This window comes from Podarcis tiliguerta (assembly GCF_965153285.1).
Source record: "Podarcis tiliguerta genome assembly, chromosome: 2".
NCBI classification, from domain to species: domain Eukaryota; kingdom Metazoa; phylum Chordata; class Lepidosauria; order Squamata; family Lacertidae; genus Podarcis; species Podarcis tiliguerta.
The window spans coordinates 101,530,725-101,583,291 of NC_139535.1; the positions used below are offsets into that span (position 1 = coordinate 101,530,725).

Sequence of the window (52,567 nt, forward strand, 5' to 3'; positions counted from 1 at the left end):
CTTTTAACTCCAGTACAGAACCATAGTGATAGGTATAGGTAAGATGTTTGCTCTCTTTTAAGGTGTTGTTGTTGTTTTAAATACTAATTTGCAATGGGAGTAGCTAGCTACTTAGTTATAAAGACGCAGAAAAATCACCCTGCCTTATATAATCTGGATTGGCTGTTGTGACTCAAAACAGTCCTTGCTTTAATTCATTTGCGGTATGACAAACCACAAAATCCAGGGTGCTCATTTGCATGGCAAATGCCTCACTTCCCCATTAAATAATGACCCAATATTCAAATGAACAGGATTACAGAGGCTCAGAAAGGTAATCTGAGGCTCTCTCTATGAAACATTCATTGAGTAACGTAAACAAATGCTCAAGAGACACAGCTAGCTGGAAAGTTTTCTCTCTACCGTGTCAGGACAGAAACCACCCTTTTTTTCAGAGCCCCCCACAACACAAAATAAGGAGCCAGAGAGAAGAGGGGAGATAAAAGAGGACTAGGCAATTTATTGCTTACATGGATACGAGCCCCATGGACAGTATAGTACTGAGATCAGACAGTCACTACATGAAGCAACAAAGGCAGGCAGGGGTCACAAGTCTCCATTTCGGTTGGGCCCCTCTGAAGCGGGGCCTGCAATGCCACAATATGTTCCTGCAACAAAATAATTAATTCTCACACAACCCTTCCCCTCCCAATCGAAGTCTGATCTGTGTTAAGAATGCAGGACTTTTGTGTGCGGCCTCCTATGTTCAGCTCCGGCTGTGAAATTTATGGAGATTATGGTTGCCACAATAACAAGAGCGCAGCAGTCTGTCGTTCTTCAAAACTGCCCGCAAGGGGCACCCACGTGCCTCGAAGCAAACTTCTGCATTTTCTGCAAACATGGGGCATAGGCAGTTGTGGTCTTGCCCAGCACACATAGATACACACTGCAAAACGACGGTGCCACAAAGACAGGGAGGAAAAAGACACACACACACACACACACACACACAGCAACTCCTACCATAAAACTAAAATGGCCGCTCCCATCTGGGCTGGTAAATTTGATACCTCTCTACTTTCTGCCCTTTAGGCTCAAACTGGGTAATTGACATAGAGCTTCCATATTAATAGGGAATTAAAATAAGGGATTCAACTTCCTCATAATTCCTATCCAGCACTGGGTACAGAGTCCTGACAAACCGGAGAACACAGCTTGGCATCCAACCACTAAGAGATGCCCAAATGATGCACTCATAGTAGAGGGGTTAGGGGGCTGTTTCCCATTGCACCATTCTTCCACATTAACCGTGTTCTAACATGCCTTTGCCATTCCCCAGATTTTTAAAAATATACCTCCATATTGAACAGATTCACCTTCCCAGCCACCCACCCAAATAACAGGAGATCTTCCTACAAGCTGGGAGTATTTAGAGCAGAAGTAGTCAATGTGGTGTCCGTTCTCCAGCTGTTCTTGAACTCCAACTCCCATCAGCCCCTGCCAGGGACATAGTTGGGCGGCACCTGAACGACACCACAATGGCTCCCCCTGATCTAAAGCAGCGTTTCTCAAACTTGGGTCTCCAGCTGTTTCGGACTACAGTTCCCATAATCCTTGACCACTGGTCCTGCTAGCTAGGGATGATGGGAGCCGTAGTCCAAAAAACAACTGGAGACCCAAGTTTGGGAAACACTGAGAGAGTATGGAGAGCAAAGCAAGTTATACAGGCCGTGCAGTTTGCCCTTGAAGGGGATTTGATTGCATGAAGCAAGGCATGGGGGTCACAGGGCACGAAAAGAGCTGCATCCGTGTTCTTGAGCTCTGTTCTTAATTTCAGAAAACGTCAAACTCTGCAACCGCCTCTCAATGGTCCAAGAGTTGGAAGGGTGGCCATTGTGGCAAGTTATCCCTTCTTGCTGGGCAAGGGCACTCTCTGTGGCCTGCTTCCCCTTACACAGTTTCCATTTTGGAGGGAAACGGAGTAGAAACTGATTAGATGTGTCCACCATTACTTTGAGTCGACACCCAGCGTTACGGACAAGGGAAGCTTACATGTTGCAGGGCAAATTTTAAAGAACACGAAGAGCAAGAGTGTGCGCGCGCACACACACACACACACACACACACGCACACACACACATATAATAGTCTCTCACAGAGATGGCTGCTGAACAGAAAGCCATGGATAAATGGCTCAATAGCGCCAGCTTATATTGCACTTGTGTGAGGTATGTAAACAATGGAACGGAGTTCGATCTACTACACAGAACTGGCTCAGAATTCCTAACTGGAAAGGTTTTCAGCCCTACGGTCTAGCGAGAGGCCAACATGGGCATGAGGTTTAAGACAATGTCAAATGTAAACAAGGAAGAGAGGGAGCTAGAGCAGGAATCTGCAGCACCCCTGCGGGGGCAAGGGACTTTCCCCCCGCAGCCTGTCTCTCCCGCATTGCTCCCTAACAAAGCCCCGGGGCCAATTCTACATCAATCTCTCTCTAAGACAGTCCAAGGCCTCTTTCTGCACAACCTCTTCACACCGCCCCAGTTCCGAAGTCACAGTGTGAACTACTGAGATGTTCCCTCAGCTGATAGGAACGGGGACCTCAGAGCAGACAGCGAGGTCGCAAGAGTGGTTCGAGTCTATCGCCCTCTGGGAAATGGGGAGGGGAGGCTGAAAACGCCACCCTCCCTCCTTTCCGACTAGTCATTGGTCAAAATGAAGGCAGGGCAAAGGCAGCTGTCTGCCCCACCCTCGTCTGCTGCAGTCCGATGGCTCAGAAGACAAGCAACAATCACGACGTCAAGGTAAGGATGTCCCGGCTGTGGCTCACGGGCAAGGTGGGCGGCCTTGCCAGGCTTGGTTCAGGCACCAACACTGTTCCTAGCTGAGCTTGCATGGCTGGTGGGATCGAGTCACAGGTAGAGGCAGTTTGTGGAGGCCTGGAGAGAAAGAGAGGAGGAGGAGGAGATTAAAGGCCAAAACCTGCAGTCTCTCATCCCAATACCCAGGCAGGAAGAAGACCAACTGAACAAGTTGTTCATAGAATCATAGAGTTGGAAGAGACCACAAGGGCCATCGAGTCCAACCCCCTGCCAAGCAGGAAACACCATCAGAGCACTCCTGACATATGGTTGTCAAGCCTCTGCTTAAAGACCTCCAAAGAAGGAGACTCCACCACACTCCTTGGCAGTTCCATCGTTGCAATTTTATTACAGTGGTACTTTGGTTCTCAAACACCTTGGTTCCCAAACACCAAAAACCCAGAAGTAAGTGTTCCAGTTTTTCGGAAGCTGAACATCCGATGTGGCTGTCAGCTATTGTTTCCGGGGCGCCTGCACCAATCAGAAGCTGTGCCTTGGTTTTTGAACATTACGGAAGTCAAATGGACTTCCGGAACGGAGTAAGTTTGGAGCTTTTGTTTTTGCTATTTATTTTGCATTTTGTTTTTGAGGCTTTTTTCAGTTCATTTGTTTTTGTGACTGTGTGCAACCCAGTTCAACTACTGTTTGATTGATTGTGTGACTGCAGAAATGGATAAAAGCCAAATGGAAAAAATCCAAACAATGACTATCGTCAGTGCAGGTAACAATTATTTTTTTTTATCATCTACAATACTGTCTTCTTGATTATTGCTTTCATTTTACAGATCAATGGTCTTGTTAGATAGTAAAATTCATGTTAAATTGCTGTTTCAGGGGTTGTTTTAATAAATCTGGAACCGATTAATCTGTTTTGCATTACTTTCCTTAAAAAAAATTTTTTTAATGGAATTTTACATATTTTTATCATCATGACATCATTCACATAACAGAAAACAAAAAGAATGTTTTGCATTACTTTCCATGAGAAAACACGCCTTGGTTTTGGAACGGACTTCCGGAACGGATTAAGTTTGAGAACCAAGGTACCAATGTATTTGTTGCAAACGTTTCCGAGCGTGTGGCTGGAAAGGGGCTGATAAGAATAGTAAATAATATGAACACGCACAGCGAGCCTGCCGAGACAGGAAATGAACTGGGGGCGGGGTGTGGGGGGGGTGCTCCTCACATGCAAAACAGATGTTCCATGGGCAGAAAAGTTTTCCGTGCTGTGAACCGACAACCCTAGGTAGGTTCAGAATGCTCCAAGAAACCCCCAGGGCCCACCACACTTCGGCCTGGTTGGTAAACCAGGTAAGCCAAATTACAGCCTAGCATCTTGTCCAAACCAAGGCTGGTAGTTTAGCTGCCCCAGATAAACCACAGGGGGAAACTTTGGTTCCAGCTCATGGTTAGCTCGGAGAGAGCTGAACTTACCAAGCCGGGTTCAGATGATGTGCTAAGCCAAGCCAAAGCACAGCAAAGCAGTATGACTGGAGAAGAGCAAGTGGCTCTCCTCTTCTCAAGCCCATGCGTTTGCACCAAGCCATGGTTTAGCTTAGCATGACATGTAAACTAGGTCATAGTCAACCTCCACAGAAGGAAGCCGCAGCCCTAATGGGACCACATCTTATGTTCTTTCCCTTCTCCGCAGGACATGGTGGTCCCTTCGTTGCTGATCAGACTACTTAACAGTTCTCTTTCCCAATATCACTGTAACAAATAGACAGAGGAGAGCTTGAAGGGGGGGAAAACACCAGCACTTACCAAATGCCCTGATGAGTTCAGCTTGCACAGCCCAGGTGAATTTTTTCACCAGGCAAAGAGTCGTGAGGCCAGCAAAGAGCATGTTGTAGAGAAAGACAATGTAGAAGTTTCCTAGCCAGTTAAACCTCCCAAAGTCGCCAAGCAGGTCAAACCTCGTGATTCCTGAGATGGAGAGAAAGAAATAATAATAAAAATAAAAATGCTGGCCATGCCGCACACACTTGAATCTTCAAGGTCATCTCCTTTAACAGGGAGAAATGTAAAGTATTGCACTTGGGCAAAAAAAATGAGAGGCACAAATACAAGATGGGTGACACCTGGCTTGAGAGCAGTACATGTGAAAAGGATCTAGGAGTCTTGGTTGACCACAAACTTGACATGAGCCAACTGTGTGACTGTAGTACATTGTTAATCGCTTTCATTTTATGGAACAATGGTCTCGTTAAATAGTAAAGTTCACGCTAAATTCCCGTTTTAGGGGTTGTTTTTAAAAGTCTGGAACGGATTAATTCATTTTGGATTACTTTGTATGGGAAAGCGTGCCTTGGTTTTGGAACGGACTTCCGGAATGGATTAAGTTTGAGAACCAAGGTACCACTGTATGTGTAGCCCGTATTACTATCAAACTCAAAAAGAGGGGGGGTTTGCTTGAGCTGGGTGTATTTGTTTTGAAAACACACGGCCCTGCCTACACAGGAGTTTTTCAACAGTGAGGCTGAATCCTCTGAAGATGAGGAGGACAGAGTGAAATAGGCAAAACTCACCCAAAGTCCGAGACAAAACTGGGAGGGCAGAGCTCAACACCAACAACGAGACACAGTTCCCGATTATCTGCAAGGAAAAGCATCTTGGAATAAACATAGCTCAGAGACAGAACACGCCGAGAGAAGTTCCCAGGTTCAAATCATGGCATCTCCTGGAGAGCCGTCTGCCAATCAGAGTAGACAATCCTGAGCTCCCAGCATCCATTCCAATGACATAGAAACCCATATGACTTTTGACTGCAGACTAGCAAGGCGGTAGCATCATAGCCACAATTATTCCCCACCCCTCAAAGAGGAGGCTCTGTGCCTTAGCTCTTACGGGTGCGAGCTGTAACTCACTCAGCCCCCCACTGCCTCTCTGCAGTTCGCAAGTCCTACTCGCAGTCAGATTAAATCAAATAAACAAGGAATACTCAGTGTTATGCTGGAGGGGATGCCAGGAAACAGGGAATTATGTTCACATGTGGTGGGGGTGTACATATGTACCATTTTCCTGGCAAAGGGTGTTTAAGCAGACAGCAGGAATCACTGGGTGAAAGCTGACCAAAAGTCCAGAGGTAGCGTTATTATCAATTTACAACGGGGTGGGAGGTTCGCAGGCTATGAAGGACTTGCTCACAAATTGATTGACAGCTGCACAAATTAGGATAGCTAGGAAGTGGAAGGGGCAAGCAGAATACAAAACAGAAGAATGGTATAAAGAGGCATGGGGTATAGCTATTAACGATAAATTAACATGTGCCATTAAGGTAAGACTGGGAATATGCAGGAGAAATGATTTTGAGGAGATATGCAAGGTGTTCGTAGAATCTGTACTGTTAAAACGGACAAGGGTCAAACCATCGCAAGAGGTGTTGAAATTTTGGGAGGTTGGGTAGCTACAGTGGAATGATCTCAGTGGTGGGGTGCACATTTTTATTATTATTTACTTATGATTATTACTTTGTCAAAATAAAATTTAAAAAAAATAAAGGCAGAGAACGAACCATTAAAAAAACCCACCAAGTCCTACTCGCTAGCAGCCTCTCTGACTCCCCATTTCTTTGAAATTTCCTGGCCCCTCTCCTGCTTTCAGATCAGGAGCTCCCATTAACATGCAATAAATCAGGGGTCAGCAAACTTTTTCAGCAGGGGGCCGGTCCACTGTCCCTCAGACCTTGTTGGGGGCCGGACTATATTTTGAAAAAAAAAAAAATGAACAAATTCCTATGCCCCACAAATAACCCAGAGATGCGTTTTAAATAAAAGGACACATTCTACTCATGTAAAAACACGCTGATTCCTGGACTGTCCTCAGCCGGATTTAGAAGGCGATTGGGCCGGATCCGGCCCCTGGGCCTTAATTTGCCTACCCATGCTGTAAATGATCCTCCCTCTCTCAGCAGCTGAGATATAACGGTTTTTGTATTTCTGCTTTTTTCCAGCCGAGCGGCTCAGCCAATGGGTTGGCCAGGGATGTCACCAGCAACAGTGGTGTCGATTTAAACAAAACAACCAGATATATAGAGTACCTTGGTCATGGCTGTGTCATGTTGCTCAGGCAGCAGTTTGGTAAAGAGTGGGGAGCTGTAGAATCCCACCACGGAGGAAATCATTAGGTAGCTAATACAAAAGAGGGTTAAGGAAGACTGATGGAGAAATTGTCATCACCAAGGACAGGCTGGGAAGCAGGACTTCTGAAGAGAAGCATGTGTGCGCACACACAAATCATGCACAGAGAAACTTCTTTAAAACAAAGCTTTCGCTTCCCCCCTTTCCACAGAAGTAAGGCTCAGAACAGAAATGTTACTACAGTGGTACCTCGGGTTACATACGCTTCAGGTTACATATGCTTCAGGTTACAGATTCCGATAACCCAGATATTACCTCGGGTTAAGAACTTTGCTTCAGGATGAGAACAAAAATCGTGCTCCGGCGGCACGGCGGCAGCAGGAGGCCCCATGAGCTAAAGTGGTGCTTCAGGTTAAGAACAGTTTCAGGTTAAGAACAGACCTCTGGAACGAATTAAGTACTTAACCCGAGGTACCACTGTATGATGCTCAGGAAATGAGTCTTCAGGGCAAGGAAGGTCTTGCCCTGCCAGAGTCTGACGATCACAGCAGTGCTGCTTGATGATGAAGAAGTAGGGCAGGCCAGGGAGAGAGTCACACGTTTTGGCTAACAAGGAGAAGGTTAAGAGAAACCTGCAATGGAGAAGCAACTTTTTTGACAGTGGAACCTGCCCGGCAATCTTCGTATCGCAAAGTAACGGTGCAGGAGGGAAGTTCCAAAACGGACAAACTGCAAAGGATACAATATGAGGATCACTTGCATGGCTGCCCCAAAAGAGCCAAAGACAGAGAAAGAAACTTTTCCCAATGGTGCATCCTGGGAAGGGAGAGACAAAAGGAGAAATGTGTGATTAGGTTCCTTTGGGGAGGGAGGAGCTGAATAAAGCAATATGCTTTCTGCAAATTAGACTTATCTTGGTGCAGTGTACCCATCAGTCTAGACCAGTGTTAGAAAGTGAGATACGAAAGCTAGGAGCTAAATGGCACCTTAAACTGAGGTTATGGGTGCACTTTTTTATAACAAGAATACAAAGCTGAAAATGAATAAACTGCAGCTAAAATCTTATGTTCATTTTTCACATGGTTTAGTCCTTCCCCTGCCCATCCCTCTAATATCCTTAAGAGGGTCTCTTCTCCAGTCGTCAGAGAGTAGCTGGAAGTGGGGAGGCAGAAAAAGGTCCTCCTTTCCTTCCACTCTGCAGTTTTAATCTGAAATCTCAGGCGCAGTACTGCGGCCAGAGCACAGAAACTGATCGTGCTAATGAAATTCCCTGTTGCAAAATGTGCCTGGAACAATGGGAGTTTCGAACAGTGGTCTAGATGCATGAAAGGTAGGCATTTCAATGGTTAAGCCTCTTGAACCTTTGAATTTATTCTATGTCTTGCAAGCGAAATAGTAGCTCAGAGAAATTAAGCAACTCAACAGGGTGAGACAAGAAGCCGAAGCCATGAAGAGAGAGCGGCTGGAGAACGCTCCAGTACAAATGATGGCTTAGGAGACTCTGGCAAAAGGGTTATTTCTCTCACCTGGATCCCTCGAGGCATGGCCGCATCATCCAACAGCAGCTCCAAGACATGAAAACAGACAACCAGAACAGAGATGCCCTGGAAAAGATAGCAGGAAGGGGGAAGATATCAATATAAGGTAAAGACCCCTGAATGGTTAAGTCCAGCCAAAAGCAACTATGGGGTTGCATCGCTCATCTCGCTTTCAGGCTGAGGGAGCCGGCGTTTGTCCACAGACAGCTTTCTGGGTCATGTGGCCAGCATGACTAAACCGTTTCTGGTGCAAGGGAACACCATGATGGAAACCAGAGCCCACAGAAACACTGTTTACCTTCCCACAGGAGCGGTACCTATTTATCTACTTGCACTGGTGTGCTTTTGAACTGCTATGTTGGCAGGAGCTGGAACAGAGCTCACCCCGTCATGGGGATTTGAACCGCCGACCTTCCGATCAGCAAGCCCAAGAGGCTCAGTCGTGTAGACCACAGCGCCACCTGCGTCCCTATCAATATAGAACCAGCATAAGAACCTAAGAAGAGCCTGAAGGAGCAGTGGCCCAACTAGTCCAGCATTCTGCTCTCAAAGTGGCCAACCAAATACATGCAGGGAGCCTGCAAGTAGGACCTGAGCGCAGCAGCACTCTTCCCTCCTGCAGCTTCCAGCAGTAGGTATTCAGAGGCAGACTGCATTCAACAGGGAGGCCAGAGCCTAGCCTTCAGAACTGGTAGGCAGCCCTGGTTTGGGCCTTTGAAAAAGGACAGCACAACATACAGAAATGCCCTAGTGCTCCCTTCCAGGCATCTTTTAACACATATTGTCTAAGCAAGGAGCTTCCCATAAATACGAGGAAGCCACCAAAAGTACAGAGCAAGGACAGTATCCTGTCTGGGACATACACGTATTTGCCTGCAGAATCAGTAAACAAAAAGCTTGGCTCCCTATAGCAAGAGAGACACAGACTCCATTCCACCCATTGCCAAGCCTCTAGGAAACGGGTTTGGCGCTTTCGCTCACAGACGTGAGGGAACCACCGCTGCCTGTCAAGCTACAGGCCTTCTTCCCAGCCTCAGAGACCAAGTGGGATGGCACAGAAATTCCCACCCCAGCTAAACTCTCCAAGAAGAGAGGGGAGAAGACTGGGAGTGGGCCTGGCCAGGCCTGTGCGGAGCTTGACTGAGGCCCGGGGCTTGGAGTCTTGTTAGAATAAAGTTATAAACTGAAACAGTGTAAGTCCGACAGGCCCGTAGCAGTGCCCCCTGGCAAGCTTAGGCCTCTGAGGCCCAGGGCAAATGTAACCTCTGCAGGGGCCTGGCTACCATGGACCTGGGGCGACCAGAGCACCTTGGCGGCACAGGACCGCCCAGTGGGACACCATTTCCTTCCCTGGAGAGGTGCAAAGCAGGTGGGGGCCTTTGCCCAGCCACCGCTTGGGCTGCAGCACCAATCACGCTGCGTCAGGCAATCGCCATTTTGTTGGCTTGGCCCTTCAGGCCAGTCCAAAATGGCAGGCTGTTGTTGAATGCGTTCCCAGAATCCTCTGCAACGCGCAAGAGGCTGCTTGGCAGCAAACAGAGATCGCAAAGCGAAGTCTGCTGTTTTCTGACATTCATTTTTTCTGACTGAAGAGATGGCGATCGGCTACGATGCTGCCATTTAAAGGCTTTAAAAAAAAAAAAAAAAACCCACCAAATTTGCCAACCCCAATTTCAGTCCTGACATTTACCGTTAGAGATAGCAAAGAAAGCATGGCCAGTGGGTATCCCAAGTTCCTTTGCCAAGCAGAGGCTTTGCGGCGTGTTTCTGCGAAAACAAAACACAAAACAGGGAGTTGATAACTAGACATTGCCCCAGCCAAATTCTCTGACCCGCATCATACAGGTAATTAAATGCAGAACATCCTAGGGCTGGGATAAAGGTAAAGGTAAAGGGACCCCTGACCATTAGGTCCAGTCGTGGCCGACTCTGGGGTTGTGGCGCTCAGCTGGCTTTATTGGCCGAGGGAGCCGGCGTACAGCTTCTGGGTCATGTGGCCAGCATGATTAAGCCACTTCTGGAGAACCAGAGCAGAGCACGGAAACACTGTTTACCTTCCCGCTGGAGCAGTACCTATTTATCTACTTGCACTTTGACGTGGTTTCGAACTGCTAGGTTGGCAGGAGCAGGGACCAAGCAACGGGAGCTCACCCCGTTGGGGGGATTCGAACCGCCAACCTTCTGATCGGCAAGCCCTAGGCTCTGTGGTTTAACCCACAGCGCCACCCGCATCCCTATTAGGGCTGGGATGGGTAGCTTTAAAGGTATGCTGATGTGGATTTGCTTGATCTGCATAATCAATCCACTTCATTCTTTCTTGGTGCAAAACTGGATTTGTTTTTTTAAACTGCAAACTACATACAGAGACTGAATGACAGGAATCATGGTGGTAAGTTTAATAATGCGGACAACAATCTAAGGATGCTTGAGCCCATATTCCGCAACTGTCCAGTGATAAATTAGATACATGGGGCATATTTAAGATACAGAGCTCCTGCCTTTGCCCTGCTTTGCTCTTACCCAGCGTTATCCTGTGCGCATGAATCGCTAGGTATTGTTGCCTCAGCACTTCCATATCAAAGTTGAGCCAGCAGGAGGTTTTCCCTGTGCAAAGCAAAGACAATTAAATATAAATATATATATATATTTAGATAATATCTATACCAATACTCAGAGAAAGAACCACCTTTATCAGCCACAATGCCCACATCTAGCAGCTTTACTTTCAGGGCATTAACCAAATCAGGTGCCAAATCAGCCATTTCTGGCCAGGCTCACCCAAACGCCAGTTTTGTACCATCTCGGCTGGGCACTTACCGGAGTGGATCTTACGCGAAATGGCAGCTTCCTCAAATCCTGTACAGTTCAGTTGCTCGTCTAAATCCTCCAGCAGCTACAGAAAAAGAGGAAAACGTATGAGAGAAACTAGGCAATCAAGAGCACTAACAACCCACCCACTGGATGAAAGACATGGGCCTCTTACTCTTTACAGAGCTGGTTTTGCATGGTTCTAGCCATGCAAAAAAACTGATTTACACACACACACACAAATAATTTAATAGTTTTTATTTATACCCCGCCCATCTGGCTGGGTTTCTCCAGCCACTCTGGGCGGCTCCCAACAGAATACTAAAAACACGATAAAACACCAGACATTAAAAACTTCCCTAAACAGGGCTGCCTTCAGATGTCTTCTAAAAGTCAGATAGTTGCTTAGTTCCTTGACATCTGAAGGGAGGGCGTTCCACAGGGTGGGCACCACTACCGAGAAGGCCCTCTGCCTGATTTCCTGTAACTTCACTTCTCGCAGTGAGGGAACCAGCAGAAGGCCCTCCGAGCTGGACCTCAGTGAGCGATGGGGGTGGAGACGCTCCTTCAGGTTTACTGGGCCGAGGCACACACACACACACACACCTGCCACCCAGGCTAGGCAGAGGTGTTAAGGACACGTTCTAGGCAGGTAAAAGCACCTGAGGAGGGGGCAGAGCAGGGTCTGTGAGGGGCATGGCCTGCGCAGAGCTCCCTAAGACTCAGAGGGAGGGTCTGGAGAGCAGCTTTCAGACTCTGGGCCTGAGACTCCCCAATCCCTGATCTAAACAGTGTCGTCTATGCTGCTGCTGCTCATTCTGTTTCCCACTTCCAACTAAATACGTTTGGTGAGAAGCAACCAGGTTGCTTTGTTGATCATTCCCCTCTTCTCTTTTGTACTAAAAGGTAATGGTAAAAGGTAAAGGAACCCTGGATGGTTAAGTCCAGTCAAAGGCGGCTATGGGGTTGCAGCGTTCATCTCGCTTTCAGGCCGAGGGAGCCGGTGTTTGTCCGCCGACAGCTTTCTGGGTCATGTAGCCAGCATGACTAAACCATTTCTGGTGCAACAGAACACCGTGATGGAAACCAGAGCACACAGAACCGCCGTTTACCTTCTCGCAGGAGTGGTACCTATCTATCTACTTGCACTGGTGTGCTTTCGAACTGCTAGGTTGGCAAAAGCTGGGACAGAGCAATGGGAGCTCACCCCTTGCGGGGATTCGAACTGCTGACCTTCTGACCGGCAAGCCTAAGAGGCTCAGCGGTTTAGACCACAGCGCCACCCGCATTCCCTTCTACTAGGCCTGGCAAGTCCAAAAAGCCTCTCCTGCTCTTACCCTGGGCTTCACCAGCAGTGTCCCTGTGACGGTGAACATCCGTGACAGGCCAAAGGGGGTGCACACTGTGGAGGAAGAGAAAGAGAAGAAGAAAAAGAGTTGTGAACAGCAGCACCAGCATGTAATTCCGTCATGGCCCCTCCTGCCAGGAGGTGGCACCATTCTCCAAGCTCAAGGACCGGCAAGGCTCAAAGAGGGGGGAAACAGGCCTCCACAGGGTCAGACACACAGAGAACATCTCTTGGAAAGTGTTGCAACTCTTGGGATCCAGCTGGCCTCAAAAAACCTGTACTTAAATGTGTCCTCGTTCAGCAGTGCAACAAAATCTCTGGTTTGGGGCTCTTTGCAGAGATGCCGTCATCCCTGTCTAACATTTACGAGGTTCTTTGTTTTGTTTTGTTTGGAACCAACGAAGAACAAGCTCCAGGAAGCTTCAAAAACACTCTCTAAGCTGCAAGGCACACCCTCCGGCAGAAAGCCAGGGGAAATTATAAGACCCTCCTTATAATATAGATTCTCCCAGTGGTTTTTGTTGTTGTTGCTGCTGTAGGTACTCATGGGTACTCAGTGCCCCTGAATGTTAAAAGTGTGGCACTGACTGTAACAACTTCATGGTGAGTAACCAACTTTTTTTGGTTTTTTTTTTAAAAAAGCAGCACTGTTTTTCCACGATCAGGACAACACCCAAAGCCAGAGAGCAAGAATTTTGCTCAAGGGAAAATAGTCATTTCCTACTTCCGCCACAAAGCTATTCAGCAAGCATTTCTATCCCTCTGTTTCATATGCAGAGAGATACACATGCAAAAAAAAAGGTAGCCTGGGTCAAGAATTGCCACAAAATACAGGACAGGGTGGGCCGGAGCAGTTGGGAGGTGATTCCCCCCCCAAAAAAAAATCTGGTGCTGAAATGACTTCAAAGCAATCCATTACAATCTATTGCAGTCTAACAAGATGCCCCCACCGGAATTTGTCATACACACATGTGCACACAAACATACACATGAATTTGTAGACGTGTCTGTGCTTGGCTACCCAGAGCTTAAATATATGACTTTTTATACACCCTTTTTCAAACATATACATTTGCGGGGGGGGGGGGGGGGGGCTAACTTGGCAGAGAGAGAGAGAGAGAGAGAGAGAGAGAGAGATGATATATAATGAATTTAAAAGGATGTTCAAAATAATTTTTATTTTAAAAACCCCAGTAGCTTTTCTATTGGGAATTATAAGGACAGAACTACCTAAATTGTATAGAAATTTATTTATGTATGCTACAACAGCAGCAAGAATGTTACTTTCCCAAAAGCGGAAAAAAGCAGAAGTCCCAGTAAAGGAAGAATGGATACAAAAACTTATGGAATATGCAGAAATGGTGAAACTTACCGGAAGAATACGAAATCAAGATAACAAACTTTTTATAAATAAAAGAATGGAAATGGTTTGTTGACTATTTACAGATAAATTGTAAACAGATAAAAACATTAGTAGGATTATTGCAATAACCTGCAGTATATACTTACAGTAGATAATTAAATGAGCAAGTTAAATGAACTTGGATATGCAGAAGGTATTAAAAAATAAATTCAAGGAACCGCAGAAAGAAGGGGAAGGAGGTCAAATTTTGAAATGTTAAATTGATTGTAAAACTAATGAAACATATAAATTTGAAAAGTATAAAAAGAAAGAAAGAAAGAAAGAAAGAAAGAAAGAAAGAAAGAAAGAAAGAAAGAAAGAAGTGAAATACAGGACAAAACTGTATTAATACAAGATGTGCCATTTTACACTGAAATTTGGGACAATCCTGTATTATACAGGACAGGTAGCAACCCTAGGGCTAGGGGATGGCTCTTGGGTTTCAGACAGGTGCTCACCCAGTCCTACCTGGAGATTTTGGGTATTAAACCTGGGATCTTCTGCATGCAGCAAAGATAGCTCAGTGGTAGAGCAGCTATCTTCCCTCTCCTTACAAAACATCACATACACCCCCCCCCTTTTTTTAAAATGCAAACAAAGCTCAGAATATATTGTTTATCCAAAAGACCCTGTGGGGCTGGCAATTTTTTTATGAAAATATTTTTTATTAGGAATTTCAACAAAACATTTTATCAAAAAACACATCATCCTTAATCCCCCCTCCTCCCCATGAAGTAACCCGCCCCCCCCCCCCAGGCTTCCCCCAGCTCCTCTCTCTGGTTTATCAACAAATGTTATTCTCTGCATGTTAAAAAGTTGTATAGATTTTTAGTTTATCTGACTGGCTATTATCAATAAAAAGTTTGTGAATGTTGATTCAAAACCTGCCAAGGAGTCCAGTTCATTTTGTTGTTTCTTTAGATACTTTGTAAAGGGTTCCCATTCTTCCTTAAAATCACAGTTGTCCTTATCACGTAGTTTATATGTCAGTTTCGCCAATTCCGCATAGTCCATCAGTTTCTCTTGCCACAGGGAGCTGGCAATTCAACCCCAGCCATTTAAGACCCCTCCCTAACGTTCTGGATCGGATCTGCGCTCCTGGCACTGAGTTCTCCTTCCTCCCCACAGCATCCCAATAGTAGCAATAATAATGATGCATTAAAAAAACCCCAAATGACTTACACAAGAGCAGCAGCACACCAAACAAGGAGATGCACGAGTAGAGGTAGGGGAGGTAGTATTCCCATAGGTCTGCAGAAAAAAAGGCAGTCAATGTGCGGTTCGGGCAAATATAACGGGCCACCAGGGGGCAGTGCTGGAGTGGGGAGCCTACAGCCCGCAGACAAGGCCATTTGCCCCACCTGCCCAACACCTAACAGCTGGTGAAACTTCAGCCGGTGCAAGGACACAAACCCTGGGAAAAGTGGAAAGGGAGCTAAGGGACACAAACTCACCATAGAGACTCTCTCTGCTGGCTGCGTTGTTGTCCAGAATGGCAGATGCGACCCAGACCATTCCCAGCACCAACAGGGTCAGCAACAGGAGGACCACAAACGTCTCATAGACGCGAGCCATGATCCCCTGGGAAAAGGGGAGGTGACAGGGGAAAAAGAATCAATCGCTGCTTTGAATCTGGGGGAGGAGGAAGGGTGGAGAGCAGAAGGGCAGCTGTTACCTTCTTTGATCCCGCAAAGCCTTCGGATTCGGTGAAGAAGTAGGCGAAGGGCATGAGGAAGACGAGGGAGAGGTTGGAGAAGAGGAAGACGAGGTTCCAGAGCCCTGGTGGGAACGAGAGAGAAGGCCTGGTTTAAGCAACGGCAAATTATCTATCTCTATGGATATACAGTTCAAGCTTTCCTTCCTTCTTATCTGACCAGCGGTGGATGCCCCCCTCCCAACCCTCAGCCTAACCTACCTTACAGGGTGGTTGTGAGAAAAAAAATGGAGAGGGGGAGAACTTCCTTGCTGGAAGGGTGGGATACAACTGTATATCGGCGTTTCCCAAGCTTGGGTCTCTGGCTGTGGGTTTTTTTTTGGACTACAACTCCCATCACCCATAGCTAGCAAGACCACTGGTCAGGGATGATGGGAATTGTAGTCCAAAGCAACAACAACAGCTGGAGACCCAAATTTGGGAAACCCTGCTGGAAATGAAGAAAAGGTAGCTTGCTTCTTATGACTTGTCTGAGCTAAACTAAAGTCTCCCCACCTGGGAGTCTCACGGCTGGGGTACTCAGAAATCCAATTAATGCCCTGGAAGCCACAGTCATTTTCAGTGTAATGGGAAGTATTCAGCAAATATCATCCCAGGCTATTGCTGAAGAGGCAATGCCACACAACTGCTCTCTCTACGATACGATGATCTTTATTGTCATTGTCCCATACAGAACAACGAAATTGAAAATCTACATCAGACATTCAGAAACCCACAAGCCTACTATCCCAGCTATCCCAGCCTGGTTAGCCCCCTAAAAACTCTTGATACCCCATAATTAAATACAATATACTCCCATAGGGACTACCTTACACTGCGTTTAAAACCAAAATCGCATTGGAATAGAAATTGTTTCTCAGGTGGCTAGTCCTAGTCTTTATAACCCTGTACCTTCTTCCAGAAGGCAGAAGCTGAAAGAGATCATTTCCGGGGTGCGCACTATCTCTGCACTTTCTTATGGCCCCTGGAAGCATAGATTTGATCCAAGGTAGGAAGAGTGCACCCAATTATTCTCTCCGCAGTCTTTACAACCTCTAACCCCCCTAGTTGCTCTCTCTCTTCCCATAGAGCAGCGCACTGAAGACCCAGGCTGTCCAATGTACAAGCCACAGCATGGAGCTCACCGTGGATGAGGGACCCATTGAGCCACTGGATGTAGTAGTTTTGCGGGAAGGTAAGCAGAACTTCGTTGCTGATGATGGAGAAGGGAAGCAGGAGCACAGCTCCTAGAGATACTGCCAAGGTGAAGGTGCACAGCCAGAGTCTGGGGAGCAGAGCAAAGAAAGGGGGTTTAAAACCTGTGTCTCAAGATTGACAGCTTTTTCCACCCACCCACTGCCCCCTTTCAAGCGAGTAACATTTCTTCCGCACCAGGAATGAAGGTGAGCAGCAGAGAGGTCAAAGATGCTCCACAGATAGAGAAGCCCCAATATTTTTAAAAAATACATACTATGGAACTGCTATTAATAATAATAATAATAATAATAATAATAATAATAATAATATCTTTATTGTCATTGCCCCCTTCGGGGACAACGAAATTACTTGGCTGCTCCATAAAAACACTAATTAAAAAATATAGTAACACTATTGCCAAAATGTCTATGTATGCATAAAACAAAATAAAATAAAATACAGCCCAAGGTGTCTAATGACCGCAGAATGGCTGCATCTTTCCTTGACTACTTTGGGGAGTCTGCTGATGACTGTGTATGTTTAAGGAGACATGTTAACTTAATTCAACAGTGTAAAGAAGTTTTGATGGATGTAATAATGGAATGGTTTAGTTTATGTAAAATATGCAGGGATTTATGTTATGCAAAATGAACCATGGAAAGAGAAGAAGGAAAGTCATTGTTATTTTAAGGTTGTTTAAATGAGTATTCTAAATTGTTAAACAGAAAATTTAATAAAAATTAGAGAGAGAGAGAGGAGAGACATGTTAAGTGCCTTTTTACCCATCTAGAAATGTATCTTGTCAATCATCTCCTTAAATGTAGGTGAGACAGAGGGCAGAATCTAACTAATGCATCCTGTCAGCAGAAGAATTTCCATTTTTACAGTGAAGCTTCCCCCTTCCAACTCCCTGGACCCTCCCCAAATCTGATCTGGAGGGTTGGGGGAACCCCTAGAAGAGATTTATTGGCTGTTTGGGAAGAGAGGTTCTGTTGTGCAAGCAGGAATCCTGGTGCTGACACGACACATCAGTTGGATACTGCCCATCTCAGACATTAAAGATAAACTGGTGACCATAATACACGTACAGATATGAGAGAACTAGAAAGAACCTGCATTTTAACAATGGTCACAGAAAATGTGTAATTGTCTTATCTGGCTGAGAACGCCTCCAGTACACCCTTTCTTAAAAGTATACCCCCAAAATGCATGAAACTGAAGGATTCTGCTCCATTTTTCAGCCGACAAATTCAACACGTAATGAGCAGTACAGTCCTTTGCATGTTTCCTCCGAAGTAAGCATGGCTGAATTCAACGGGACTTACTTCCAGGCAGGTGTGGATTGCAGCCTTAATTGTCATTTATAGTCGGCTTCTTGTTCAGCTATTTACAGATTATACATAAAACATTTTTTAAACATATGTACGGGGGGCAGGGGAGGTAAAGCAGGAGGATGGGAGAGAGGAAAAAAAGGATGCCAGTAATTTTAAGTACCAGGAATGATGAGGAAAGGAACTTACGCAATTCTGTTGACAGCAGCATCTTCATCAACTAAGAAAGAAGGAACATCGTCACTTATTACATTCATGTCCAACTTTCCTCCTAAGGAGCTCGGGGCGGCAGACACCACTCTCTTCCCTGCCCCTTTTTATCCTGCAAAGTTGATTGCGCCCCAAAACGTTGGCAGGCCCAGTTTGTTGCACAGCTAAGTGGGGATGTGAGCTCCAGCCCTGGTCTCATTAATGTTCCTGCTAGAGCAGGTCTTTTATTTCAAAAATCAAGCCTTTGACAGATTGACATCCAGTGGCGTAGCGTGGGGGGTGCAGGGGGGGCCGGCCGCACCGGGCGCAACATCTGGGGGGGGGCGCTCGCACTCGCAGCTCTCTGCCCCTACTAAAATCCACGGGTTAGGGGGCGCAAATTACTTGCCTTGCCCCGGGTGCTGACAACCTACGCTACACCACTGTTGACATCTAATATACCTCTGACCCCAACGCCTTGTGTCTCAACTCAAATGATTTAGCTCCTGAATGCCGCAAACCCAGAAGTGAGTTTGCGAACGTTGTTTGGAAGCCGAACACCTGACACGGCTTCCGATTGCGTGCAGGAAGCTCCTGCAGCCAATTGGAAGCTGTGCCTTGGTTGTCGAACGTTTTCGGAAGACAAACAGACTTCCGGTATGGTTTCTATTCGACAACCAAGGTATGACTGTAGTACAGTGGTACCCCGGGTTACATACGTTTCAGGTTACATACGCTTCAGGTTACAGACTCCACTAACCCAGAAATAGTGCTTCAGGTTAAGAACTTTGCTTCAGGATGAGAACAGAAATCGTGCTCCGGCGGCGCGGCGGCAGCAGGAGGCCCCATTAGCTAAAGTGGTGCTTCAGGTTAAGTACAGTTTCAGGTTAAGTATGGACCTGCGGAACGAATTAAGTACTTAACCCGAGGTACCACTGTACGCCGAAATGGCAAAACTGACCGGGAAACTCAGAGACCAAGAAGACAAGAAATTAGAGAAAGGATGGGAAAATTTTATACAGTAATACCTCTGGATGCGAACGGGATCCGTTCCGGAGCCCTGTTCGCATCCTGAAGCGAACGCAACCCACGTCTGAGCACCTGCGGGTCATGATTCGCCGCTTCCGCGCATGACGTCATTTTGAGCGTCTGCGCATGTGCGAGCGGCGAAACCAGGAAGTAACATGTTACTTCCGGGTCGCCGCGGAGCCCAACCCAAAAATGCTCAACCCTAAGCTACTTCAACCCGAGGTATGACTGTAATTTATTTAGGAGACCACTGTAAGCAGATGAAAACATTAGCAGGATTTTAATCTCACTTGTAATGTAACAAATGCTGCAGACAATTTGGATAGATAAAACATAGGCTATGAAACAAGATGCAGTTGGAAATGGCGCCAATAGGACCCGTGGAAGGGATGGGGGGAAGTCTCGAGATTCAATCTCACTTTATGGGTATGTAACTGGTATTGTCATTAATTTATATTTGTAAAATCAAATAAAAACGATTTCAAAAAGAAGAAGAATATTTGCACTACTTGCTTGGCAGGAATGAATTACTATTAATAATGCAGCTTTAAAAACCCCAAAACAAAATCCTACATAGATGCCCCTAACATTCTAGCTGCTTTTATGGAACGGCAACCCCCTTCTCTCCCCATTCTGTGGCCATGTTAAGCCCTTCAGAGCGCAGCTGGTCTCCTTGGTATCCGGAATACAAGGCACACATTGTCTGAAAAGACTTAGTTCCCTATAGAGAAACGGAACTAATCCATTCTTTCCTGGGTCCGGCTGCCTGTAACCCAGATGCATTGTGATGAAGTTTTGCTTAATTGCCATTTTGGGACTGGCAAAACGCCCGGCAAATAGCAGACTATATTCTGTGGGAACTTGGGGGGGAGGGTAAAGGGGGGGGAGGTTAAGGGAAGGGGGAGAAGGGACAGGCAATTCTGAAGGCAGGACTTATCTCCATCCTCTGCCAAGCCATTTCTCTCCCCTCCTCAGACACTGTAACACCCATTACTGTTTTATTTTAGCACTTCTAGATCATGTTCTGGCCCCCAAAAATGTTTTACAGTAACGAAAAACTGTAAATTTTAATTTTATTTATTTATTTATTTTATATCCCACCTTTTCTCCAAGGAGCTCAAAGTGCCATACAAATGACAGAGTGGGCTTTGAACCCTGGCCTCCGAGCTGCTGGTACGACACTCTTGCTGCTACACCAAAATCAAATTAAACAAATTCATTCGCTCCATAAGACGCACACACATTTCCCCTTACTTTTTTAGGAGGGGAAGTGCGTCTTATAGAGCAAAAAATACAGTACTCCAGCGCCTTTAGTTCTATGGGCCAGCAGGACTCCTCTTGACTACTCCTTTGCTGGAACTGAGCATTCTGGGAAATAACCCTTGGGTTGGCATGGAAACCAAGCGCAAAACCTCCGCAACTTGGGGCTGCGCATGGCTTCTTCCTGGTCTCATAATGGACCCTGTGCCTAGCAAGTCATCTCCAGCATCAGATTGCATAAAATTCAGTTCCAGTGCTCATTTGAAGCGATGGAAAATGGTTCTCAAATAACCATACTCCCCATGTTCCCATGTTGCCTAGGCCAACCACTCCCGGGACAACTAGGTTAACCACAGTGTAAACAAACCGAAGTGTGAAGGAAAAGGCCTTTTCCACAGGGTTTAGCTGCATATATATATATATATATATATATAGGCTTCTGCAAAGATGTCAGACATGGGGGAATAGCCCCTCCCTAGAGCGACCTAGCTAGGGAAGAGGGGGCACAATGTCTTCCATAGTTTCACACAGGGTGGATTTGATTTAAATCAAATTGATTCAAATCACAATTTAAATCAATAGTAAGTAAGACTTGATTTAAATCTCTCTCTTTTTACAGAAAGACTCATTCTTGCTGGTATAATCTTCACATTTACAACCTGTTGAAGGTTGGAATAATACATTTTCAGAGTAGCTTTTACAGTTACGTCAAAAACTACTGATTTGGTTACTCTATTAGAAATACAGAGACTGATAATTATGAAATTATGGTGATAATAATAAGTTTAATAAGTTAACTTGTTTATATTTGGACAACTTAAAAACTGGTGATATAGCACAATGCTGAAAACCAGATATCCCCAAATATACATTGGGAAATGTTTATTATGTATTTTGCAAAAGTATTGTAAGCGGGTTAATACATTGGCAGGGTTTTAAGGTCACTTGTAATTGTAGAGATAGTATAGGAAAATTTGGAGGAAAAGATGCTCGGAGTACTAATGATATGCAGCTGAAAAAGAAAATCTAAGGGAGTAGATGGAAGTCAAAGGATTCAGAGAATCCTATTTCATGGATTTGATACTGATTTTGTATATGTTGTTGTTGTTTATTTTTATTCTTTGTTGTTTGTAGAAAATCTAATAAAAATATTTTTTTTAAAAAAAATCCACAAACCAGATATCACCAAGGCCTATCAAGCATAAAAACCCTAGAGACACAAAAGCTTGTCCAAAGAGCAATGCTGTAGCAGAGATGTTGTCTCAAACATGCCCAAACATTGGATGCATTTAGGACCACAGTCACACTTAGCTGGGTTGGCATCTACTGGAACAGAGAACAAACGCTGTTTCCCAAGCCTCCCTAAGGAATCCAAGCCACCCTTTATTAAAAACCTAAACTTTGAGCAAGACATGAACACAGGGGGTTAGATCCTGTTCACCCAAGTTCCTGCCCCCACCTTACCTGTTGTGAAGTCTGTGTGCCTTTTGAAGCGAGTTAGGATGAAGTAGCACAGGATGTAGAGGCTGGCAAAGAGAAGGGCACAGATCTGCAGGAGGACAAGGAAACGCTGGTGAGATGCTAGTTAGAAGGCAGTGCCTCTCCACCACCCAAAAACACCTTCTTCCACTGTCATTGAAAGACGCACAGCCCATCTCCCCCAAAGCAACAGCATCACATGAATGGATTTCAAGGGACTGGTGGATTTCTGCGATAGGATACCTGCAACCCATCTAAACCAGTGGTTTCCAAGCTTTTTTCTCTGGGCAACACCAAATACAGGGCTATTGGCAATGCAAGAGAACAGTCCTTCGCCCTTGTCACACACCCCGAGGTGTGAACAGAGACTGGGGGTTTGGAAGGTTGCCAGGGTAACTGGGTGTGAGGAGACAGGGAAAAGAGTCTTGAGAGCAAGGGTTTGTTATAAGAATTTTGAGGTCTCAAATATAGAATAGGTAAAGGGACCCCTGACCATTAGGTCCAGTCATGGCTGACTCTGGGGTTGCGGCGCTCATCTCGCTTTATTGTATGCGGCGTACAGCTTCCGGGTCATGTGGCCAGCTTTGAGCCTGGATAGCTCAGTTGGTTAGACCATGGTGCTGATAACGCCAAGGTTGCAGGTTCGATCCCTGCTATGACTAAGCTGCTTCTGGCGAACCAGAGCAGCGCACGGAAATGCCATTTACCTTCCCGCCGGAGCGGTACCTATTTATCTACTTGCACTTTGATGTGCTTTCGAACTGCTAGGTTGGCAGGAGCAGGGACCGAGCAATGGGAGCTCACCCCATTGCAGGGATTCGAACTGCCGACTTTCAGATCGGCAAGCCCTAGGCTCAGTGGTTTAACCCACAGCACTACCCGTGTCCCTCAAATATAGAATATTCATAAATACACACATATATAAATATATGAACCATGTGTCTGAAATAGTATGGGAGAGTAATCCTGAAGCCATTTTGACTCTTCCAATGACCTCAAATGGTCCTCTGCAGGAAGGGAGGCAAATGGGGAAAGCCTTCCCATTGCCTTTTTGCTTGCAAATCCTGTCTTAAGGGTGTATTTGTGTATGAATAGGGTGAGCCTGTGACCTGGACTCAGGAACTAAAGTATTAACCATCACAAAACAATGGCCAGGCTGCCCAGGTAAAGCAATCAGCGACCATTATCAGGTATCCTGGCAGACAGGATTTCTGCTGTAGACCACCTCCTTCTGTGATGTATGTATGATGTTTCAGGGGGGTGGTTTTGGGCTACAGGGTGGGCAATTTCAAAAGTCTACATAAGGGCTTGCACACCATTGTTGTGGGTTCCTCCTCTCTCCTGCATGTCATGAGTGGAGACCCTTTTGCAACAGTTCCTTTAATAAAGATCAGGCTTACTAGCCGCTTTGCTTTTCAATATACTCTGGTTGGCCTGTTATTTTTCTCCTACCAATAGGGAACCCACTTAAGGACTCTATACGGGCTCCGGAATACCTCATAAGGGAAAGGGAACAGGTTTTATCTTATAAATCCCCTCCCCCTCTTTCCTTTTCCTTCTGTGATGGAACCCCTATTTGGGGACTTCCCTGACTTTTCTGGCCCACGTAGGACCAATCTGGATAGTTGGCCTTGGTGAATAAATAATAATAATAATAATAAATTTTTATTTATATCCCGCCCTCCCTAGCCGAAGCTGGGCTCAGGGCGGCTAACAACCATCAAAATAATCCAACATTCTAAAAACATTCATTATAAAATTAATTAAAATCAAATTGATGGCAACCATTAAGCAAAATTCTGTGCAGATTGCCAGAGGAGGGGGTCAGGCTGCGCCCTGACCAAAGGCCTGGTGGAACAACTCTGTCTTGCAGGCCCTGCGGAAAGATGTCAGGTCCCGCAGGGCCCTGGTCTCCTGTGACAGAGCGTTCCACCAGATTGGAGCAGCGGCCGAGAAAGCCCTGGCTCTAGTTGAGGCCAGCCTAACCTCTCTGTGGCCTGGGATCTTCAGGATGTTTTTATTTGCAGACTGTAAATTTCTCTGTGGGACATACCAGGAGAGGCGGTCCCGTAGGTACGAGGGTCCTAGGCCGTATGGTGAAGATTTCTCCCCCCAAACAGTTTTTGATCTGGGCTTCTGCTGAAATGAGGCTGCATTTTAAGTAGTATTTTAATCTTGTTTTTATTTTAATCAATTGTTTTTATACCTGATTTTAGCTGCCCTGAGCCCGGTCTTGGCTGGGGAGGGCAGGGTATAAATTAAATTAAATTAAATTCACAATATGTGTGTATTAATGTTGAATTATTTTAATAATAAAAACTTTTAAACAAACAAACAAAAAACCACGTTGCTGGGAAGAAGGAAGGAAGACCCTGATACTTTTGGGGAAGGCTGGCTGCAAGCTGGCTTGGAGAGATGCTTTAGACTCCAAGGCTGCCCTGCTGTGGGGTACAAGCCCCTCTTGAAATGACCATGCTGTCATGCAAACTGAAGGTGAATAAACCATACTTCTTAAAGCTATGAGAGTCTCTGCCATGTCTCAGTTCTCTAAAGCAGTGTTCCCCAAGCTTGGGCCTCCAGCTGTTTTTGGACTACAACTCCCATCATCCCTCGATAGCAAGACCAGTGGTCAAGGATGATGGGAATTGTAGTCCAAAAACAGCTGGAGGCCCAAGCTTGGGGAACACTGCTCAAAAGGAATGCAGACCCTGGACCATGGCTGGGCAGAGAGTGGGGGTAGCACCCAACTTTTGTAACAATGCTCAACAGCTAAAGCTCAATTAGAAACCCAACAGCGATTAGGCAAAACACAACAGCATTCCTAAAAGGGCTCATCGAACAATACAGTTCAGTGGTACCTTGGGTTACATACGCTTCAGGTTACATACGCTTCAGCTTACAGACTCCGCTAACCCAGAAATATTACCTCGGGTTAAGAACTTTGCTTCAGGATGAGAACAGAAATCATGCTCTGGCAGCGCAGCGGCAGCAGGAGGCCCCATTAGCTAAAGTGGTGCTTCAGGTTAAGAACAGTTTCAGGTTAAGAACGGACCTCCAGAACAAATTAAGTACTTAACCCAAGGTACCACTGTAGTACCTTGGTACTCAAACAGCTTGGCTCCAGAGCAAGTCGGCTCCCGAATGCCACAAACCCGGAAGTAAGTGTTCCGGTTTGCAAACGTTTTTCGGAAACCAAACGTCCAACACGGCTTAAATTCGAGAACCAAGGTACCACTGTACTATAAAAGGGAAAAAATTCCTACTCCAAACCACTAAAATATGAGCATTGTGTCAGTACCGTAATCTCAAGTCATCGAAAGCAAATATGCGAAGAAGGAAGAGGTGAAGATAGTGTCAGCAGCCACTTTCCTAGCTTCCTGCCCCCACCCCCACCCCCCAGCAGGAACACTACATAGGCAAGGCTGGAGGGGGAGATGTCTGGAACACAGTGGTCTTGCTGCTGAGGGAGAATCACCAGCTAGGGGTGTGAAAGGAAGAGAGGAAAATACAGCCCCCCCCCAAGCTTCAGGAGGTAGGGAGATGCTGTACCTGCCAAAAACTACTGGACAGGGAGAAACAGCTGCAGCTTGGTGCTATAGGAAGGCATAAAGAGAATGGTGGGGGGGGGAGATAGACTCAAACTTAGAAGCCATCCCATGTGTTAAGGCTTGGCGGATGGAAAGGGACGAAGGAAATTTAATTCCCATTTGCCTCCCAGGCCAGATGTCAAAGCATCCTTCCCCGACCTGGTGCGCTCCAGATGTTTTGGACAACCATTCTCATCATGCCCGACTATAAACCACACTGGCTATGCAAGCAGACAGGCTCTGGAGCTAAGCTCCAGCCCTCAGAACTGCAGAGATGCAAAAAATATATTAATTGGCAGAATTGCAAAGATGCAAAGGGAGGGAGAGAAACAGATCCCTTTTTAATGCATGATCGAAAGAGAGATTTAGGGAAAGGGATCAGCAGTTGTTGGTTTAACCCTATCAGAACATTCTTTTCGATTTAGGTCACAGTTGCTGTTTCTAGAGGAGCTAAGCTCTCGCTAACAGCTATTTTTATCTATTTTAGAAAACATATAGCCTGGTGTGTGAATTCAGCCACACTTGGTTCATAACCAGCTCATTTTATTTGGTCTGCAGACCATAAAGATCAAATACTTTGCAGGGCTTTTAAATCCTTCTTTAGAATATTTTATTGGTTTTATAGCAAGATGGCATTGATCGGCTTCCAGAAAACCTGCAGTACTACTTGCCTACAGCAGTCACATACTAGAAATTTGAGCAGGGACACACTGTCTAATAAATGACTCACTGAATGTCTCACCAAGCTTCTCCATAAGTTAACTGTGAGTGGCTGGAGGTCCAGCACTGACACCACTTCTATTTGCACAGCTGTGAAGGGTTATCGAGACAACCACAGCAAAAGGGCAAAGATCAAGGCATGCCCAAAAATGGCAGCTTTCAAAATGAGTGCACAAGAAAATGCACAAGCAATCGGAAATGGTGAAAGAGAAAATTCTAAAGGTTCCTAACCAATGTTTCATGCGCTATTAAACAGCACCAGGACCGGTCCAAGTCGTTTTGACACCTGAGGCGAACAGCATTAGAAATTCACCAGGCGTTTGCACCTAGCTATCGGACACTTGCGACCAAGTGAATATGCCCGTGTGTCAGGTTGGTGCCTGATGTCTCCACCATCGGGAGGGTCATGCCTCGGGATCCTTGGATCTTGCCCGTTTTCACAAAGTAGCAACATGTCCTTCAGAATTCTATCTGCGATATTTCATCTGCACAATCAGAACCAATTTCAGGAACCAAGAGGTAGTATTGGGAAAAAAGACTTTTGAACTGTCTGGCTCCAAAATGGCAACTGTAATCTTGGTTGAAGGAGGCATTTGGTGCCTAGCTAATACAGTATACAGAGGTATTTTGGTTCTCAAACGCCGAAAACCCGGAAGTAAGTGTTCTGGTTTTTGAACGTTTTTCGGAAGCCGAATGTCCGATGCAACTGTCGGCTATTGTTTCTGGGGCATCTGCACAAAACAGAAGCTGCATTTTCGAACATTTCGGAAGTCAAACGGACTTCTGGAATGGATTAAGTGTGTGCTTTTGTTTTTGCTATTTATTTTGCGTTTTTGTTTTTGAGGCTTTTTCAGTTCATTTGCTTTTGTGACTGTGGAACCCAGTTCAGCTACTGATTGATTGATTCTATGGCTGCGGAAATGGATGAAAGCCCCCCATCCAAACAATGACTATCAACAGTGCAGGTAAGAAAAAATAGTAATTTTATTTTTATCATCTACAATACTGTCCTATTTATTTATTTTATTATTGTTTTCATTTTATGGATCAATGGTCTCGTTAAACAGTAAAATTGATGTTAAATTGCTTTTTTTAGGGGTTGTTGTTAAATGTCTGGAACGGATTAATCCATTTTGCATTACTTTCTATGGGCAAGCATGCCTTGGTTTTGGAACGCTTTGGTTTTGGAACAGACTTCCGGAACGGATTAAGTTTGAGAACCAAGGTACCACTGTATCTGAGTTTCTATCACTGAACCTTGGGAAGAGTCCACATTCCATGCACTATTGTGGCTATGTAAACAAGCTAGGGCTGGCTCTGGAGAGATTACCGTTCTGTACGTTCCACAAACCCTGGAAAACACCCCACATTAACCTCTTCCTGCCAGGCTTGGAATTAGCAATAAATCATTAATAGAGAGCTGTGCTCTCACAAGTCTAACACATAGAGGTCACATGCAAAGGAAACATTGATGTTTCATCTGTCACATGATGAAGGGCCGGAAGAGGACATTCCGGCTGTGCTGTTCAAATGCACGGCAGGTGTGTTTCAAGTGTCATTTTCTCTGAGGCATGCATCTCAAAATCCCATTTCCATAAACACTAAGAACTCCATGATGTGGCAACCAAGAGCTACAGGTTCCCAATCCAGGAGGAGGGGGCACACTGAATCAGCAACAGGGCATTGCACTGCAATGTGATGGATGGCGCATGCATGCACACAAGGAAACAGTGCGCATTAAGAGTGCAGACCATGATCCAAAGAGAAGCACATGTGTGCATGTAAATAATAATAATAATAATAATAATAATAATAATAATAATAATAATAATAATTTTTATTATTTACACCCCACCCATCTGGCTGGGTTTCCACAGCCACTCTGGGTAGCTCCCAACAGAATATTAAAAACACGATAAAACATCAAACTTTAAAATCTATCCTAAATCGGGATGCCTTCAGACATCTTCTAAAATCAGATACAGTGGTACCTCGGGTTAATTACTTAATTCGTTCCGGAGGTCCGTTCTTAACCTGAAACTGTTCTTAACCTGAAGCACCACTTTAGCTAATGGGGCCTCCTGCTGCCGCCACGCCGCCGGAGCACAATTTCTGTTCTCATCCTGAAGCAAAGTTCTTAACCCGAGGTAATATTTCTGGGTTAGCAGAGTCTGTAACCTGAAGCGTATGTAACCCGAGGTACCACTGTAGTTGTTTATTTCCTTGGCATCTGATGGGAGGGCGTTCCACAGGGCGAGCGCCACTACCGAGAAGGCCCTCTGCCTGGTTGCCTGTAACCTCACTTCTCACAGTGAGGGAACCGCCAGAAGGCCCTCGGAGCTGGACCTCAGTGTCCGGGCTGAACAATGGGGGTGGAGATGCTTCTTCAGGTATACTGGGCCAAGGCCGTTTGGGCTTTAAAGGTCAGCACCAAGGCTTTGAATTGTGCTCAGAAACACACTGCGAGTGTTACTGTTCTTGTAGTAGCATGGCAGCAGCTAGTTTTTCCTTATGGGGGGCAGTCCTTAATGCCCCTTCGGGTGCCACACCAGAATGTCCCTCCTGACGTTTAGGAGAAGCTTTTAAGAAGGAGTGAAGGGCGTCGAAGAAAGATGAGGAGTCCCTGTTCACGCATGGGACTGTGCCCATAACTCTTCAGCTTCATCCCACTTTGGCTTGTATCAGTTCACCAAAACCCAGAGCAGGGCTGTTTTAAAGCCAATACAGATCCCTAGTCCTGGACCATTTGGTCATGTAATGTATGTAACAAAGACAGGATGTCCTCATCTCCTGGAAAAGGGAGCCTTCCTTTCTCTTTATTCCAAAGAGGAAGGGGGGAGAGAGAGAGAAAAGCAGGAAGCAAGAACACTGGGACCAGTGGCGTAGCATGGGTTGTCAGCACCCGGGGCAAGGCAAGTAATTTGCGCCCCCTAACCCGTGGATTTGCGCCCCCTAACCCTAACCCCCAGATGTTGCGCCCAATGCGGCCGGCCCCCCCCTGCACCCCGCACGCTACGCCACTGACTGGGACGAAATGCTAAGCAAACCTTCTTATGTGGTACTTCCCTCAAGGAGCAAAAGTCAAGGATGTTTTCCTCAATGTTCAAAGAGGGCGTAAAACACCACACAAACAAGGCCCTTGAGCAGAGGTAGCCAAACTGCAGATGATATTGGACTACGACTCCCATCACCCCCAACCACTGACCATGCCAGCTGGAGCTGATGGGAGTTGTAGTACAAAACAACTGGCGAGGAGAGCACTGTATTGGTTACTTCTGCTCCAGAGAAAGACACGGTTTTCTGAGAATGAAGCTTGCAGTTCCACATTTTAGATTCTGCTTTGGGGCTTTGGTCAGGAAGAACCATTTCAACCCAAGGCTGATATTTCCAGAACCTTACCCCTAATAAGAGAGCTTGAGCTGGAAAGGAGTGCATGTTCACCCCCTGCTTTTTAATCCCAAGCTGGCTCCCCAAATTATGACCCACAAAAATACACAATACTGAATTTGCGTCACGCTTCACAGCAGCGAGAAATTTCAAGGGCAGGGCTGGGTTTGGCCTCTTCTGGAGGGAAGATTACTAGAAACAGATTTATAAAAACATTGCAAAATGCCATAGGAGGTCACTGCCACTTGCCTCCACCTAATAATAATAATAATAATAACTTTATTATTTATACCCCGCCCATCTGGCTGGCAATAAACCCACTACCTCAAACCAGGTTCCCAGACAGTGTCACCTTGTACCCCTACCAATTTTGGACCGACATATATACCAATACAGACACAATTCTTTGAGTGCTACTTCTTATGTAGCCAAAATGCGGGGAGGGGGGGCAGGGGCACTTCAAGGTTTACAAATGTACAGTGGTACCTTGGTTCTCAAATGACTTGGTTCCCAAACACCGGAAACCCGGAAGTAGGTGTTCCGGTTTTCAAACGTTTTTCGGAAGCCGAACATCCGATACAGCTGTCGGCTATTGTTTCCAGGGCTCTAGCACCAATCAGAAGCTGTGCCTTGGTTTTCGAACATTTCGGAAGTCAAACAGACATCCAGAACGGATTAAGTTTGCCTCTTTTGCTTTTGCTATTTATTTTGCGGTTGGTTTTTTTTGAGGCTTTTTCGGGTAATTTGTTTTTGTGACTGTGGGGAACCCGGTTCAGCTACTGATTGATTGTGTGACTGCGGAAATAGATAAAAGCCCCCCCCCCATCCAAACAACGACTATCATCAGTGCAGGTAAGAAAAAATAATAATTTTTATTTTCATCATCTATGATACTGTCTTCTTTATTTTATAGTGCGGTACATTGATTATAGTTTTCATTTTAAGGATCAATGGTCTTGTTAGATAGTAACATTCATGTTAAATTGCTGTTTTAGGGGTTGTTTTTAAAGGTCTGGAACGGATTAATCTGTATTGCATTACTTTCTATGGCCTTGGTTTTGGAACGCTTTGGTTTTGGAAAGGACTTCCAGAATGCATTAAGTCTGAGAACCAAGGTTCCACCGCATTAAAAAGTCTTGTGAAAAAGCTGGCAGGGGTGTGCGACAGAAACCATCCCACCGTGTGTGCTGAATAGATATGGGATACTAATTGTTGTTGGGGTGGGAGTAGGAAAATGGAACGGCATGGCTGGAAACCTGAACAGGAGCAATTCCACACTGCAACTATTTGTTGCAGACCCCACTCACCAACACACACACACACACACACACACACACACACACAGAGCACCTCTCCAAATGCCTTTGGGAAACCTAACATCCCATGCCAATAAGCCTGTCAACTAAACGCTGTAACCCTCACAGCAAAACAAAACAAAATAAATTCTCTAGACTTGCATCAGACCCCCGGAGGACCAAAATAATAAAGCACAGAGGGAGCAGCTTCAAAGAACTCAAGTGTGGCAGCTCAGCTTGCTTTGTAGGGTTATAAAAAAGAAAACATAAAAGCCATGTATCTAGCCCTCAGTGTTTCAGGAGCTTGGAAACATTTGGACAATGAAAGCTTGGGTGGGGTGGTGTTTGCAGAGACCAGAATGTTGTGTTTAAGAGTTTGGTCTCTCCCGGGGCTTATGCTTTTAAAAGGAAGTGCCAAACAGTCAACTCACACCAAAAGGGCATCCTTGAGCTTTGATAATTATTATTATACTATAAGGGTAGACTGTCCTGCCTGGGAAGTGGCACACCTGAGAGCTATGCAGCAGGACAGGTTGGAGTGGTTTTGTTTAGAATCTTCTAAAAGATGCCCTGAAGTTAATGTTTCCGAATGCAATAATAATTTATTATTATTTATAATAATAAATTATTTATTATTATAATAATTTATTATTTGTACCTTACCCATCTGGCTGGGTTTCCCCAGCCACTCTGGGCAGTTTCCAACAAAGATTAAAAATACATTAAAATGTCACACATTAAAAACTTCCCTAAACAGGGCTGCCTTCAGATACCTTCTAAATGTCAGGTAGTTTATCTCTTTGATATCGGATGGGAGGGAGTTCCACAGGGCGGGGGCCACTACCTAGAAGACCCTCTGCCTGGTTTCCCTGTAGCTTTGCTTCTTGCAGAGAGGGAACTGCCAGAAGGCCCTCGGCGCTGGATCTCAGTGTCTGGGCTGAATGATGGGGGTGGAGACGCTCCTTCAGGTATACTGGGCTTTAAAGGTCGGCGCCAACAATTTGAATTGTGCTCAGAAATGTACTGACTTCTACTGGGAACGCATAAGGAAAACATTGTACTGCCTACCCACAGCCCTACCCCAACTGAAGCCCACCCCTACACAATTTCACTCCTACGGAAAAAAATCATTGCAAAAACTTTCTGAGATGCACAGTTTCTAATGTTTTAATGCAACACTACCCTCCTTTTAAAAATAATGTATGGAAGGTGCTAGGCAATAACTATCGGAAGACTGCTGAAGAGCCTGCCTCCAGGGGTAGGGGAACTTTGTGGCTCCCCAAAGCTTCTCAGACTCCAATTCCCATCAGCTCCAGTTGTCACGGCCAACGGTAAAGGATGATGGGGACTGTAGTTGAGAAAAAGAAAAATCTGGAAAGCCCCAGATTTCTACTCCTGTGTTTGAGGGAGAGGTTAGGAACAAGACACAGACCAGTGTCTAGATAATAAGAGAATAATAATAATAATAATAATAATTTATTATTTGTACCCCACCCATCTGGCTGGGTTTCCCCAGCTACTCTGGGCGGCTTCCAACAAAGATGAAAAATACACTAAATGTCACATATTAAAAACTTCCCTGAATGTCTTCTGAATGTCAGGTAGTTGTTTATTGCTTTGACATCTGATGGGAGGGCATTCCACAGGGCGGGCGCCACTACCGAGAAGGCCCTCTGTTTGGTTCCCTGTAACTTGGCCTCTCGCAGTGAGGGAACCGCCAGAAGGCCCTCGGAGCTGGACCTCAGTGTCCGGGCAGAACGATGGGGGTGGAGACGCTCCTTCAGATATACTGGACCGAGGCCGTTTAGGGCTTTAAAGGTCAGCACCAACACTTTGAACTGTGCTCAGAAACGTACTGGGAGCCAATGTAGGTCTTTCAAGACCGGTGTTATATGGTCTCGGCAGCCGCTCCCAGTCACCAGTCTAGCTGCCGCATTCTGGATTAGTTGAGAGCCAGTATGGTGTAGTGGTTAAGAGCGGTAGTCACGTAATCTGGGGAACCGGGTTCGCGTCTCCGCTCCTCCACATGCAGCTGCTGGGTGACCTTGGGCCAGTCACACTTCTCTGAAGTCTCTAAGCCCCACTCACCTCACAGAGTGTTTGTTGTGGGGGAGGAAGGGAAAGGAGAATGTTAGCCGCTTTGAGACTCCTTAAAGGGAGTGAAAGGCGGAATATCAAATCCAAACTCTTCTTCTTCTTCTTCTTGTAGTTTCTCTACATTATTAGGGTTGCCGTATTTCAAAAAATGGAAATCCAGATACAGTTGTTGAACTGTTTTTGAGCTACTTTTTAAGGAAATTTGCCAAGAAAACTACATGGGTTGCCATACACCTGGGTTTCCCCAGACATTTTTTCTGATTTTTGGATATTTCACCTAGATGCTGTTTCTGAAGGATGTGTCCGGGAAATTCTGGACTTAGGGCAGCCCTAGTTACATTATCCTATTAGAGGGTTTATTTCCCCGCTGAATTGTTGAGGTGGAGCTGACTTGGAAGGAAGACAAGAAGCACAGAAGACCTGGAAGACTTGATTTGGTAGGGCAACCAAAGGTCAGCTGGCCAGCCAGCATTGCTTACACACATACACACAGACAAGAGTCCAAGCCAGCCAGAAACCTGCTATGCCTGGAACACTAAACCTTCCAATAAACGTGCCTATCAGCATTGACCTCTGACATGAGATTTCTGAACTTCTTTCAGAACCACTGGAAATTATCTTGGCATGCAAAAAAATTTTTTATTGCTCTGCATATTTGTATGCAGTAAGATGTTCGCTGACGCAAGTAATCAGAAGCTGAAAGTTCAGGTTTGGAGTTCCACGCTGTCTCTGCTGAAGCAAGAGGTTTGGCTCAGGAGATTTGGCCTGTTGTGGATGGGTGGAAGGAGCAGTGAAGATAAAAAAACAGGACAACTGTTCAGAATCTGAGTGTGGGAGGGAAAAACAGGTCTTAGCAACCAGCTGCCTCTCCCGGTTTCTCAAGTGATACCCAAATACCTGTGCTCTCCCTAAAATAGAGACTATTGCTTCAGATGGTATTTGCACAAAACTAAATACAGAATTGGGACGTGGGTGGTGCTGTGGTCTAAACCACTGATCGGAAAGTCGGCGGTTCGAATCCCCGCGACAGGGTGAGCTCCCGTTGCTCGGTCCCAGCTCCTGCCAACCTAGCAGTTTGAAAGCATGTCAAAGTGCAAGTAGATAAATAGGTACCACTCCGGTGGGAAGGTAAATGGCGTTTCCATGTGCTGCTCTGCTTTCGCCAGAAGCGGCTTAGCCATGGTGGCCACATGACCCAGAAAAACTGTCTGTGGACGAACTTCGGCTCCCTCGGCCAGTAAAGCGAGATGAGCGCTGCAACCCCAGAGTTATTCGAGACTGGACTTAACTGTCAGGGGTCCTTTGCCTTTTTTAAATGCAGAATTACTCTTTCAGATGCCTGAAAGCAGGAAGGGGGAAATGTGAATGCTTTATAATCGGAGATATTTGGGAAGACCATGCTGGTCTCAATAGTTCTTTTGGCTCTGCAAAATGCACCTTGATCATCAGGAAAAAGGTTTATTGTCTTCACAGAAGCACTAAAAAGCATAATGCACGTGCCTGATTCCAGCTCAGCACCCCACTTGCGTTCCAAGACTATCAGACATTTTCTAAACCAGCTTCTACAGCAATAGAAGCTAGGTAGAAGCTTGCTTTTAACAAGAGAGAGATTAAAATTAAGAGCAGAGATGGTTTAAGATGCCGATCTCTGCAACCCAGAAAACAAATTGTCACCATTAACAAACATGGTGCCATTGTGGAATTGTAGATTGCACACTGCCCTGCTTGAGACTGAGGCACGCAATGACATTACATTTCAAACCAAGGATGCAGCAGGTTACTGGCTTCTCTCAATAAGTAGAGCAGAACACACACCGGTGACTCAAGCAAGGTGCTGTGAGGGTAGAGAATAGAGTGCCTGGCAAAGAGGCATTGTGAAGAATTCAAGACTAGGAAGAAAAGCTATCAAGGCTGTCCATAATAGGAGTAACAAAGGAATAACACTTTGACTTTTGAAGCTCTGGATGAATATGGTATTTAACAGGAAGTGAGTTTTCCTGTTATCAGTTCCACCCCCCCCCCAAAGACTGCCAAGTTGGGGGATAAAGTGCATAGCCTGCCTATTTGCCCATCCTTCAAATCAGCCGTCACATCCAATTATTCCAGCAGAAGGTCTCCATGTGCAGCATTTATTTGGGAGCAGCGGTGGCATCTGCCAAGTCAGCTATTCTGCGAGCCACAAACTGCTTGTACTCTCAAAAGGCCCATTCCAAAGTGCAAAACCAACTATGCTGGGAATCTCAACACAGGCTATGCCTATCACACAGATCTCACCACAGAGCATTTTAATAATATCAATGAGCCCAGGTGCCCGGCATTGATGACTGCAAATGCTGTTCTATTTTGGCTGGGGGAGAAATGTGCTATGCAGCAGCAAGCCCACAAAGGTTTACCTCAGAGCGCAGCAAGGAAGGCCTGCAGTTCAGTTCCAGATGGCAAAAAGGATAACACGATTCTTTGTGTCAGGGACCAATGCTGTGTGAGTGTCTGGAGGATGGGTAGGCAAACTAAGGCCCGGGGGCCGGATCCGACCTAATCGCCTTCTCAATCCGGCCCACGGACAGTCCGGGAATCATTGTGTTTTTACATGAGTAGAAAGTGTCCTTTTATTTAAAATGCATCTTTGGGTTATTTGTGGGGCCTGCCTGGTGTTTTTACATGAGTAGAATGTGTGTTTTTATTTAAAATGCATCTCTGGGTTATTTGTGAGGCATAGAAATTCGTTCATTCCCCCCCCCTCCGCCCCAAAATATAGTCCGGTCCCCTACAAGGTCTGAGAGACAGCGGACTGGCCCCTGGTCTGGAGGAAGTGTTAGAAACTGGAATAGAAAAGCTAGGAGCCAAATGGCTTCTGGGACTTGGGACATGGGAGCCAAAACAGAATGTTTAGTAGCCACGGTGGCGGGTCAGCAACCCTTTGTATTATTTTGAACTAATACGCAATTCACATAAGTGACACATTGTTAATACCACAGTTTTAGCAGAAATTGTTAATACATGTTTAATTTGGTGTTTACAATAAAAATATCGGTATCTACTTCAGTTTTCAAAACACTCAACACTTTATTGTTAAACTCCTAGATGTAGTGTCTATCCTCAACATATACTTTGAGGCTTCAAAGCAAATACAGTGGTACCTCGGGTTAAGTACTTAATTCGTTCCGGAGGTCCGTTCTTAACCTGATACTACTCTTAACCTGAAGCACCACTTTAGCTAATGGGGCCTCCTGCTGCCTCTGCACTGCCGGAGCATGATTTATGTTCTCATCCTGAACCAAAGTTCTTAACCTGAAGCACTATTTCTGGGTTAGCGCTGTAACCTGAAGCATATGTAACCTGAAGCGTATGTAACCCGAGGAACTCCTGTACATTTCAGTAATCCTTCAGTGTCAGCCAGGTGAAAAAAAATGGCACCCAGACTTTCTGAGGTGCTTGCAAATGGAGAATCTTCAGGTGCAAAGTGCGCCAGGAGCCCTGCTAATTTCGAACCCTGTCCGGAAGCGGTTGGAGGATGGGTGGCAGCTAATGGATTGTGACTGAGTTCTGACAAGGTAGAAGTATTGTTTCTGGGGCACAGAGGGTGGGAAGGTGTGGGGGACTCCGTGGTCCTGAATGGAAAAACTGTGCCCCATTGTTCCGCCCTGTGGAACGCCCTCCCATCAGACGTCAAGGAGATGAGTAACTATATAACCTTTAGAAGACATCTGAAGGCAGCCCTGTAGAGGGAAGATTTTTAATGTTTTATTATGTTTTTACATGTGTTGGAAGCTGCCCTGAGTGGCTGGGGCAACCCAGTCAGATGGGTGGGGTATAAATAGTAAAATCATCATTATGGAATGGGATGTCCCTATTTTCACCAGAGAAATGTTGGAGGGTATGTGAATGGCATAAATGGGCATGGCTTTGGTATACAGTAACTACTGAAAGACACCCCAGGGGTACATTAGCTTGAGCCCTCTAGAGAATGGATCATTTTTTAGAGCTCTGCTGGGTGAGCAATAGATTGACAACTGGAAGAATGGAGGCCTATGAAACAGGATTATATCAGCTATAAAATATTTGGGACACCCTTGAACTGACTGTCCTAAGGCTGAGGTTTCTGGTTTTGTTCAAAGGCTTACTGGAATCTGCTGTCAAAATCCATCATTTAAAATCAATGTTGGAGGCTGCCTTGTACAAACACCAAATTCCATGGTCCATTAAAAAAATTACTCTTCGCTGTTCTTACAAAAGGTTCCATCTGCTGCTGAATCTGGAAGCTGCTACTGAAAGATTAATCAGGGCTGTAGGAGAAAAGGCGCACAATTTGTGCTCATCAAAAGGATGGGGGGAAGGTTTCACAGTGTTATGTCTCCCCAGAAGCTGTACGCTGGCTCCCTCGGCCTACAGAGCGAGATGAGCGCCACAACCCCAGAGTCGGTCACGATTGGACCTAATGGTCAGGGGTCCCTTTACCTATTCTTGCTTAATAACCGCTATAAAACTAAAGTTGTTTTTATCCCTGGGAACCATTTCCAGAGGAGGCAACTGCATTGGTCGTTTTAGCTTTAACACAGACCACCAAGAGCCTTGTGGCACCTCAAAGACTTTACTTGCACTTACTACGCATCAGTTTTCACAGACTTGAGTCCATTGCACCAGTGCAGGCTTTGGGCAACACACAGAAAGGGGCCAAAAAGTTGTATTTGCTTTTCAGATAGTGTCCTTGAAGCAAGGGCAGCCAACCTGGGAGTCTCTAGATCAGACATGGGCAAACTCCGGCCCTCCCGATGTTTGGGACCACAATTCCCATCATCCCTAGCTAACGGGACCAATGGTCAGGGATGATGGGAATTGTAGTCCCAAACATCTGGAGGGCCGGAGTTTGCTTATGCTGGCTCTAGATCCTGCTGCACTACAACTCCCATCATTCCTGGCTGTAGGAACATGCTAGGCTGGAACTGATAGGAACTGAAATCCACAACATCTAGAGAGCACCAGGTTGACTACCCCACTGTTGAGACTATGGGCTGGCTCATTGATGTATATGAGAATGGAAGAGCGATGTTGCACGGCAAATTTCTTTCATTGTATACAGTGGTACCTCGGGTTACATACGCTTCAGGTTACATACGCTTCAGGTTATATACTCCGCTAACCCAGAAATAGTACCTCGGGTTAAGAACTTTGCTTCAGGATGAGAACAGAAATTGTGCGGCGGCAGCGGGAGGCCCCATTAGCTAAAGTGGTGCTTCAGGTTAAGTACAGTTTCAGGTTAAGAATGAACCTCCGGAACTAATTAAGTACTTAACCCGAGGTACCACTGTCTAAGCTAGGCACCAAATGCCTCCTTGAAACAAGGTTGCAGTCGCCAAAACAGACTGTCTAGTTGCCATTAGGGGGCAAGACTTATTTTTCAAATGATGGGCTGACTGTGATCAATTCTCAGTCAAACATCTGGATAGTTCAGATGACAACCTTGAGCTAGGTTAAGAGCTCTGAGAACATAAAGAAGAAAAGTCACTTGATCCAGGGACATATATATACTGGCCTATTCCAACCTCTTTTTCTTAATGGGGACTGCTCCTGCTCTGGCTGCGCACACACACAAAAGCAATTTGGTTCCAGAAATTCATTCCAGTTGTGCAGATAACATGTAAGTGACAGAATTCTACAGCATGGGGTGTTAGTGTGTGAAAACAGTCCAGAACCAATAATCCCCAGAAATGCACCTCCAGATGGCAGAGACATCAAACACCATCCGGGCACCCAGGCATTTTCACTTGGTCACAATTGGTCAAAAGCCAGGTGCAAAATGCGCCTAGCTAATTTTGAGCACTGCTGAGAACATGAGACGGCAGGAATGCAGGAAGCATCCTAATAAATCCTTATGACAAAGATGTTTTCAGGTCAACAGTTCTACCTGGGGGGAAATTCTGGAAGCATGCCTGCAGCAGCCGATGAAACACAACCACTGAGCCTAAGCTGGCTCAAAGATTACTACAGTATCTGGATGGCTCAAGGGGATGAATTATGCATGCCTCTCGTGTCTGAATGTTTGCTGGATTTTTAGAAGTGCAAAGAGTAGCATTATGGCACACAAGCAAACATGGGGATGCAACCAACCTACAGTTCAACACACACCCCATATCTGATCTCCTGTCGAAGCCTATTCTTACTCCTCAGTTTTAAAAATGACATAAATTAAAGGGAAATTGGTCTATCGCCTCCAATTAGACAGGAATGGCTAGCTGGCTAGAAGCTCCGGGTTCAGAATAAGTTTGCCATTGAACGCCAGTTACCTTAAAGCAGTGTTTCCCAACCTTGGGCCTCCAGCTGTTTTTGAACTACAATTCCCATCATCCCTGACCACTGGTCTTGCTAGCTGAGGATTATGGGAGTTGTAGTCCAAAAACAGCTGGAGGCCCAAGGTTGGGAAATGATGCCTTAAAGGACCAGCGCTGATGCTTCTCAGATGCATGTGGTCACTTCTTTGAACAGACTATACAGTGGTACCTCGAGTTACAGACTCCACAAACCCAGAAATAGTACCTCGGGTTAAGAACTTTGCTGCAGGACGAGAACAGAATTCGTGCGGCGGCAGCAGCAGGACGCCCCATTAGCTAAAGTGGTACCTCAGGTTAAGAACAGTTTCAGGTTAAGAACAGACCTCCAGAACGAATTAAGTTCTTAACCCGAGGTACCACTGTAGAGATGCAGGACAATATGCTTGGCCTGATTCAGGAGATCTCTTCTTATTTTTTCAACATGGTGCCCTTCATATGCTCAGTGCTAAAAAATGATTACAGTGGTACCTCAGGTTACATACGCTTCAGGTTACATACACTTCGGGTTACAGACTCCACTAACCCAGAAATAGTACCTCGGGTTAAGAACTTTGCTTCAGGATGAGAACAGAAATCGTGCAGTGGCGGCACAGCAGGAAGCCCCATTAGCTAAAGTGGTGCTTCAGGTTAAGAATAGTTTCAGGTTAGGAACAGACCTCCGGAACGAATTAAGTATGTAACCAGAGGTACCACTGTATGTGGTAAGCACCAAATGGCTCCTTAAACCAGGGCTGCGGTTCCCAGATCAGAATGCCTGGTTGCCATTTTGGAGCCAGCATTTTGGAACCAGGTGACTCAAAAGTCCTCCCCACCCCATACGACCCTTTGGTTCCTGAAATTCATTCCGATTGTGCAGATGTAATATAACAGGTAGAGTTCTGCAGGATACCGGTATGTTGCTAGTGAGTGAAAACAGTCTAGATCCAATGATTCGCAGGCCTGCACCTCCAGCTGGTGGAGAAGTCAGGAGCTATCCTGGCCCCCAGGCATTTTCACTTGGTCGCAAGCGTTCAATAGCCAGGTACAAAATCTGCCTGTCGCCTAGCAAATTTCAAACACTGATGCTGCTCAACTACAATTCCCATCAGCTCCAGCTGGCATAAGTCAGTGGCCAGGAATTATGGGAGTTGTAGTCCAACAGGAAGGGAAAGGGCACTATGTTACCTAACCCTGGACTAAATTCCTTGGGCATGCTTGTCAACACATGCCAGTGGCTCAATGCCGGCTCCTCCCAAGTGAAAACACACACGTTTAAAGGTTGCTTCTTCTGCCAACATGGCCCTCTAGAGCAGGGGTCAGCAAACCTTTTCAGCAGGGTGCTGGTCCACTGTCCCTCAGACCTTGGGGGGGGGCGGACTATATCTTGGGGGAAAATAAAAATGAACGAATTCCTATGCCCCACAAATAACCCAGAGATGCATTTTAAACAAAAGCACACATTCTACTCATGTCAAAACACCAGGCAGGCCTCACAAATAACCCAGAGATGCATTTTAAATGAAAGGACACGTTCTACTCATGTAAAAAGACGCTGATTCCTGGACCGTCAGATTGAGAAGGCGATTGGGCCGGATCTGGCCCCCGGACCTTAGTTTGCCTACCCATGCTCTAGAGCTATACACTCGTATTACGCAACTCCCCAGTATTATCCCGGCTAAGCAGATTACTGAAGCCGTTACAGAACTCCAAATCCCTGATAACGCTCCAGAGTCCGCAGATGGGACTTCGGACTAACCTTTAGCACACAAAGCCACGTTGGGAAGCTGAACTCGCTGCACCAGAGAGGGAGAGATGCCAGGAATCTCACGGCTTGCCAACCTCCTCATATCATGCATAAACTGCATGCGGAGCTGTCTCTGGGCAGAGACAGGGCCACAAATAGAGATGCAACTCTTGCTAACGCTGCCATCCCGAAAAAAACAACATCCCACCCAGCGCTCTGAAACTGAGCTGCTTGTGCATCAGGTGCCAAAATGGAACTCTTAGCAAGCATTACAGAAGCTTCACCTCAGAAGTCCCTGTGTGACACAGCAGAGCCTCGACTTAAATCTGGGAAGGGCGAGAAAGGCCATTACCTTAAAAACCATTGTAAACAGTGAAAATCGTCAGTAGGACTCTAATAACACTTGTCGTTTAATGGTGAATTTTGGATATAATGGAGATGGAAACGATTTGGATTATAGTGGTACCTCGGTCCTTGAACAAAATCTGTTCCGTAAGCCTATTTGGCTTCTGAAATGTTCAGAAACCGAGACGCAGCTTCCTGTTGGTTTGCAAGAGCTTCTTGAGCTCAGCAGAAGCTGTGTCGCACATTCAGGTTCCAAAAAAACGTTTGAAACAGGAAGCATTCACTTCCGGGTTTTCGGCATTCAGGAACCGAGGTTCCATTGTATTGTAAAAGATGCAAGAGGAAAGGATTAATAATAGGACCCGCAAAGGGGAGGAGGGAAGTCTGGGAGATTCTTTGGAATCTTGTCTTTATGTTGTATGTTTGTGATTGTAAAAATTTTAATTTGAAAACCAAATAAATAATTTAAAGAGAGAGAGAGAGAAAGAGAGTTTCTAATGGAGGTCTAACACAGGCTACTCCCCCATGGTGAAAGCAGCATAGCTTTAGGGAAAGTTCTGCTCATTGTAGAGCTAGAAAAGATTCAGGAAAGAGGAATCCACAAGTTGAAGGGGTTGGTGCAAGTCTCCTATGAGGAAGGCTTGCAAGACTGGCAGCTTCTAAGTAAAGCGGGGAAGGCATGATAAGAGGTGTGTATCATGACTCTGGAGGGAAGACATCAAATTTACAGCATGCTACAATTTAAAAGAGGGACCCGGGTGGTGCTGTGGGTTAAACCACAGAGCCTAGGACTAGCCGACCAGAAGGTTGGCGGTTCGAATCCCCGCGACGGGGTGAGCTCCCGTTGCTCGGTCCCTGCTCCTGCCAACCTAGCAGTTCAAAAGCATGTCAAAATGCAAGTAGATAAACAGGTACCGCTCCGGCGGGAAGGTAAACAGTGTTTCCGTGTGCTGCTCTGGTTCGCCAGAAGTGCCTTAGTCATGCTGGCCACATGACCCTGGAAGCTCCCTCAGCCAATAAAGCAAGATGAGTGCCGCAACCCCAGAGTCAGCCATGACTGGACCTAATGGCCAGGGGTCCCTTTACCTTTACAGTTTAAAAGAGAATTGCATGAAAATGCTTTACAGGTGGCATTTGACACCGGTTAAGTTAGCTAAAATATTTAGATCCAGGACAAGCGTATGTTAGAAATGCAGGGAGGCTGAAGGCACATGGATTCACATGTGGTGGAACTGTATGGAGAATGGAGATTGAAATTGACTGATTATGCAGAATTGGACAAATTAACGGGGAAGGTTCGGTATCAATGAGACCAACAGTTCATCGAGGACTGGGGAAGATTTACAGATTATCTGAAAGGCATATGTGATGAACAGATAACATTTGTTGGTTTTCAAGAGACTCTGTGAAAAATAGAGAAATATTGTAAAAAAGAGAATAATAGGAGGGAAGGAGATATCTAAAGGCAATACTAAGTTAAGAAATGTGTTAATAATATAGATATAAACGAAAGATCGGCAGAGGAGCTGAGGGAAGTCAAAAAAGAAATGAATGTGTGATAAAATGTGAGTTGATTGTATAAAAAATTGTTGGAAAATGAATAAAAAATATTATAAAAAAAGAAAAGAAAATGCTTTACAGGTGGCATTTGACGCTGGTTAAGTTAGCTAAAATATTTAGATCCAGGACAAGCGTGTTAGAAATGCAGGGAGGCTGAAGGCACATGGATTCACACGTGGTGGAATTGTAAAAAGATTAGACAGTTTCAGGAAATGATTTACAACAAGCTTAAGAAAATGTTTAAATCCTCTTTCCCGAAAAAAACCTGAAGCCTTCCTGCTAGGAATTATGGGTCATGAAATTTCAAAAAAGCTCAGGAGAATCTTTATGTATGCCACTGTGGCAGCCAGAATTTTAATTGCAAAAGACGGGGAAGGATAGGATATACCATCTAAACTAGATTGGCAAAACCAATTAAGGGAATACGCTGCAACTGGTGAGACTATCAGGTTAAGAGACGTTGCAGATGAAAAATTTATCAGAGAATGGGACATATACAGAGTTTATGTAAAAGAACACTGTCAAATTACTAATCCGTTGGCAGGTTTTTTACAGCTGTATCTTGCCCTTCCTTCTAGACACTGAAAGTAGTGTGCATGGTGTTTCCAAATGGTCTTTCATTCAGATCCTGATCTTTGAACTTCAGAAATACACCAAGGCAACAAACGCTCATTCGAATGTACAGCTCACAGAAAAGAGAAAGATCCTGAAAGCAAGTGTCAGTATGGCTGAGAACAGTTATGAACACCTTTGAGGCTTGTTTGTCTAAGCAACTTTTGCCTCCCAAACATACAACATAACAGCAAAACAGGGACACGTATATCAGTCCTTCACAGACACAGATAGCCATCTGCATGCATTTCTTAGAGGTTGGCATCCTGGCCAGGTCACACCCTAGAGTTTCTCCCACACACCTTTAAAATGGCATCTGAATTGGGACATTATGTTAAAGACAGTTTCTCCTCTCTCTTCCTCCTTCCTCCCTTGTTAGGAAACACTCTAAGGAGGTCACACAGTATGCGGAAGAGGAAGACAGGCATTAGGAGGGGAAGCGGGGAGACACAAAAACATGGCTGTTACCTCTCCCAATTCTGTTTTTAAAAGGTACAGTGAGAAGTACCCAGCCTGCGATCTGGAAATGCCAACTTTATTTGCACAAAGGCCAAGCGACCAGTTCACCAAAGGAAAACACAGGCAAGATGTTTGCTGTCACATACTCTATTGTGAAGCAAGCCACGATTATTCCAATTTCCAGAAAAGCTTGAAGGTGGGACTGAGACGCCTCAAGGTTACCCAGTCAGAGAAGATGCCATTTGAAAATGGAGGCACAAGCAGTTGATAAAATTTTGAAACCTCAAGCCCAGAGATGGGGAAACAACAGCCTTTCATTTTATGGAACTACAGCTCCCATCGTCGCTGGTTGGGCTGATTGGAATAGGAATAGTTCCCTTATTCCTGCACTAGACCACCTGCTGTATCATCACCAAGGGCAAATCAAATGCGCGCACACACAAATCCTCCAGAAATTAACACAAACATGCAACCTTCTGCTTTCATGAACCAGCTTGGAATAAGTATTTGAACATTACAGATCGTCTGGCCTGCCCAGCCCTGACTCAGCCAGCCCATGACACCAGACTTCTCTTGGTCAGGAAGACTCACAGCCACAAATGCTTCTTATTTCAGCTATCTAGGCACACACATACATCCCACAACTCACCAGTGCCAAACATGCTGTTGGAGAATGCAAAACAAAAGCAGTCAGCAGCTAGACCAGGGGTCAGCAAACTTTTTCAGCAGGGGGCCGGTCCACCGTCCCTCAGACCTTGTGGGGGGCCGGACTATATTTTGAAAAAAATAATGAACGAATTCCTATGCCCAACAAATAACCCAGAAATGCCTTTTAAATAAAATCACACATTCTACTCATGTCAAAACACCAGGCGGTCCCACAAATAACCCAGAGATGCATTTTAAATAAAAGGACACATTCTACTGATTTAAAAACACGCTAATTCCTGGACTGTCCGTGGGCCGGATTTAGAAGGCGATTGGGCCGGATTTGGCCCCCGGGCCTTAGTTTGCCTACCCATGAGCTAGACTCTAGGCTTCTCAAAGCAGAGTCCAGCCTGCTTTTGCTCACCAGAAAAGCACAATGTACACCAATGGTTCTAGAGAAATACTATCTGGGACCTGGGCAAGAAGACTAGGGCTCCAATATCCACTGGGTTGTGACGCTCGCTGGGTTGCCTTGGTCAGGTCAGGTCAGTATTTAATGATTAGCCATTGTTATATTTATATCCCATCTTTCCTCTGAGCAGCAAAAGGTGGTATACAATGCATCTCCCTCTCTCCTTTTTATCCTCACAACAACCCTGTGAGGTAGGTTAGGTTGAGAGGTAGTGACTAGGCCAAGGTCACCCAGTGGGCTTCAGCAGACTCAATCAATAGAGCATGGGCAAAATATTTTTGCATTGCAGGGGGCTGACCTAGATCACCCTTGTGGTCCCTTTCAACTCCACAGTTCTCTTATTCTAGATACAGAAGTTGTCCCAAGAACTCCTGTTATGAGGGCAGCTCTATAAATGGGTCCGTATAGTTAAAGTTATGGTTTTCCCAGTAGTAATGTATGGAAGTGAGAGCTGGACCATAAAGAAGGCTGATCGCCGAAGAATGGATGCTTTTGAATTATGGTGCTGGAGGAGACTCTTGAGAGTCCCATGGACTGCAAGAAGATCAAACCTCTCTATTCTGAAGGAATTCAGCCCTGAGTGCTCACTGGAAGGGCGGATCCTGAAGCTGAGGCTCCAATACTTTGGCCACCTCATGAGAAGAGAAGACTCCCTGGAAAAGACCCTGATGTTGGGAAAGATGGAGGGCACAAGGAGAAGGGGACGACAGAGGACAAGATGGTTGGACAGCGTTCCGAAGCTACCAGCATGAGTTTGACCAAACTGCGGGGAGCAGTGGAAGACAGGAGTGCCTGACGTGCTCTAGTCCACGGGGTCACGAAGAGACGGACACGACTAAACAACAACAACTATAAATGGGAGGGGGCACACACAAATAAGTCACTCAAATAAAAAAACAACTTTGTGCAACAACATTAAGTTAGTCTTTTAATTACAGATTATGTCGTTGCGAAGTTAAGAACTCCACGAGAAACATAGATAAAAACAAACGGGGGGGGGGGAGATGCTTGTCTCAGCCGCTGTAAATAAGTTGACTCACTGCTTATTCTCTAACTAAGTGAGCAAAACTCTGCAAGTGACATGCTTGACCTCAATTTCTCAACCCGCCTTCTCAACTACCAGGTTATGACAGCACAATCCTCTGTGTTGGAGAGACGTTTCACCGCAGAGGAGGCCTGACGGGACTTGTTGCTCTCTCCTACCGTGGGCTTTTCCGCATTGCCAGCCAATGCCCCCTTCACAGCCTCTGTGTCAGGCAGGCTACGGTACCATCCCAACCGGGTCTACACGGGAAGTAAGCGCTGCTGACCCCCCCACCCCCCTTACCCAAGTCTAGGCTTCCCATATTTCAAAGGCTGAAAATCGGCGGACAGAAAAGTTGTCGAGCTATTTATTTACGCCAAAGTTCTAGCTATTTAAAGCGGAAATCGGCACTGCCGACGTCGGTGGCCACGCGTCCGGATTCCCCCGGACATGCATGTGTCCGGGAAATTCCGGACGCGCGGCCACCCGGGGGGGGGGGCAAGTCGCTTCCTCTTCTGTGACCCAAAGCCAACTCCCCCCACCCCACCCCACCGCCGTCCCGGGAACATCCCCGCACCGCCGGCCGTCTACTCACGAGGCACTCCCGGACCCGCTCGTGGAAGAGCTGCTCCCGCGTCGACAGCACATCGCCTTCCGCGGAGTCCATGCTCTGGTCAGCATGGCTGAAGGCGAGAAGGGCTGGCTCGGGAGCCGGGGGAAGCAGCGCGCGGGAATCCCAGAGGCGCCCCAGGGCGGGAGCCACAATGGAGAAGGGAGAGAGCTCCGTCCGCTTTCCTCCTCCTCCTCCTCCGACTTCGCAGGCGCCTCTTATTTGGGGGGTGGGGGGGTCCCTTTCGACGTCACAATGGCGCGGCGACGTCACAATGTACCCTCGGCCGCAGCCCACGGAGCTCCGCGTTCCATTCTTAAAGAGACACGGCCCCCCACCCGCCAGCCAACGACGCCACTCTCGCAGCAAAGGAAGGAGGCACCCTGACGACGCCAGCTCCCCTTCGACGGAAACGCGCCGATTGGCTGGAGAAGGGCTCGTTTTCATTGGCTGCCTGCGCAGACCGCGGCTCAACCTGGTAGGCCGAGCGGAGCGTCCATTATTCCGCAGGTAGCCACGCCCATCCCGGCTGTGAGCGCCGCAACCCCAGAGGCGTCCGCGATTGGACCTAAAGGTCAGGGGTCGCCTTTGCCTTTACATTTATCTCTTCTTTTCTCTGCCCCGGTGCGGCACCCTCGTTGAGACAGGGGGGCTCTTTTGAAGTTCGAGGGAAAGTTTCTAGAAGATCATAGACCCTGAGGATCATATGTGGGAAATAACTGTATACAGCTGAAAACGCTGGCAGCATTAAGATAAATTCAACAGTGTAAACAAGTTTTGATGGATGCAATCATGGTATAGTTTTTGTAAAATGTGCTGGGATTTATGATACGGGAAATGAACCATGGAAGGAGAAGAAGGGAAGTCACTGATATCTTAAGGATGTAAAATGAGTATTTTAAAATATAAAAATTATATATATATATAAAGGATCATCTAGTCCAAAGCCCTGCAATGCAGGAATATGTAGCTGTCCCATATGGGGATTGAACCTGCAACCTTTGGCGTTATCAGCACCATGCTGTACCCAAAATCTGCTGGGAGCTCAGACGCTGCAGCTGCTAGATTTAATCTGGAGCATTTAGTCCATCTGCTAAAGATCTGGGTCAGTTCGCTCGATAAAGTTTATTTGTGCTCTCTGGAGCTGTTGAACTGCTGGTTGGAAAAGCACTAAATGTTATCCCATGCAGCTTGCACAGTTCTGTTCTCGGTGTGACTCTCCCTGTCCGAGAACTAGAGTAACAAGACGCAGTTTGGTGCACACACATAACAACAACAACAACAACAATTTATTATACGCCACCCATCTGGCAGAGTTTCCCTAGCCACTCTGAGTGGCTCCCAACAGAATACAGTATTAAAAACACGATAAAACATCAAACATTAAAAACTTCCCTAAACAGGGCTGCCTTCAGACATCTTCTAAAAGTCAGACAGTTGATTATTTCCTTGACATCTGATGGGAGGGCGTTCCACAGGGCAGGCGCCACTACCGAGAAGGCCCTTTGCCTGGTTCCCTGTAACCTCACTTCTCGCAGGGAGGGAACCACCAGAAGGCCCTCGGCGCTGGATCTCAGTGTCTGGGATGAACGATGGGGGTGGAGACGCACACACCCCACACATGTTTAAACATACACATGCACAAACACACAACATGAACACACACACCCCTCCCTACGTTTGTTCTTAAACGGCATAAAATGTCCAACATAACTTAGACTCACAGAATTGTAGAGTTGGAAGGGACCCTCAGAGTTACCTAGTCCAACCCCTTCGTTGACAATGGAAGAGTGCGCCATTGGGAGGGAATTCAATCCATTGAAGAGTTACAGCGCCTGTTGTGGCTATAGAGACTGATACCAGAGAGACATGTTTGCTTCCTTGCTGGTTGGTGCAGATGGTGAGACAATGTCCTACTTGGGGCACAGCCCTCCCACTGAAAATGTCAAGCTTTTTTTTTTTTTAATCTGAAAATCTCAAAACCGCATATAAAGATTTAAATATTTGAAGTGGGATCGTGCACAATTGTGACTATGCAATAAAAGACACCTGGAAGTGCCATTAAACTCTCAATGCCTCCCTATGGTGCGTTTCACAGTGTGGACAGCTGGTTGTAGCGCCTTGCCATGTGGCAGAGTCAGGGCAAACATCCAAGGTTGGCATTTTGGGCTCATGTAGATCCATGGGGCTGCATGGACCTCTTTCACTTGCCTTGCATTCCCCCCCACCCACCCCACCCCCGTCACTTGTAAACATTGGGTTGATAGTGTTGCAGGAATTTATGTATAGGTTGGAGGGGGGGTTGCCCCTCCAGCAGATATCATGCACATGCAGCCCACTACCAGAATCAGCACAATCGCTTGTGTGATTTGTCCCCACAAAACACTTCATCACAGTTTCTTCCTATCTATTCAAACAGCCTTTGCTGCACAATACCAAATGTGACAATTCACTGATAAATGTATCTATGTACTGGCTCACAGGGAAAACTTCAGAAATTCATATAGACATGTGAGCTCAGCTACTGAGCAGCCCCTCTGCTTGAGTGATAATCCCTGGCATCCTGATACCTGAGTGCCAGACAGGTAGCCATTCCAGAAATAACAAACCCAGCTGAAGACAAAAGGGTGGGATTAACTTGGCTGGGAAATAGGGAAATGTAAATATCTCTTTTGTTACACCTGATGGGTGTTTGGTGGAGGGCAAGGAGAACCATGGGGCAGGGTCCAGGATGCTCAGATTACTGCCACCAGACCTCCCCTTTCATGATGTAACTGTGATGTATGAGTGATGTAGTTTGGGGGGTGTAACATGGGGATTAGCAGCTAATAAAAGTTTGGCGGCTCTTTTGTTCGGGGCTTCCATCTTGTTCCACCTTGTGGCAGGTGGGAGTCCTGTCACGACAGTCTTCAATAAAGACCAAGCCTACTGGCTGCTGTTTTACTCTGGTATTCCTGGCTGGTGTCCTTGTTTTTTGTCCAAGGGAGCCCTCAGATTTCTCCGTTCACAATAGGCAATGAGAAAGAGAAGAGCCTACTAAGGGGTTCTTGCTCAGGGCCCCCCGCAAAACCTGGGACGTGGGTGGTGCTGTGGGTAAAAGCCTCAGCGCCTAGGGCTTGCCGATCGAAAGGTCGGCGGTTCGAATCCCCGCGGCGGGGTGCGCTCCCGTTGTTCGGTCCCAGCGCCTGCCAACCTAGCAGTTCGAAAGCACTCCCGGGTGCAAGTAGATAAATAGGAACCGCTTACTAGCGGGAAGGTAAATGGCGTGACCCAGAAGTGTCTTCGGACAGCGCTGGCCCCCGGCCTCTTGAGTGAGATGGGCGCACAACCCTAGAGTCTGTCAAGACTGGCCCCGAACGGGCAGGGGTACCTTTACCTTTACCTATGTGTCTCTGCACAGAGTAATTGAGGCACCTGACTCACTGCCAGGCGCTTAGCCTGAGACGCCGCACCATATAATCAAAACCACTAAATAAGGGTTTGCATCACAATTAAGATTCTGTGCTTTATTACCCTGTCGAGGGTTCACTGCCCAGCGTGACCTATAAAAACATGCAGCATCCCGGTTTATTGTTCTCATGACAGCTACTCATTGTGACCAATTTCCCAATTTTACTATGCATTAAGTTCAGGGCTGCTCTCATGCGCACCCCGGAAATAACCATATGCATATAGTGCCATCTAGAGGCCTTGCAAGAATTAGAAAAACAACTAGGGAGGTTATCTTCTGAGAAGGTGCACGACATGGTATCCCTCTCGAAAGACATCCAGCCAACATTGGCACCATCTATTTGAAGCAGAATGGTACCACTCTAAACAGTCATGGCACACAAATGCCCAATAATTATGAGAGCTGTGGTTTGTTAAGAGTGCTGAGCATTGTTAGGGAGGCCCCTACTGACCTCACAAAGCTACAATTCTCAGAGCAGCTTAACAATACCTCTTCACAGGGAAAGATAGGAATCGAGTGCTTGTGTGCTCATGTCCCGCTTTCAGCAATTTCTTCTTCCTCTGTTCTTCTGTTCAGTAAGTTCCATACCTCTCCCAGAGCTGGCTTGTAGGTCCTTTACTGCCAATTAATCCAGAATGCGGCAGCTAGACTGGTGACTGGGAATGGCTGCCGAGACCATATTACACCGGTCCTGAAAGACCTATATTGGCTCCTAGTACGTTTCTGAGCACAATTCAAAGTGTTGGTGCTGACCTTTAAATCTCTAAAGGGCCTCGGTCCAGTATACCTGAAGCAGCGTCTCCACCCTCATCGTTCAGCCTGGACACTAAGGTCCAGCTCTGAGGGCCTTCTGGTGGTTCCCTCCCTGCGAGAAGTGAGGTTATAGGGAACCAGACAGAGGGCCTTCTTGGTAGTGGCGCCCGCCCTGTGGAACGCCCTCCTGTCAGATGTCAAGGAAATAAACAACTGTCTGACTTTTAGAAGATGTCTGAAGGCAGCCCTGTTTAGGGAAGTTTTAATGTTTGATGTTATATTGTGTTTTTAATATTCTGTTGGGAGCTGCCCAGAGTCGCTGGGGAAACCCAGCCAGATGGCCGGGGTAGATATAATAAATTATTATAATACTATTATTATTATTTATCCCTTCTAGTGCTGGCTCTCCTTCCTAGGCAAACACACATCTTCCCCAATCTCTTTCAACATCTTTGTGTGTCCAGCAGGCTGCCAGTCTTCCCCTCAATGCCTGGGCTAGCAAGTCCCATTTTGCCACTTTAGGCAGTGGCAGAGGTACAGGGGCCAGCTCTCATACATGAGAGAGGCATTTGGGCCAGCTTCAGGTTTGAGTAGCTCCTCAGCCAAGTGCCCTCCTGTGGTCTTCCATTTCCCACAGTGACCTGAGGTGCCCCACACCAGCATAACTCTGGGGCACATGAAGTCCACAGCTGGGGATGAGGATAGGTGTTAGTGCCCAATGGGATCCAGCAGGACTGCTGAGCCCTGGCAACAGTCGGTGTGTAAGGTAAAAGGTAAAGGACCCCTGGACAGTTAAGTCCAGTCAAAGGCGACTATGGGGTTCCAGCGCTCATCTCGCTTTCAGGCCAAGGGAGCCGGTCTTTGTCCACAGACAGCTTTCTGGGTCATGTGGCCAGCAGGACTAAACCGCTTCTGGCACAACGGAACACCGTGATGGAAACCAGAGCACATGGAAATGCTGTTTACCTTCCCGCTACAGTGGCACCTATTTATCTACTTGCGCTGGTCTGCTTTCGAACTGCTAGGTTGGCAGGAGCTGGGATAGAGCAACCGGCGATCACCCCATCACGGGGATTTGAACCACGACCTGATTGGCAAGCCGAAGAGGCTCAGTGGTTTAGACCACAGCGCCACCCACTGTTGGAGGGCACCAGGTGCCGACAGTGTGTCTGAGCCATATCTGCTCCCACAATACAGAGGAAGACGTGCAATCGCATGTATGCAATTAACACTTCGCCGAGATTATGCAGTTCGGCAGTAAAATGTTTATGTGCTTGCTGTCGCAGAATGTATTAGTAGTAAAAT

The 52,567-nt window shown here is 46.2% G+C and overlaps 1 protein-coding gene across 3 annotated transcripts; it reads right to left on the reverse strand.

The window, feature by feature from the left end:
- Nucleotides 1-479: 479 nt before the first annotated feature.
- LMBR1L (limb development membrane protein 1 like) lies at nt 480-47,582 on the reverse strand. Of its 3 annotated transcripts, none has more exons than XR_014508018.1 (18): nt 47,044-47,582; nt 22,179-22,263; nt 18,426-18,456; nt 16,854-16,993; nt 15,691-15,794; nt 15,470-15,596; nt 15,198-15,266; nt 12,603-12,667; nt 11,275-11,350; nt 10,978-11,061; nt 10,148-10,224; nt 8,446-8,523; nt 7,662-7,735; nt 6,880-6,970; nt 5,369-5,435; nt 4,605-4,766; nt 2,199-2,918; nt 480-1,552 (listed from the first exon to the last, which is right to left on the reverse strand). XR_014508018.1 is itself a non-coding variant. In XM_083427550.1 (17 exons), the coding sequence occupies exons 1-17, from the start codon at nt 47,503-47,505 to the stop codon at nt 2,860-2,862; spliced, it is 1,851 nt and encodes a 616-aa protein (XP_083283676.1). In that variant the 5' UTR covers nt 47,506-47,582; the 3' UTR covers nt 480-2,859. The 3 variants fall into 3 exon arrangements, 1 of the variants encoding a protein (XP_083283676.1); XR_014508019.1 differs by having other exon boundaries at nt 1,656-2,918; XM_083427550.1 differs by having other exon boundaries at nt 480-2,918.
- Nucleotides 47,583-52,567: the final 4,985 nt, after the last annotated feature.

Bases quoted from the DNA above. Each gene is read 5' to 3' on its own strand.
- LMBR1L (XM_083427550.1), bottom strand. From the start codon at position 47,505: ATGAAAACGAGCCCTTCTCCAGCCAATCGGCGCGTTTCCGTCGAAGGG. The intron at 16,994-18,425 runs GTAAGTTCCTTT...TCTGCTCCCCAG, and splicing joins GCTGCTGTCAACAGAATTGC to ACTCTGGCTGTGCACCTTCA. The intron at 5,436-6,879 runs GTACTCTATATA...TTTTCCTTGCAG, and splicing joins ATGACACAGCCATGACCAAG to ATAATCGGGAACTGTGTCTC.